The 70,093-nt window shown below is 55.4% G+C and overlaps 1 protein-coding gene across 1 annotated transcript; it reads right to left on the bottom strand.

The window, feature by feature from the left end:
- Positions 1–17,493: 17,493 nt before the first annotated feature.
- DISP3 (dispatched RND transporter family member 3) lies at positions 17,494–62,018 on the bottom strand. The gene is made up of 21 exons (XM_080654225.1): positions 61,803–62,018; positions 42,642–43,728; positions 41,782–42,001; positions 38,830–38,966; positions 37,585–37,719; positions 36,891–37,051; positions 35,499–35,638; positions 33,505–33,653; positions 33,113–33,274; positions 31,643–31,804; positions 29,798–29,911; positions 28,953–29,089; positions 27,625–27,809; positions 25,467–25,597; positions 25,220–25,392; positions 24,302–24,428; positions 23,661–23,806; positions 20,933–21,092; positions 20,036–20,149; positions 19,499–19,665; positions 17,494–18,699 (listed from the first exon to the last, which is right to left on the bottom strand). Exons 2-21 carry the CDS (start codon positions 43,723–43,725, stop codon positions 18,337–18,339), a joined length of 4,167 nt encoding a protein of 1,388 aa, XP_080510351.1. The 5' UTR covers positions 43,726–43,728; positions 61,803–62,018; the 3' UTR covers positions 17,494–18,336.
- Positions 62,019–70,093: the final 8,075 nt, after the last annotated feature.

Below are 70,093 nucleotides of genomic sequence, written 5' to 3'. Positions count from 1 at the left end.
AAGCAAAGCTCTGTGAATGTCATGGCCCTCGAGAAGTGAGTGACATGATGATTTACATTTCGGAGTTATGGAGGGACCACTTAAAAATATGTGTCAACATTCCTGAGGTATAACTTATATAAATACACAAATCTTAAATATATAGCTTAAATGTGTGTGTGTGTGTGTGTGTGTGTGTGTGTGTGTGTGTGTGACCACCATCCAGATAAAAATACATAACATTTTCAGCACCACCTCCCACCCGGGGTGACCACTTTTCTGACACCTGTCACCATAGATGAGTTCTTCTTGTTCTTCAACCTCATATAAATGAGATAATTGAGCCCTAACTGGTTTGGCTCAGTGGATAGAGCATCGACCTGTGGACTGAAGAGTCCCAGGTTTGATTCCGGTCAAGGGCATGTACCTTGGTTGCGGGCACATCCCCAGTAGGGGGTGTGCAGGAGGCAGCTGATCAATGTTTCTCTCTCATCAATGTTTCTAGCTCTCTATCCCTCTCTCTTTCTCTCTGTAAAAAAAATCAATAAAATACCGTATATTTAAAAATAATAATAATAATAAATGAGATAATTGCGTATGAACTCCATTGTGTCTGACTTCTTGCATTCAACATTATGTCTTGAGATTCATCCATGTTGCTGCATATCATTAGTTTATTCTTTTTTTAAAAAAATATATTTTATTGATTTTTTTACAGAGAGGAAGGGAGAGGGATAGAGAGCTAGAAACATCGATGAGAAAGAAACATTGATCAGCTGCCTCCTGCACACTCCCTACTGGGTATGTGCCTGCAACCAAGGTACATGCCCTTGACTGGAATCGAACCTGGGATCCTTGAGTCCGCAGGCCGACGCTCTATCCACTGAGCCAAACCGGTTAGGGCAGTTTATTCTTTTTATTTGCTTTAAAATACTCTTTTGTGTGAAACACCACCATTTATTGATCCATTCTACTGTTGATAGGCATTTGGGTTGTTTCCAGTTTGAGGCTCATTTGAATAAAGCTGTGAACCTTCTTGTGTAGGTCTTTTTTTATGGACAAAGCACTTCTTTATGCTGAGTATACGCCCAAGAGTGGAATTTCTGGTCATAATGTACATATGTTGCCAAAGTGGCTGTTTTAAGTTACAGTCATTTTTTTGAAAAAATAAATTAAATTCTTCTTCCTGGTTTTGCCTTTTATGCATTCTCTTGCTCAACAGAGAAGATGTTCTGGGGAAGGCTCTGTTTAATAATGTGGATTTAGGGTTTTCTGGAACACTTTATTGATCAATATTGATTAGATGGCTATTCCCTGCTAATCTCTTCCTAGAAACCAGAGACATTCTTCCCTCGGACCTTCCCTCTCTTTGGCTATGACCAGGACTGACTCCTGTAATGGAATCTGAATGCAATGATGATTCAGAGTTTAGAATGGATAGCCTCCCCCTCTTTCCCCATACCCTAGGCTTCAGCGTGTCTGAGAGAAGAATCCAGCCAAGAAGAGCGAGGAACATGGTGTTCACCCTGGTGCCATGGAGGAATCTTGTAAGCTCCACGCACACGGAGTATTTTTCAGATTGTCCTAAACTGCTACATTTATTAGGAGACCCAGTACCCACAGAGAGTCTGGCTGTTCTCTCCGACCCTGGAATCATGAGATTCCCCATTACACCTTTAATCCTCTGTGAAATGTCTCTCTCTCTTTCTTTTCCCCTCCTGCCCCACTCTTCTTTTTCAACACAAGGTGTCTGTCACTCTCTTCCCTCCTTTCCTCTGGACCCCTCTTTCTCCCTCTCTCTTTCTCCTCCCACTTTTACTTATCTGGCATACTTTCTGGAGAAAAGACCCCTGGATTCAGAACAGCCAAAATGGCTGGTGTAGAATAAGATGAGGCTCCAATGTTCTCTTGAGATGAAGCGAAAGGTTCTTATAGCCCCTTTAGAGATAGTAATAGAGAGGGTAATGCCTTGTAACTCCTGAAATGAAAGCAATCAGACCTATGCCAACAAGAACCAAAGACCACCTGGCCTGTGTGGCTCAGTGGTTGAATGTCAACCTATGAACCAGAAGGTCACAGTTCTATTCCTGGTCAGAGCATGTGCCTGGGTTGCGGGCTCAATTCCCTAGTAGGGGGGCATGCAGGAGGTAGTCGATCAATTATTCTCTCTCATCACTAATGTTTCTATCTTTCTCTCCCTCTCCCCTCCTCTCTGAAATCAATAAAAATATTTTTTTAAAGAAAGAACCAAAGACCTTCCACCTGCCCTTCTGAGATGGAGTTGGGGAGCTCTGGGCTGAGCCGAGGGTTAAAGGACTCAAAACTTAGGGTGAGGAGCGGGGGAGAGTACAACACATCTCTGATGTACCTTGGCTTGGATTCTGTTGGCCTGGAGAGTTGGGGAGCAGGTAGGCATGGTGAAATGAGAGAAGGTGAGGGGTTCACCCTGGGGCTCTGGGGATCTTGGAGGGTCACATAGACCCTTCCCATCCCTTTAGGGAGTTCCTGCAGGACTGGGATAGAGACCTCTGCTGCCTCAAGGTGATTGAACTTCCCCATCAGCCATCAGTTCCTGCAGGTCATACAGGAGGTGATCTCCAAATCCGCCGCTGCAGGATTCTCCCCTCCCTCGCCCTCCCCTAAGGCCTAAAGATGGTCGCTGTCAGCACTTTCGCTCTCGGTGCAGATCAATAGGGCCCTTGGATATGACCTCAAGTTCAATTATGGCTTCAATTATGGAATAAAGAGACTGTTATTGCACACCTATCTCCTATTAAACACGCTGCGCTGGGGGCTGGCGGAGACTGGACCTGGGGGAAATCATTAGGACGCTAATTTGAAATCAATTTAAAGCACATTTGCTTAATGACATGAGCATTGTGAATTATCTATAAATTGCTAATTTAGTTGAATGTCACACCAGATTTTCGTTTTATAAATTGCATTTTTGGGTTGGCAAATGTCTCCCCCTGACCACCCTCGCTTTCCCTCTTTTTCTAAAACAAAGCTTGATTATCCCGTCTTCTGGGAGTCAGCCCATAGCAGGAGGTCATGTGCACACCCACGCATGTCCCAGGAACCCTGACACTGCTTTGTGAAAACGCCTGGTGAGTGACACGCGGCCCTGTGGCCTCTGCTACCCAGCCTGACAGCTTGAAACCCTCGGTTACTCAACCGCCTTCGGCGCTCAGAACAATCAGGGCAGGCAAGAGATGCTGCCCAAGAGCTTACACCTCTGTGTGTCAGTGACGATTTGGGGGGGAAGATGGTGCAGAGTCGTGCACCTGGGAGAGCTGGCCCGCCTCTGAGCTCACTCTGCCCGGCTCCATGGAGGTGGCCATGCCCTCTTCTCTGCGGTCACTGCCTCTGTCTGGACCGGGAGACAGGAGCCTGTGCCTTTGAGTGGCCTTCATGTTCTCCACAGCAGCTGCCGTAGCAATGAGGCTGCTGGCTTATGTGGCGGCTTCTTCACTGTGGACCGGGCACCGCCCTGACATGGCACTGGGTGAGCCCTTGCAGGCAGGCGGGGACTCCACACCCAACCAGCTGGAATTCATGAGACTCTCCCTGAACTTCTATTCCATGCCAGGCCCTGGGGCTCAGTGGACGAGGACCGTGCCCTCAGGAATGCCCACTGGGTAGACCATCACTTGCATTTATGGAGCCCTTGCTTGTGTCCCGCTCTGTGTTGAGTGCTTTATCCGCACTGCCTTGTTGATTCCTTACCAGAATACTGAGTTGGACATGATCACTGGCCCCTTTCAACAGATGGAGTAACTAAGTGTGGTTGATTGTTTGCAAAAAATGGCCGCAATTATTCTCCCTGTATCCCCACCATTTTGCAATATGACTTGTCAGCCCCTGCCTTCCAGGGGTGAGTATATACACTAGAGGCCTGATGCACGAAATTCACGCAAGGGGCTCAGCCCTCGCAGCCCCAGCTGCTTCTGCCCTCGCAGCCCTGGCTTCGTCCAGAAGATTGTCCTGATGGTCATTCTGCTGTTCAGTCTAATTAGCATATTAACTCTTTATTATATAGGACTAGAGGCCCAGTGCATGAAATTCGTGCATTTGGCGGGGGGGCAGGTCCCTCAGCCTGGCCTGCGCCCTCTCATAGTCCAGGAGCCCTGGGGGGATGTCCGACTGACAGCTTAGTGGGCCTAAGCCATCAGTCGGACATCCTTAGCACTGCCACGGAGGTGGGAGAGGCTCCCACCACTGCCGCTGTGCTCACCAGCCATGAGCCCAGCTGTGGGAGCACACTGACCATCAGGGGGCAGCTCCTGCATTGAGTGTCTGCCCCCTGGTGGTCAGCACGCAACATAGTGACCGGTCATTCCACCATTCAGTCATCTGCATATTTGCCTTTGATTATGTAGGATACGCTGTAGATGAGGCCCCCTAGAACCATAAGAAATGCAAAACATTCACTGTTAACTCATTCTCGAATTGCCCCCCCCCTTAAAATCAAATTGCCCACCCTGTGAGGTGTGTGCTGCCCCTTGGGAACCACTGGGCTTGACACTTTTCCTCTCTGAGCTTCATTTCTGAATACATACGCATCTACCATGGGAATTGTAATCTCTTCTCCGCCTGCCTCACTGGGTTGTCATGAGGAGGTTCTGAGCTGATAAACCTAGAAATGTTTCATCACGTAAGTGATGTCTAAACAAGAAGGGATTGTTATTTTTAAGCCCACGGGTACCCTCACAGGTAGCAGGTGCTGATTAGGGGAGGAGGGCATGATTGTTTCCTGGGACTGTAGCTATGGAAGCTTTGCAGAGGGTTCTGCAGGCCTCGGAGGAGCGGGCTCTGGCTGGCAGCCCTGTAGCGGTGATCGTCCCTGGAGGCGCTGGCAGGGGGCAGGGTGTTAGGGGGGCGCTAGGGGGACGGCGAGGATGAAGGGGGAGTAACTGTCAAACCTTCCCACTTGGCGCCATTCTTTAAATTGTATGTGGTTGTTTCGCAGCTGTATATGCTCAGGGCGAGACTCCACTCTCTTGGAACGGGTTGGGGGCTGGGCCAGGGTGGAGCCAGGTGGGCTAGGAGGGCGGGTATAGCCGTGCCCCCAGAGAGGTTCAGCGCGCTGCGGAGATGGAGATGGAGATGGAGATGGAGATGGAGATGGAGATGGAGATGGAGATGGAGATGGAGACAGAGACTGCACTGCTGCTGTGGGGTGGGGGGAAGGGGCGAGCGGGGGAAGGGTCTGACCCTGGGGGGCCGCTCAGGCCTGCCTCTACCCGGGTCTGGAATTGTAGGGAGGAGAGGCGTGCCCGGCCGGAGCCGAGGGGGCCCAGCAGCGGTGGGCCTCAGGCCCCGGTTGCCCCAGGGGCGCTGATGGGTGGTTGCCGATGTGCTATTGCTGTGGGCACCCCTGGCAGGGGTGGCGGGGGAAGAGATCAGGAGTTGGAGGTGCGGGCTGCAGCTACCCCCGAGGCTGGGTCTTCTCCCCGTCCAGTCAGCCTCCCTGTCCCCCCGGGGGTGAGGGGGCTGGGGTAGGGTGTCTGTGCAGGGGGATTGGAAGACCTCCCCGTGGACACTTCCTCTTCCTTCTTTTCAGTCCAGGCTCCTGTCAGGCACTCTCCTCAGACGCCCCCTGCTGGTCTGTCAATATGCAAATTGGTCATTACTGGGAAACCATAACGGACAATTAGCATATTACCTCTTTATATATATAGTTAGCCTGTTTCCCACCATTTGGGTCTGGGCTGACCCGGACTGACTTTGACAGTAGAATGCAGTGGGGGATGCTGGTTTTGATGGAGGCCCTAGGAGTCGTCGTCATTTCCTAGGGCTGGCAGAACAAAACACCACAACTGGGGGCTTAGACAACAGACATCTATCATCTCGCAGTTCCGGGCACCAGACACCCAAGATCAAGGCGCCAGCTGGCCCGTGCCCCCTCTGAAACCCGTAGGGGAGGGTCCTTCCCGCTGCTCCTGGCTCGGCGCCTTGCCGACAGCCTGTGGCTTGAGGATGCTGTGCTCCGACCCTCCGTCTTCACGCAGTGCTTTCTCTGTGTGTCTTCACGCCGTCTGCCCTCTGTGCGTGTCCATGTCCAAATGTCCCCTTTCTATAAGGACCGCAGTCATGTTAGTTTTCTAGGGCTGCCATAACAAGGAACCACAGAGTGGCCTAAACAACACAAATTCATTTTCTCAGTTCGGGAGGCTGAAGTCCACGGTGAAGGTGCCAGCAGGCTGGTTTCTTCTGAGGCCTCTCTCCCTGGCTTCTAGATGGCCACCCTCTTGCTGCCTTGTCACGTGGTCGTCCCTCTGTGTGAGCACATCCCTGGTGTCTCTCTGTGTGTCCTCTTCTCACAAGGAAACCACTCAGATTAGATTAGGCCCCACCCTAATAGCCTCATTTTATCGTAATCACCCCTTTAAAGGTCCTATTTCCAAATAAGGCCACATTCTGAGGTACTGAGTTAGGGCTTCAGCATATGACTTTGGGGGAGACATGGTTTAACCTATAAAAGGAGGCCTCATGCACGGCCTTCAGACGCCCTGATTCTGCCTCGTAAACAAGCCTGGCCAGTGACATGAGGCCCTGTCCCCCTTCTCCCTGCAGCCTGACAGCCGGCCAAGCCCCCAAAGCAAAACCACTCGCCTAACCTGCAGCTGAGGGCAGACACAAGAGGGAGTCCTCTGGGATCAGAAGATCCATCCAGATGAGCCCAGCTTAGTTTAATGAACTTACAGAATCATGAGCTAAATAAATGGTTGTTTTGAGATGGTTTGAGAGTCAACAATAAATGATTGATATACTGAGGCTCAGTGTGGCTTGCACAAGGTCACGGAGCTAACGGTGGAACCCAGGCAGCCTGCTGGTCCGATTGCCACACTGTGCGGAAAGGAGGTGTCCCGACAGATCAGACTTGTCAAAGTCTCCTGGTGACGAGGGCCCCAGAGCCTCCGAGTGGGACTCTGGAATCCAGTGATCCAGGCATGACTAGGAGGACTCTTGCCTCAGCTTCACCATTTGCTGAGAGACCCTGGGAGAAGTCACTTCACCTTACTGAGCCTCAGTTTTCTCCTCTGTAAAATGGGCTGGCAATAAGCCTGACTTACAAAGTTGTGAGGAATTGGTGAGATTCTGAATGTGACAGCCTCTGGTGAATTGTATAGTGCTGTACGCACCCCAGAGAGTCTTCCTTTTTATGGTATTAATTAGTGGCCCGGTGCACAAATTCGTGCACATTTGAAGTAAATTAATTAGAAGAAATATTTTAATATCATTATTCACCCTTTCTCTATAATAGAAGTATCAACCGAATTCATGATCCACAATGACAGATGGAAACACATGTGTGCAATTGGCACCAGTGAGAGCTTTATATGTATCGCAGATGTGTGAGTCAACTTAGCCTTGTATAGATATAGAATAAACTTGCTTAATTAGACCTGCTTTCTGATTTAGCTAAACTTTTTCCAGCCCAGTGAAACACCCAATTTTGCTTTCAGGTAATTGTCAGCAACATAGCAGTAAATATCAACACGAAGCAGATTATTATTGTAGATCACGCAGGGAGAACAAAGGGTAAAATATTTAACTGCAGCAGTATTTGACTATATTCTGTGCAGTGAGAAAACCTGAAGTCATTTTCAAGGTCCACCATTTCTTACTTCTTTTCAGTCAGATCAAGTTTCCAAGCTTTCTAAATCTCTGTTTTCCGGCTAATGAAAAGAAAATAGGATTACACCGAGTCTCCTATCTACCCACTCCAGGACTTCGGTGAGGATCAAATGAGATGAGGCACGGGAAACACTTCACAGACATTTGGTTAAAGTGTGAAATGTTTCCACCTGGCTATAAAGCCAGTGTGTTCCTGAGCTGAAGAAACTGCAAGGAGACTAGTGGCTAGAGAGAAAAAGCTGGGTGTTGCTGCGTGACGTCATTACCCGGACGGTCAGACACTCAGCCTATTACCCTTTTTATAGATATATGTCTTTGATGTGCTCTGTCCCCTTTGGTACGACTTGCACCACGGAGTGCCGGGGTCATTGCTCTGGGGCAGTGGTCGGCAAACTCATTAGTCAACAGAGCCACATATCAACAATGATTGAAATTTCTTTTGAGAGCCAAAATTTTTAAACTTAAACTTCTTCTAACACCACTTCTTCAAAATAGACTCGCCCAGGCCGTGGTATTTTGTGGAAGAGCCACACTCAAGGGGCCAAAGAGCCGCATGTGGCTCGCAAGCCACAGTTTGCTGACCACGGCTCTGGGGTGAGCAGTAAAGCAGCGGAACCTGACCTTGGAGCCAGCCAGGCTGGGTTAGAATCCCACCACCTGGCGACAGTGGGAGAGTCAGCTTCACTCTGCCAAATGGACACACCTTCCTCCCAGGGCAGTCATTTCATGGGTGGAGAGAGGCACGTGGGAGGGACTCCGTTACATCTCAGCTTCCTTCCCTCCCACCCCCCTCTCCTGCCCTGCAGAGTTCTGCTTGCTCCCACCTGGGCAAGGCAGACCTGCCCTGAGGTGCTCCAGCAGGCAGAGCGAGTGACAGGACAGCCTGGTCAGAAGCCCTTCCCCCCACCAAGCTGGATAATCTCCCAGGGGGTGGGCTTGTGCAGAACAAAGGCTCCCTTGTTCTTCTGCTGAAAATCTCCCTCCCTCCCCTCCAGTCCCTGGGAAGCAGGGGGGAGGAGGCTGAAGGCAAGGAGGGGATGCAGAGTTGCCAGGAGAGTGAAAGGTACCTGCTAGGCCTCCCTCCTCCCCCGTGAAGCAAGGCAAAGGCACCACTGTGCCCCAGCTCTGATGAGACACCTCCCAGTTACAGGGAGGCAGATGGAGGCTTGAAGGGACAGGGAATTCATCCAGTCAGTAGATACTTACAGTGAACAGACTGTATGTTGGGAACTGGGATACCCAGTCTTTGTCTTCCCAGGGCACGTCCTAGAGGGGAGACCCAGATGAGTAGGAGGTCATTACTAATACGGGCGCAGGAAGTACCAAGCGCTGTGGAACCCCATCCCAGGACCGCTGACCGGACTCGGGCACCATGAAGGCCTCCTGGAGGAAGCTGAGTGCTGACGGAGAAGGAGGAGCCATGAAGGTGCAGCAGGGAGCGAGGCGAGCGAGGTCCAGGCAGGGGCAGCCTGGGGGAGGGCTGGAGCTGAGCCACAGCCCTGCTCGGAGCAGGAACAGAGAGAAGTTTGGTTTGGCTGAGGCCTGAGGTGCGAAGTGAAGGAGTCAGTATCCCCCAGGGCGTTGAGGGCTGTAGGGAGAAGGCCCTTCACCTTTATTCTGGGGGTAACAAAGGAGGCTTCCACCAGCATCGATCGATCGCTGCAATAATGCCACATAACCAATCCCCCAAACCCAGCGCTCGAGTCAGGTGACCTGTGCCTTGCAGGGCCTGCTGGGCTTGGGTCAAGGCCAGGGTCTCAGCCTCCTGGAACCAGTGGGCTCCGGGGCACGTTCTTCCCACAGAGAAGCAGAGGCCAGCGGGCAAGTCCCTCCCAGGACCCTGCTGGCTTCACCCTTGCCCACGTCCTAATGGGTAAAGAAAACGCATTCCACCCCCATCGGGAGAAACTGGTCAAGGAGAGAACAGTCCCTGTGTACGCAAGCGCTTTGCAGCTCCAAGCACAGAAGGGGGACCCAGAGCGGGGAGAAGTCTGGTTTAGAGCAATGGTGATGGCGGTAATGACGACTTAGCAGGGATCTCCATGGCCGAGCCCTTGACATGTATCACCTCATTTAAAGTACAACCATGCATGGTGAGTATTATTATCCTACTGAGTGGGTGAGCAAACAGGTTAAGAGAGAGCCAACGATTCGCCCGAAGTCGCGGTTAATGAGGATGCAAACCCCGACTTCTCTGACTTGGCATCAGCACAACCCCATAGCCCACTCCAGGCTCTTTCTATGGCCCTGGGCTGCCCCTTCCAAGCCTTCCCTCTGCCGCTCAGCCACAAGGAGGGAGGGAGCGAGCAGCGTCGGGCCACACCACGCTCCCCATCACTCCAAGGGCTCTGATTGGCACGCTGGCCACAGAGTGGGCGAGGGTCCCTGGCTCGGCTCAGAGAAGGCACAGGCGGGCCTGCAGGGAGGCTGCCACAGGCCCCACCAGCTCCTGGCAGTGCCGGGTCAGAGGACTTCAGCTGACATTTGCTGATGGCTTGTTGGGGTGGAGGTGCGCCCCCTCCCTCCTTCCTCACAGCTCTCCTGCCTCCACGGTCCTCCCACAGCCCGTCCTCCCACAGCCCGTGAGCTTCTCCGGCTTAAAAAAGTCCTGCAGTCAAAAACTCAAGTGTGCAAAGATTTGTAACGAAAGCCTTCCTCCCACGGCTTTCTGCCCCCCACCCTGCACCACACCCGGCCCTACAGGGAACCACTGTTTTAGTTTTCTTCGTGTTTCCTTGAGAGTTTCATATATATATATATATAAATTTTTATTGAGTTCAGATAGGAATGGAGAGGGAGGGAGAGAGAGAGAGAAAGAAACATTAATGATGAAAGAGAAACATTGATCGGCTGCTTCCTGCATGCCTCCTACTGGGGATCAAGCCTGCAACCCAGGCATGTGCCCTGACCTGGAATCGAACCCAGGACCCTTTAGTCCCCAGGCTGACGCTCTATCCACTGAGCCAAACCGGCTAGGGCTCCTTCAGAGTTTCTTTATGCATATACAAGCAAAAAGGAGCACATATTCTCCCACCTTACCCTTTTTGGTTTTTAAATATACTAGAGGCCCAATGCAGGAGATTCATGCAAGGGCTCGGCCCTCACAGCCCTCGCTTTGTCCAGAAGGTCGTCCGGACGGTCGTTCCGCTGTTCAGCCATTTGGTCGATTTGCATATTACACTTTTATTATTACAGATTTGTATGGATTTCAGAGAGGAAGGGAGAGGGAGCGAGAGATAGAAACATCAATGATGAGAGAGAATCATTGATCAGCTGCCTCCTGCAGGACCCCGCTCGCTGGGGATCGAGCCTGCAACCCCAGCATGTGCCCTGACCGGGAATCCAACCATGACCTCCTGGTTCATAGGTTGATGCTCAACCACTGTGAGCCACACCAGCCGGGCCCACCTGCCCATTTTTTAAACACATAGACAGCACCGTGTACACACTGTTTTGCAACATGGAAAACAGCTTGGCGATTGTCAGCATGTGGGCCCTTAGAAAGCTGCCTCCTCCCCGCTCACAGCTGCAGGGCATCCTGTGTGGGAACCGGCTGCTGGGATTCATCTCATCTGCCCTGTGTGGAGGGAGGCTTCAGGGCTCCAGACAAAGCTCCAGGGAGTCCCTTCCACACTTGGCCTCGGTTAAGTTTATCAGCAGGATACACTCTCCGGAGCAGGGTTGCTGAGTAAAAGGATCAAGTAGGCATTTGATGGTGACTGCCAAATTCCCCTCCTCGGCTGGTGAACCAGTTTGTACTCCCACCTGTTTCCCCATGGCCTTACCAACAGTGTGGTATCACACATTTCTATTTTTTACAGATTGGATAGGCATAACATGGTCTCCTGCTCAAAAACAAAACAAAAAAAAACACAACCCTTTATTGTATCCCCCTCCCCCTCAGAGTCCAACTTCCTTGGCAGTCGTGGGAGTGGGCAGGATCTTGTCCTTCCTCAATGTTGGGTGCAAGTTCCTCAGCCAGGGACTTGACCCCTGTGGGTGCAGGGAGTGGAAGAACACACGAGTGACAGTAGGTAGGTGGGACATGCTTTATTACGGACAAAGCAGCCAACAACTGGCTGGTCAGCGGCACCTTATATACCCGCTCAAACGAACGAGGCCTCGTGCCCATTAGTGAGGCTCGTGCTACATTAACATAAGCAGGTTACATAGGGGTGCACTTGCGCCGTACGTAGAGTGCTACTGCTGAGTCATTGCCTCGGCATGCGTAGGGCAAAGGGGCCTTTAACAGTAACACTGCCGTGTCAGTGCCTGCGTGTGGCCAGGGGGCCTTTAGCCTCCGGTGCACTCTGGTCAGGGCACCCACACTCGGGGAAAGGACAAGGTCAGCCAGGAAGGTGGATGTGGACACAACCCACTCTGGTTTGGGCTGGTGTTCCAGCAAAGAGCCATGGGGGAGCAGAGGGAGCCTCCCTGGGGGAGGCGGCATCTGAACTGAGCCTTGAGAGAGAGTGTGGCCGGTGCTGAGCGGGGAGAGGAGCGGGGGACAGGTTTGCATAGTCCAGAAGGGACACTGAGAATGTCTGGGAGGGTGAAGAGCCCAGCAAGGCCAGAGGACCTGGGAGGAGATGAGTCCGGAGGGGGTTTGGGCCAGGTCACCGAGGGCCTGGAGTGTCATGGGGGTTTAACCTGTAAATGATAGGATGCCATGAAGCCTTTAGAGAGGGTGTGTGAGGTGGGTGGGTGTTTAGTGGGGACTCTTGATCTAAGGTGAAAGAGCCCTAGCTGGTTTGGCTCAGTGGATACAGCGTTGGCCTGCGGACTGAAGGGTCCCAGGTTCAATTCCAGTCCAGAGCACATGCCCCGGTGGCAGGCTCAATCCCCAGTAGGGGGCATGCAGGAGGCAGCCAATCAATGATTCTCTCTCATCATTGATGTTTCTATCTCTCTCTCCCTCTCCCTTCCTCTCTGAAAGCAATAAAAATATATTTTTTAAAAAGTGAAAGAGAACCTTCCTCAAAGTGGCTTGAGGAAGAAAGGAATGGATCGGCTTGTTTATGAAAAAACCTAGGGGTACATCAGCTTCAGGCATGGCTAGATCCAGGGGCTTAAGAGATGTCATCAAAAATTTGTCTTTCACCAAAACCGGTTTGGCTCAGTGGATAGAGCGTCGGCCTGCGGACTGAAGGGTCCCAGGTTCGATTCCGGTCAAGGGCATGTAACTTGGTTGCGGGCACATCCCCAGTGGGGGGTGTGCAAGAGGCAGCTGATCGATGTTTCTCTCTCATCGATGTTTCTGAATATCTATCCCTCTTCCTTCCTCTCTGTAAAAAATATATATTAAAAAAAAATTGTCTTTCATCCTTGGTTCTGCTTTCCTCTGTGGGCCTCATTCCAAGGCAGGCTCCACGCTTTCCTGCCACAGCCTGGAAATATCGGTCAAAAGAGAGTGCACCTTTCCCCATAACTTCAGCACGTCCCCAGGAAGACACTCATTGGACGACTTGGGTCAGGTGCCCATCCCTCAACCCATTACTATGGCCAGGAAGATGGAGTGCACTGATTGGTCAGCACTAGGTCACATGGTTACTCACCTGGGTGGAGGGGTGGGGTATGGTAGAGTGGCCTCAGCTTCAATGACACCACAAAATCTGGGTTGGGGTAGGATCCTTAGAATCAAGGTGCAATGACCAGAGAGGGGACAACAGGCATCTCTGGGGAACGGATTAAAGGTGGGGAGACTAAGAGGGACGCAGCTCAGGAAGAGGAGGAGGGAACTAGAAGAGGCTCTCTCCGGGCTCCTCCCCTGAAGGCCTGGGGTGGGAGCCTGAGCGCCTCCTTGTGGCCAGGAGGCGCACTCCACCAGCTGCTGCGTCCTGGTTCTACAGCAAAGACTGCAGACCCAGTCGTAAGGCAAATCCAGACAGCCTTAAAGGGCAGGGCTGGGCCAAGACCAGGCCCCATGCCAGCCTGAGACCACCAGGTGGTGTGTGGGCAGTGGTGTTTGGAGCCCCCCCTCCCCCCGCTGCTGGGCCCATTTAAAAAAAATATATTTTTATTAATTTCGGAGAGGAAGGGAAAGGAGAGAGAGGTAGAAACATCAATGATGAGAGAGAATCATTGATTGCTGGGCCCATATTTTAAGTCCGTTTGGAGCGACGGGCATTTGAGAGCCAAAGGCAACGGTGTTTAGCCTGGGGAGCGGTGGGAAGGCCGCTCCGAACCCCTCTGGAGGCCCCGGGAGGAAAAGGGGACTCAGTTGATCCTGGCAACTCTCTCTGCAACGACAGAGTGACGAGGCCCGTCTGAGAATCTCACGCAGAGGCCACTCCACAAGCCTTCCTTGTCGCTCTCGGTTTACTTTGTGGGGTGGGTGTGTGGCTCTGAGTCGGACAGGCATGCGTGCCAAGCTCCTGATGTTCCAGATGTTCTCTCCTGGCCCGTGAGTTGTCCCTGTCCCTGTCCACTGCCCCCAAGGCTCCAGCCTCGTCCCCTTCTTTTATGCCTAAACATCAGCCTGTGCTTTTTTGGCTCAAGAAGGCCTGTGTGTGATGGGGTCCATTCCCTAGAGGCCAGGACACTTGTCCTCCTCCCTTAAATCTCAGCACAGAAGCCACTTCCATAGGGACCCCTCCACCAGCCAGTCCACATGGCTTTGTGCCCTCATCCCTCGCATTTCTCCCTCCAAGTCCTCTGATTTGTGGTTGTATATTTGAGGAATCCTTTTATTCACGTTCTTTTCCCCGCCTTGACTATAAGGCCTCTGAGCTCAGGGTCTTGTTCCCTTGTATCACTGAGGACAGAAACAGTGCCTGGCACCAGTAGATGCGCAATAAATAGTGGTTGAATAGACAAATGAATGGACAACCGCTCCAATGAGCACGCTTCTGCTCCTCGGATATGAACAATGATGAGAACAAGAGAGACTCACAGCGGGGCGGCCACTGGTGGTGGGCACTGGGGATGGCTTAATTTTAGAATCAAATCCAGCAGCACAGCAGTGGACGGAGTCAGACCCCCTGCCCCACTTTCCAGGGGATTAAATCAGTGCCGGTGGCTTGATTAAGGTCACCCAGGTGGGGCTGGAGCTAAGACTCCCAACTCTAGGGCTGGGTCCCTTCCTCTCAGAGGAGCAGGTGGGCGGGGCGGGGGCGGGTGACTGCGGTGCAGGGAGGACCCGGGCTGCCCGGCTGGCCTGCCGCTGGCTGCTACTGCCAGTCAGATCTCACCGTGTGCTGGGAGGCTGTAGGGGGGAGAGCACATACTCCGAAGCCAGCCGCTTCACGTCTCTGGGCTTCAGTTTCCTTAGCGGCGGAATAGGATAAAACCCCTCCCTTCGGAGGAATGCCGGGAGGATCCTGAGAGTGCAGGGATGGGGCCTGGGACAGGGGAGGCACTCCAAGACAGCTGGCCCTCGAGATCACTGAAGGGCAGAGGGAAGCAGGGGCCCGGGGAACCTTTGCCGGGGGCAGGGGTCGCTCTGCCCCTCCTCGGCCCCCTGAATGCCCGCGCATCCCAGCAGACCCTGCTCGCTGCTGTGCAGAGGTGATGAAGAGCATCTCATTAATGCTCAGCGAAAGCTCATTAAGACCATGAGCTGTGCATCCACAGCAAAGGAAGGCCAAGGTTCTCCTCATGGGAGCGAATGCCCCTGGGACCTGTGGTGCAATATTCACACACAAAACCAAGGGGCATCTATGTGTAGGCAAGTAGGCAGCCGGCCGTGTGCCCAAAGTTCTCTGGAGTTCCCAAAGCGTCACCCACATCCGCAGCCCAGCCTTGCCGGGACCCTGCCCCTGGGAGGGAGGATTCCCTGCCGGGAGCTGGGCAGAGCCATCACCGCTCAGGGCCTGCGGGACCAGGACAGGCAGTGTTGATGAGGGGAATGCCATCGCAGAGGGTGAGGCTGGCAGGCGGGCCGAGGGGGCGGGGCCTGGCCAGAGGCTGCCTGGGGTGTGCTGCTTGCACTTGCTGTCCCCTCTTGGGGCCCCGGCTGCTCCACTGTAAGATGGAACCCAGCTCCCAGGAAGGTGATGACCTGGGGGTGAGGTGACAGTGACCCCAGGCCCGGCTTCCTCTGCCCTTGACCTGCCGACCTAACAACCCCACAACGCTCTGGGCAGACAGAGGCCAAGGGGAAGGAAGAGGACTTGGGCTAAGAGAGTTTCCTTACAAATGGGCGTTATTTGGAAGGCATGCAAGTGATATGCAAATGGCTTTGCCTCCACGTTACACCTAGGTTATTGGGAAGGTCTCCGGACAGGGACTTGGAAATGGCAGTCCTTTTTCTCAACACCTTCTGGAATGACTTGTCCACTGGCCAGCCCCTCCTTTGCCCCTTCCCTCGCACCTGGCCTCCTCCCACAAGCTTCCTGTTCCTCCCACAGTGGTCACCGGAAGGAGTGGGAACAGTGTGTGTGGGGGGGAGCTGTCAATCCCACAGCTGTGGCCCCCCCCACACACACACACACATGAGGGGGCTGCCGGAGCCCTGGGTAGGACCACCTGAATCCCTGATCAGCCCCTCGGGGCTGTGTGGTCCCCAGCACAACCTTGACCCTCAGCCACAGCGCTCTTTGCTGGGCCTCCAAGGGCTCAGGTTTATACAAGGTTGACGGGAAAATGCTTAAGTGTGAAATAGTGAACAAATTCAAGGGTTTCATTCCAAATGTTCTAAGAACGGGCCTCCTGATTTAAGCACCAACCTTGAACATTCCTGCGGCTGTCATCAGCCTTAATAATTTTCCGGGAGGCTGTCCACGGAACAGTGAGTGCACCCTCGGCAGGCGGGCTGGGCTCGGTCTGGCCCCAGCATCACTACCCGAGTGACCCAGCCGAGTCAGTTTCTTAGAGCCCTGGTTTCCCCGCGTGTGACATGGGTATGACAGCACCTACTCCTTAAGGCGAACCAACGAGCTGACCCACATTCAACCCCCACAGAGATGTCGAACGCTGGTGCCTGTGACTGAGCTTCCTTGGAAACAGGTCTTTGCTGATGATGGAGTTAAGATGAGGTCAGCAGGGTAGGCTCTAATCCAAGCTGACCGGTGTCCTTATGAGAGGGGTGGTAATGGGAACGGGACAGAAAAGATGGGCCTGAGAAGGCGGAGGCAGAGATGTCCGCACGCCAAGGGTGCCGGCAACACCAGAAGCCAGGAGCCAGGCTGGGAGCACATCCTCCTCAGAACCTCCAGAGGAACCAGCCCTGCCGACACCTGCACGTTGGACGTCCAGCCTCCAGGACTGTGTGAGGGTGAATGTCTGTTGCTATAAGCCACCCAGTTTGTGGCCTTTTGTTATGGCAGCTCCCGCCGACTCATACAAACCCCGGCACAATACCATCTACGAGTCACCTTGCACCATTAATTGCTGGTTTGGCATGTCTCACCACGGATGGTGGGTCTATAGGTCTGACGTTCCCTCCACAGATACCAAGCAGCTCCTTGATGCCAGGTGTGCGCTCGGCAGGGCACATGGCGTTGCCCACGTCCGGCATCCTCAGCCCCCCTCACGCTCACAGACGGCCAGGTGAGCCGGCCTGGAGCCTCCCTGACATCTTCCCCACTCTCGGGGCTCAGGCCCAGCTCAGTCTGTGTCCAGCTTCCCAAAGCCCAGGGGCAATGTCTGCCCCAACGAGAAAGCTCAGTGCCCAGCACAATGCCAGGCTCACCAATGGGATGCAAAGATGTCCACCTGGGGAGCCAGGTGGGCCCCTTAAAGGGGCACCTACTGAGCCCCAGAGGCCCCCAGCCTTGCCCTGAGCCAGCAGAGCACTCCCTGGCCCTGGGCCCCAGTGGCCCGCACCCTCCTCCCACCTCCATCTCCCTCCAGGCCAGCCCCACCCCTCGTGCCAGGTTCTGGGCCGCATGCGGACACTTAGTCATTTCAACTTTAAGAACATGAGAGAGCCAGTGGTGCTTAAAATTCTCGTGTTAATGGCGGCGGTCTGCGGTTTCATTTCACTTTAATAGGAACCATCTGCTATGAGCAGGCAGCGGGCACGGCCAGCTGGCCTCCCAGTGGCTGCCCCTCCCCCAGGTCCCACCCCCAGAGTCAGGTCAGGGAGACAAGGTTGTGCTGGGGCCACAAAGCCCTCGGGGAGGGCCTTGGAAGGGCCCCTTAAGGCCGGGGCAAGGGTAGGACATGCAGAAGCCCAGGCTGGTCCCTATGTCCTCTCTGGCCAGGACCAAAAGGCCTGGGGAGGACCACGGGAACACCCAGCACTGGCCTAGTAAAGCTGAAGTGGGGAGGGGGGACAGGGGGTATACGAGGCCCCTGCCCTTGAAATCACTGTGCTTGCTCTTCCTGCAGAGTCCCCAAGGGAGGCCTGGGGCTCGGGAACTAGCGCTGGCTCTGCCACTGACCCAGCTACAGGTCAGTCACTTTGCCTCCTGGTGCCTCCGTTTTCACATCTGTAGAATGGGAGCCCTGTAACACCCACCTCAGAAAGTTGGGAGCACCGAGGCAGGGTGAGAGGGAGACCTCCGTGGTGACCAGGCATGGGAGGAGGGCTGGTTTCTCCTGCGGTCAGGGGGAACCCAGTGTGGCCGCCAGCAGCCTGGCATGGCAGGGTGGCAGCCGGCTTCACCATCCAGCTCTGGCTGGCCACTGGGACGAAGGCAGTGTGGGCCTCGCAGGTGGGAACAAAAGTAGCTGGAGCCGGGCTGGGGAACAAAGTCCCTCTGGGGTCACAGAACCAGGGTCTCGTCCCCATCCGCTGGACCCAAGTGAGCAAGTCAGGGCCCAGTGCCAGGGCTATAGGGAGGTCCCGTTGGGCAGAGGGATCTTATAGCCGCTCCACAGGAGCAGGAGGCAGGCGCCCAGCCCCAGGGCCCCAGCCAGGAGCACGGCGCCCAGGGCCTTGAGGAAGGAAGTCCTGGTCCGGGTGAAGGAGCCGGGTGCCATGATGCCCAGCAGGGCCGTGCTGACCGTGAGCGTGTAGAGGATGGAGACGCCTGTGTTGAGGGCGACGATCTTGCCGAATTTGGCAAACGGGGCGATGATGCAGAAGAAGAGGGGCACCGTGGCGATGACCGTGGTGAGGGCACTGGAGACGATGGCCACGCCCACGTGCCGCACGGCCTCCAGCGTCCGCCACTGGCGCTGCGAGTGGGCATCCTGGGTGCGGGTGAGAGCAGGAGCTGGGGGCTGGGACCTGACGTGACATGGCGTCCCTCCCTGCCTGGGGCCAGGGTTGGGGGCTTGGATGCTGGGTAAACATGCACCCCTGCCCAAGGCCAGCCCTGCCCCGGGGAGCCCCCGATTCTGCCTCCGTAAGTGGGATAATTATAGCGGCTACTCCACAGGGTTGGGGTGAAGATGACATGGTTCTCCTACAGCAGCTCCGTGCACAGTGGGGATGCAGTAAGTGCTGCTATGACAACCAAGATGCTGATGACCTGCATAGTAGGTCCTCATAAATGGGAACCCTAACTGGAACTGATTTCCTTCTTTTGACCAAAAGCAGCTAAATGTACAAATAATTCATTTATGAATGTTTTCACATCAATACAATTCCGAACAAGGATACAACAAAAAGTTTATGACCCAGAGCTGTTTCTGGCACCGAGTCAAGGGCATGTTCTCACTGAGCCACGCAGGGCCAGCTGGTGGCCTCGGGGTCATGAACGAGGGCCCAGCCCTGCTTCCCAGGCTGCAGGATGAGACACAGACTCAGGAGCCCAGAGGCAGGAAAGGCCCTTGGATGCCGCCTGGTCCAACCCCTCACGCTCACTTAGGGAGGCGGAGGGATGGACCCACCCGGGGCCCACAGCGCTGCTCTGGGGGAGCTGCCTGGGAGCTTACGTCCCCTGGGAGATGGGCCCTGGGAGCCACAGCTTCTAGAACACACCCTGTTGGGGCTCAGGCACGAGGCGGGGAGGCTTATGGGGAGCCGTAAGGCAGGCGGGCTGCTCACCTCGGCCTGGTGCGGGGGCAGGTTCTCTCCGGCCAGCAGGTAGCCCTCAACCAGATGGACGCAGTAGTCCACGGAGGAGCCGACGAGGATGGAGAGCGAGATGGCTTCCACGGCGCCCATCTCCCAGCCGCTCCAGTACATGATGGTCACCACGAGGCAGACGATGCCTGCGGGGGCAGGGACAACAGGCAGGCAGCTCAGACCTGCCCCACCACACAGTCCCGGAGGGCTCTGGGGGAATTCAGAAGGCCCCTGGGGGATGGGGTGAAGTCTCGAGTGGAGCCCCCACCTCTGGGGGCAGGAGGGACAGGGCCAGAGGGAGCTGGGGGGACCCAGGTGCACTGGGTGTCTCTGGGCCCAAAGCTATGAACCACTGTCGCCGAGACAGCACCGAGCAGAGGGGCACTTTGCCGGGGGTCGGGGTGGGGTTGGTCAGGAAGTCATCTCTGGGGACATGTGACAGTTACGGGCTGAGAGGAAGCTGCCGGTGGGCGGCCACCAGCGGGACCCCGGCCAGGTCCCGGCACGGCCACATACCCAGGATACTCAGGAGCACCGGCAGCAGGAGCAGCACGTGCGTGGTGAACACGGCCACCGCGGCCACGCAGATGAGCAAGGAGAGGGCCAGGCCATACAGGGCGCTCTGCACCCCTGTGAGGTGACAGAGGGGGTCCTCAGCCGGGCTGCCTGGTGTGGCGCCCACAACCCTCCCTCACCCTCAGGGTTCAGAGGTCACAGGGGTTAAACCGAGGGCACAGTCACAGCTGGCTGTGTCACTCCGGGAAAGCCACTTGACCTCTTGGAGCCTCCATTTCTTCATCTGTAAAATGGGGCAATAACAGTATTTAACCCACAGGCCTCATTTGGAGTTTAAAGAGAGAGCACAGCCTGGCTGGTGTAGCTCAATGGTTGAGCATCGACCTATGAACCAAGAGGTCACAGTTCAATTCTTGGTCAGGGCACATGCCTGGGTTGCGGGCTCGATCCTGTGTGGGGCGTGCAGGAGGCAGCTGACCCATGATTCTCTCATCATTGATGTTTCTCTCTCTCTCCCTCTCCCTTCCTCTCTGAAATCAATAAAAATATATATATATTTTTAAAAAGAGACAGCACAGGCCAGGAGCGCAGGGCCTGGCACCGAAATGATACCAGGCCGCCATATGGCCACTGCTCTTCCTTTCGAGGTGGCCAAATTCAGGGCCAGAGAATGCGGCCAGATGCCCTGAGCACGGGGGACTCAACTCTGGCTGCTGATTGGTGTACCTGGCACTGGGTCCTTCCCGTTTCTCTCCAGGGCTCTAGGCCAGGATGGAGAGGATGACGAGTGGCTCAGAACGGCCACAGCCTGCCCTCCCTGCCCCGTCACCTCCCTGTGCGCTGCCACCACCCACCCCGCCGGGAGCCTGGGGGAGGGGAGGGGGGGCGGCTGCTCGCCTATGATCTCCATGAAGATCTGCTTCCAGTGCTCGCAGGTCTGGAAGCCACGGCGCAGGGCCGAGCCCTCGGGGAAGGTCTGCAGCTGCTGCTGCAGGAAGCTCTCCCAGCGCAGGTAGTCCGAGTAGGTCTGGAAGGAGGACTTGCCCTTGTACGTGGTCTGTGGGGGACACGAGCCAGTGAGACGGGCGGGTGGCTGTGGCCCCCTCCCCCTTCCCAGGCCACGGCTGGTCTCTTCTGGGGCAGATGCAGCCAGGCCTTGGCCTCCTGTGAACAGCGTGTTGTCTGTGGGGAGTGAAGGGCAAGCCAATCCAGGATGACCGCCCGCCGGCTTCAGGGGACACGTGTGATTCTACAGCCGCGGCCGGTTCCTGGGCACCGAAGTCGCTGCCCCGTTCCCGCCACCTCAGCGCCCAACGCCCCTGTGTTCTGTGTCCCACCCTCGGCCTGCAAGCCAGCTCCACTCATCCTTTAAGGCTCTCTACATCCTGTCTCCTCCAGGAAGCCTTCCTTGATACCCCAAGACAGGCAACCTCTGCCCTCTGCAAGAAACCTATTGAGAGAAACCTATTATTACTTTTTCAGTGGCCAGATTCAGGATCGGAGAATGGCCGGATGCCCCCGAGCAGGAGGGGACCCAAACTCTAGTCCGTGAATCATAGTTCTTGTCACTGCCCGGCAACCTGCCCGTCTCCTGGCCGGACTGAGCCCAGGGAGGCAGAGCTGTCTGGTTCACAGGGCCCGGCTCTGGGAGCTGCTGGGAGGAGGGGAAGACATTGCACTCACCCTCTCTGGACCTTTCCCCTGTGTGATCTCACCGGCCAGTTCTGCTCCCTGAGAACAGACACATCCAGTGTGTCTGTGCACGTATGTGTCTGCGCACACATGTGTGTGTGTGTCTCTGTGTGTGTGTATTGGGGCTAGGGTGGAGGTGGTCAGTTTGGACGTGACATCTGTCGTGTAGAGAAGCCTGAACAGGGATCCTCTCCTCTCTGAAACTGTCTGTGGTTTCAGCCTTAAAAAGGAAGGACATTCTGCCGGGCCGGCGTGGCTCAGTGGTTGAACGTTGACCTATGAACCAGAAGGTCACGGGTGATTCCCGGTCAGGGCACATGCCTGGGTTGCAGGCTTGGTCCCCAGTAGGCAGCATGCAGGAGGCAGCTGATAGATGATTCTCTCTCATCATTGATGTTTCTATCTCTCTCGTATTTTTTTTTTAAAAAAGGAAGGACATTCTGACTCGTGCTACAGCACAGACCAACCTGGAGGACATCATGCCAAGTGAGACGAGCCAGAGACAAAAAGACCAAGACTGTGCGATCCCACCTATATGAGCACCCAGAGGAGTCAGATTCACAGAGGCAGGGAGGAGAGTGGTGGGTGCCAGGGCTGGGGGAGGGGAACGGGAAATTAGTGTTTAATGGGGACAGAGCTTCAGTTTTGTAAGCTGGACAGTGAAGAGATAGATGGCGGTGATGGTTGTACAACAATGTGAATATAATACTTAATATTACTGAACTATACACTCAAGATGGCCAATTTTCTTATGCATATTTTACCACAGTTAAAACAACTTCCTGGGCTTTGAACCAGTTGTCTGCATTAGCCTGGGGCTCACGGAGGGCTGGGAGGGTCCCGGGGCCCCCCTCGCTGGTGGCGGTGGCTTGGTCACCTGTGCAGTGAGTGGCACACGGGGCGAGAAGGAAAGCAGGGGTGGGGACAGAGAAAAAGAACCAGCTTCCACTTGTACCCATGTCACTGTCATTCTCACCCCCCAACGCCCTCACTTGGTGGCCCGGCTGCTTCTCAGTGGCCATCGGAGGGCAGGGATCTGTAACCCTGTTCTCTAGACGAACTTGAGGCCACAGGGGACGAGTTATTTGCTCAGGGAAACAGAGACCATCAGGGTCAGAGCAGGACTGGGGCCCAGGTCTCAGCAGGGAGGCAGCAGGGGCAGCTGGGCAAGGCCCGCAGATGCCCAGGGCACGTGTGTGCATGTCTGTGTATGTGTGTGTGTGTGTGTGTGTGTGTGCGCACATGTGCCTCCTGCGGCAGAGCCCAGGAGTGTCGGGATGAGAGAGGAAGCAGTGAGCTATGGGATGGCCAGTCCCCTGGCTTCCCAGCCCCCGTAGGGGGAGCCCCCCCACATGGCAGAGGGGACCATCCTGCTCTTTCCCCAGCCCCCACCCCACCTACCCCTGCAGCCTAGAGGCTGCCAAACAGCTAGACCCAGGCAGGTGGGGAGGGAAGGTGCAGGGAGCTGCTGGCCGCCTGCGTGTAGAAAGGCTGAGCTCTGCCCTGGCCGGTGTTGCTCAGTGGATAGAGCACTGGCCTGCGGACCAAAGGGTCCTGGGTTCGAGTCCGGTCAAGGGCACATACCTCAGTTGCAGGCTCCTCCCGGCCTGGACCCTGGTCAAAGCTCATGCAGGAGGCAACCAATCCATGTGTTTCTCTCACATCGATGTTTCTGTCTTTCCCCCTCTCTTCCACTCTCCCTAAAAACCAGTGGGAAAATATCCTTGGGGGAGGATTAAAAACAAGAAGGAAAAAAAAGAAAGACCGAACTCTGCGGCTCTGTGGTTTGGCCTCCGCCTGAGCTCACTCACAGGTGACCTGGACGAGCAGTCTCACCCCCTGGGCCTGTATCCCCTTCTGAAGAGCAACCGCTCTGCTCTGGGACAAGGACCAGGGACCAGAGGTGACGCACGGAAGGCCACCGGGAGCTCACCGACTCAAAGGCCATGGAGATCCACTGCACGCGCCCCTCCTTGACGCCCACGGCCCCGTGCGACAGCTGCCCTGGCAGCAGGTTGGGCTCGGGCAGCTCCTTGCACTCAGGGTGCAGCATCTGCAGGAAGGCGGAGATGCTGTAGCCTGCGGGGAGGAGGAGAGAGGGGAGGCGGTTACCTGGAGGGCGCCCCACCCCAGGCGGCCCCTCCCACCCTGCACTCAAGCTCACCTGTGTGTGTGCGTGTGGGAGGGGCACCTGCCCTCCCTCTAACCTCCAGGTTTCAAGTGTGTGTAACCATTGGCAACGTCATGGGGAACCCACAACACCCATCTGCCCCCAGGGTGGAGAATGACGTCTTGTGCCCTCTCAGGGAGGCCTGGGGGCACCTGTGCGCCAGGCCGTGCCCCCACTTTTGGAAAAGCTACTCCTGCAGGTGTGCCCACACACACCACACACGTCACCACACACGGCACCTCTGGGCCAATGCACATTCACACGTGAGCCCATTCTCTTCTGGGAGACACACAAATGTTCGCACACCCCCGACCCCAGTGCGACACTCAAGCACACATGCATGTCTGCAGATGCCCCGGTCCCCCCAGTCCCTCCTCCCTCTGAGGGCCTGGCTCCCCACACACCTGAGGGCAGGCACTGGGCCCCGCCCGGCTTCACCAGCTCCAAGTTCCCCGCGATGGCCTTGCAGAGGCGACACAGGTGCCCAATTTCTTTGAAGAGGTCAAAGCCGCTGTCATAGACGACGCTGCCCTTTCCCAAGGAGACACAAGCGGCGCAGGCCGCTCAGTGAGTCGGGAACGCCGTCGTGGGTCCCCGGTACCGGTACCGTGGGCGCCATCAAGCTGGAGCCTTCTGTGTGTCACCTGTGGTCCCCACCCAAGCCCATCCCCCTACTGCCCACCCCCCACGGCCCTTAGTCTCACCTCCTGGCTTCCACTCACAGCACCCTCCCCGGGCTTCCTGCTTTCTCCTCCCCCTCCCCACAGCCAAACCCCTCCCGTCCTCCCTGGCAGGCGGCCTGTTCTCCTCCCAGCCTCCTCTGAACACCGCGACTCTCGGGCTGGCCTGAGCAGACAGATCTCGGGCACCCGCTGGCTCCCAAAGTACTTCCTGTCTGACCTGGACTCGCAGGTGCACTGACTGCTCCAGGCAGCGGTCGGATCGTGCCGCGTCCAGTCCTCCCTACCACATGCCCCGCTCCCACTGCGTGCCAGGAACACACCTCGCCACAGCCCCCTCAGCTTTCTCCCTTCAAACGCCCGAGAGCCCAGCACAGAACACAGACGCGTACGAGGGGAGAGGGGCCCCACAGGGCGGGGGCCCCTGCAGCCAAAGGGCAGGCAGCTTTGCACGTGTATTATCTTCATCTCCATCCAACTCAGACCCCCAATGTATTCAGATTCCTGGGTGATTCTGAGACCTCAACTCTGCTCAGGCCTCAAAAGAAATGATAGCCAGGGGCCGTGGGGGTCCTGTCAGCCTGGGGAGGGCGGGAGGGGGCTGGGAGGGTGGTCGGGCCCTCCGGCACCTGGTCCACGTACCGGGTCTCCGATGACATGGTTGTCCACCTGTCGAGTGCGGTTGATGCCAACGATGCCGAAGACCACGAAGACCATGGCCCCCGTGTCCACCAGCGGCCGCACCGCCGGCTTCCCGCAGCCCGTGTTCACGCAGGGGTTGAAGCCGAAGGTGGCCGAGAGGCGGGCCCTGGGCCCTGCAGGGGAGTCACAGTTGTACGGGAGGCGGGCCCGGCCCCCCAGTTCCCCCCTGTGGTCTCCCCGCAAGTACCTTTCTCACTGGGCACATAGAAGAAGCCTTTGGTGGGCCCATCGGGGCTGGAGCTGAGCAGGCAGCCAGGAGGTGTCGCGCACACGCGCCCGTGGAAAGGCGGCCTGTGGTACTGTGCAAAGTACAGCTTCCTGTGGAGGCAAGGAGGCCGGACTGAGGCCAGGGAGGATGGGACTGAGGCCAGGGAGGCCAGACTGAGGCCAGGGAGGCCGGGACTGAGGCCAGGGAGGCTGGGAGGACTCGGGAAGGCTGGACTAAGGCCAGGGAGGCTGGGAGGACTTAGGGAGGCCGGACTGAGGCCAGGGAGGTCAGGACTGAAGCCAGGTAGGCCGGGACTGAGGCCAGAGAGGCTGGAAGAATGCAGGGGATGAATTGGGGGCTCCCCCAGCACAGAAATTTGGTCTCCAGTTGGGGGTTGGGGATTGGAGGCCAGTTCTAGTCCAGCCCCGGCCAAAGCCCACTGTATGGGCCTGCTCAAGGCCCTTCCCCTACATGAGTGTCTCCCCACCTGTGGCCTGAGGGGTGGAGACCAACAGTTTCCAAAGTGCCCTCTAGGGGGTGCAAGAGTTCACAGAGGGGTCCAGGGCCAGCCTTGAGGGTCCCTGCTCAGAAGCTCCCTGTACCTCCTCACCTCAACCTCAACAGTTAGGGGACTCAAGATTCTGTCTTGAAGAAAGGGTTCTATGGTCAGCTTGCTGGCCACTGGACCTGATGTAGCTCAAGGTTCTTTCTAGAATGTTCTAAGCTCATCCAGAAAGCCTGCCCCCAGTCGCTGTTGTGTACATGCAGAGTGAGCCCAGCCCTGGGCTCAGGGGAGGGTGGGCAGAGGGACCCCCATCTCTGAGCCCAGGTGCCCGGAGGAAGGGCCCAGCATGCCCTCCTGGTCACCCCCTGCCTCCCGCCTCACCCCTCTGTCCCAGGAGGATCTCAGCCTTGTGTGGGGCTGGATGTCCTGGGGCCAGGCCTCCAGAGACCACAGCCCCGGGTGTACCCTGTGCAGGGCCCGCACTGCTCTCTAGACCAGGGCAGCCTGGCTCCTTCTGTCAGAGCTCGTGTCATAATTTGTAATGACATCGAGGTTGACTTGTTAGCGGCTGCCTCCCGCTAGTGGGCCCGAGGGCAGCGGGCAGCTGTCTTGTTCACCACTGCATCCCCTATACCCCAGCACCTGCACAGTGCCGGCTCGGCGGTGCGCAGTGTTTGCTAAATGAATGGACGGAGAAAAGTAGAGACCCTCTGCTGCTACAGCTCAATGGACAAGTGCATGTGGGGCCCCGGCCCAGAACTCGGGAGGGAACCTGGGAAAAGACACCCCCAGCTGCCTCGGGATGCCCCCAGCTGGCTCCCGACACCCCCAGCTGCCTTGGGATGCCCCCCAACTGGCACCAGGTACCCCCAACTGCCTCGGGATGCCACCAGCTGGCTCCAGATGCCCAAGGCACAGAATGCAGTGAAGCATTTGGGGCACTTAGAGCAAGCCAGACATAGGCAGGGCCTGAGCAAACAGCAGGGAAACACGACAGGCGGTGCCTCCTGGCACCTTGCGGCCTGAGGAGGGACATTAAATATTTCCTGAATTAGTGCTATACTGAGAGTGTTGAAGTGCCTGGGAGAGGAAGTGCAGAGTGCATTCATTCAGCAGCCAGCTAGCAAGTGTTTGTGGAGCACCTGCTACGTGCCGACACGGGGTGCTGGGGGCACAGCCTGGACCAACAGTGTCCACCGCCGGGTGCGCCGGGCTCCTGAGGGGAGATCAGTAAGACCCCAGGTGGTGATGGGGCCAGAGAGCGAGGAGAGACCAGGTGTGGCTATTTTAACTGGGGGAGGGAGCTGTGGTCTTGGCAGAGGCCTGGATCTTCAGAAGAAGTCAGCCATATGGGGAGCTGGGGGACGGCATTGTAGGCAGAGGGAACGGCAAACGCAAAGGCTCTGCCATGGGAACTGCCTGTCCTGCTGAGGAACAGCGAGGAGGCCATCGTGGCCCATCGAGAGGGAGAGAGGCAGATGGTGTCCCCACGCTCCTGTCCTGGGCAGAGACATATCTGAACAGATGTGTGGGAAGGGACATGGGTTTCTTAAAGGCACCTGCTGGCGTAGAGGGACAGAGAGAGGGGGAGAGAGGGAGGGAGGGGGCCAGGCTTCTCTGCAAGGCCCTTACCGGGTGTGCTGCTGCTCCTTGGCGGCCACGTAGAAGCTGAAGTCGAACTTCCAGCCCCGCTTGGCGTCGCAGGCCAAGGTCGTCACCATCCACTTGCGGGAGGGGCTCGCCGCCTGGAGCTGCCCTACTGTAGACATACAAGCGGTCAGCTTCCTGGTGAAGTTACCAAAAGGCGCTCTATACACCTAAGCAGTGGATCGACAGAGACAAGACACGTGACTCCGGCAGGCTGCCTCGGCCTGCGCCCGGCCTCAGGCTCCGGCCCCTCCCTCCTCTGCCTGTCCCACCCGGTCCCGCCCCCAGAGTAGACGAGAGAGCTTTGGGCAGACACACAGGAGACCTGGGTTCGAGTTGGACGGTCGGGAAAATCCTCCCTTCCCTCTCTGGGCCTCAGTCTTTCCTTCAACTGGGCATCTATTCCATGCCAGGCCCTGAGCTGGCCCTGAGAATACAGGGAGCAAGATGGGCGTGGTCCCTGCCCTCACGGCCTGCCGACTACCATAGCTTTAGATTCTTTTACGGGCCAGGAATTAAACAATCATGATGGTAAGACAGGATAAATGGGCAGGGGAAGAGGAGGGCGGACCAAGAAGGATGGCCAGGACAGGGCTTCATGGGTAGCTGATGCTGATGCGGAGCGCTGAGGGAGGCGTCAGCAGGCCTTAAGCTGGAAGGAGAGCTTTCTAGCTTCCTAGTGGGAACAGCAATGCAAAGGCTCAGAGTCTGGAAATGCCTCAGACACCTCATCTTTCCAATGGACAAATGTGCTGACACGTGCTAAGTGTCACTTTGGAGGGTGTAACATGCTAAAACACACACAAATGATTCCTGCGAAGGGAAAACTGGAGGCCTGGGCTGGCCCATGGAGGCTCTTTTCCGGGGCTCTGGAGCAGCTGTCCAGAAGGACGACCTAACTAGCGGCTACCATTCACCGAGCACTTACTAGGCTCCGGATGGTATGTAATGCACAGGCCTTACCTCGTGCACCTCCAGCAACCCTGGCTGCTACTTCTCACATCCCCATTTCGCAGATGAGAAAACTGAGGCTCAGAGAGACTAAGTCATCAGCCCAAAGACACACAGAGTATACAAGGCAGAGCCAAGACTCGAACCCAGGACTGGCTGACTCAGTAGCCCATGCTCTCGACACTCTGCGGGTCCCTGCCACAGACCTGGCTACTGGCGGGAGAGAATCCTCATCTGCCTGCTGTAGCTCCAGCCTCACAGACCCGGCCTCCCCCTCCCTGCCTGGCCAGTGCCCATCAGTGTGGCACTGAGGGCCCCCTCCCCTGGTAGTGGTGGCTCACTTCACGACAGCCCGGGCTTACCTGGAAGGAGGGCACCTCCCCGTCCCCGGGGGACACGATCTGCCAGGGGGCAGGCAGGCTGGCGTTGAGGGAGAACCTGTAGACAGCCGGGCGGCCCTTACTCTTCACCTTGGACACGTACACGGTGCCTGGGGAGTCTAGGGGACAAAGGAGGGTGGAGGGGGTGGAGTTACCGGGACTGGCTCCCCTGTCGCTGGAGCAGTCCTCCCTCCGCTGACTGAGGAGCCCAGCCCTGACCTGGGTGGTGGTCACCAGGATGAGGTGGCTGCACGGACAGCGGGGGACGAGGTGGCGGTCAGCGGTTTCGGGGGGTGGCATGGGCGGAGGGAGTGGCAGCGATGGGAAGTTGTTGGTGGAGATGTGTCGGCATGGACTAGGCGAGTGAGTGACGTCAGTGGTGGGAGCAGTGTGAATGGTGGGGCTGGGGCTGGCAAGGACAGTAGTGGGCACAGATGGGGTGACCACGGTCCTATAGAACTGCCCTGTGGGCACTTAATTCCGACACGTGTCCCAGCACCCCGGCTCTGATGGAGACCCCAGCGTCGGGACGCCCCCGCCCTCCCCCACTAGGGATGGGTTTGGTGCACAGGGCAGGTTCATGGGGCACCCCAGGCGGGGCTGGAGCGATGGCAGGAGGGGAGCCCACAGTCTGGCTGGGGACAGCTGGTGGGACAGTGGCAGAGGGCCCGGTTCACCCTGAGTCCACCCGCCACCCAACCCCTCCACAGCGACCCCCAAACACAGGCTCTTGTCCCACAGCCTTCTCTCCTCACAGGGCTCCCACATCCTCGCACCGGCAGGGTCTCCTGACACCCCCACCCCAGGCAGACCCCACGCCCACTGACCCTGCGGGGTGACCTCCGGCCGGCTGGCCCACAGGACCCCGGAGCCCCGCTTCTTCTTCTCCAGGGACGTCCGGATGTTGTTCTGCAGGCTGTGGGGCTTCTCCTGGAACAGACCTACCCCCACCCCCGAGCTGGGTCAGGGGCAGCAGGGCTGCCCTGGCTGGGCCCGGCGGGGGCGGGCAGAGGCGGGGATCGGTGACAACCCCATGGACGTGGAGCCCAGGGCCCTCAGTTTGGAGAGAGGGAATGTCAGGGGTCTGAAAGAAATTAAGTGGAACTAAAAAAAAATTAAATAAATAAAAAAGACATCAAATATTGAATGTACAGGAATCTTAAGGCAAGGGAAAGGCCTCCGCCAGCCAGAGCCACCGGAAGCGTCCCCCTCCTCCTCGCCGGCCTCGCTCCCTTCCTGTCAAATGGGTGACACTGGACCTGCAGCGGGGGCTGAGGACCACATGGGACGCCGCTCCTCATGCTCTTGGCTGGTGATAGATGCTCAATGAGAGCACGTACCAGGAGCAGCTGGAAATGCAACGTTCTCAGCTCGCAGGCGTGTGGGAGGCTCTCCTGTTTTGCCCAAGCATTGTAAATGGGTTTTGTTTTTTAATGAGAGAAACGTCACCCCTCCAAAAATTTAATCCTCACAATACTCCAAGGAGCTCCATGTTATTAACCCCATTGGACGGGGAAGAAAGCAGAGGGTCAGGGAGGTTGCGGGACCTGCAGAGGAGCCGAGAGGCTGAGGGCCCAGTAAGATGCGGGCTTGTCTGCCCCTAAAGCCAAAGCTCTTTTTGCTACTATCAGGAGGGGTCCCTTTAAGAGGCAGTCCGGAGAGCTAAGAGACAGAAGAGGCTGGGGGCTGGACTCTGACTGGGGTCCTGGTCCTTCTCCAAGTGCTTCCGGGAACGTCGGGGTCACCCTGGGGTTTGTCCCTCTGTGACATGGGAGTGGACGCGGCTCGTGGCCTCCTGGCCCTGAGGGGTCGCAGGAGCCTTGGAGCAGCGGTGATCATGGAGCTTAATTTGTGTGCCCAGGCGGCAGGAGAGGAGCCGGGGATGTGGCCTGGGCTGGCTCCGATCTAGGAGGGGCTCTTCGGGCACCTCTCTGAGCTGCAGTCAATTATCATGCATTTGGCTGATGCCGTTACCAAGGGGAGGCCAAGTCAATCCGAACACCGCCCTAATTAAATGAAGGCAATTACAGCCGCCAGCGGTCTCCTCCCAGGAGCCGGGCGCAGTCGCCCAAGCATCTTCTCATTTGGTTTCTAACGGCCCAGGCAAAGCTGGGTGACCTTGGGCCGACTTCCCCTGCCCTAACCCCAACTTCAGGCCTCCCTCTGTGAAATGAGGGCCTGGCCCAGGTACCTCTGCGGCAAGGAGACATGTTTGTGTCACCGCCTTGCTCATCCCAAACATGCACTGTCACGAAACCCTGTGGCTTTCACGCCCTCGGTGTCTCCTGACTCCACTGCCACCGTCAGCATGCCGGCCCCGGCCCCCCTCCATCTCTCCCTTCCAGCCTGGCTAACCCCTTCCCATTCTTCCAGTCTCGGCTTAGACGCTGCCTCTTCCAGGAAGCCTTCCATGATGCTGAGCTCCACAGTCGCCCTGTTCTTCCTCCATCACAGCTCAGGTCTGCTATGACCATGGCTGGCCGCTAGCAGTGGGACGAACGCCCTGAGCTTAGGAAGCCGGTGCTACCTATTGCGGCCTCCCCAGCGCCAGGCAGCCGACACCCAGTACGCATTTGTTTAATGAAATGTGGAAACACGGAGCGTGGGTCTCACATCTTTCAGGCTGGCCGTCTTCGAGACCCCGCAGGGGACCCCCAGATGGAAACCCTCACCTGAACAGGTGATACAGGAGATGCCCTCAGCGCTCAGGTTGTACTTGAGGTCCAGAAGCACCTGGATGTTGGTATCGGGCCGGAAGAGCAGGGGGGCCCGGCTGGCAGGGCGGAGCCGGCTGGCGAACACCAGGGACAGGATGAGGATGGAGACAAAGAGGCCTGCAAGGGAAGGACGCCACACTAGGCGGGGCTGGGGCTCCGGCGAGGCCTCCAGAGCCTTGGCAAAGAGCCGCTCCCTTCATGGGGGAGCAGGGGGCAGGGTCTTCCACGGAGTGGGCAGACCCCAGCATGCCAGCCTGTGGGTGGAGCTTGCTAGGGATCAGTCCTCCCGGGATGGGGGTTGCTTGTTATGCGTCACTTGGGAATCAGATAGAAGCTACAAGCTCACACTCCTGGACAAGCAGTCACCAGCTTAGAGCATTTAGTTTACAAAGAGCTGGCTTGTCCAGTGTTGGCACACCACCCTAAATACTGTCCCTGGTAATGAGGATAATAATAATGGCACTTGGCGTTTATGGAGCACTTACTGCATGCCATGCACTGGGCCAGGGGTCCTCAAACTACGGCCCGCGGGCCACATGCGGCCCGCCGAGGACATTTATCCAGCCCGCCGGGTGCCGCTGCCTGTCCTGCTTAGCAGCCGACTCATCCCGGGCCCGCAGTGCGCATAGGAATTTGTTCATAGTTTTTTTTTTTTTTAAACTATAGTCCGGCCCTCCAACGGTCTGAGGGACAGTGAACTGGCCCCCTGTTTAAAAAGTTTGAGGACCCCTGCCTGGGCTTTACATGCACTGTGCCATTCCTTCCAAGAGTCTGAGGCGACAGACCCTATAATCATTTTCAGTCACGGGACGGGAACCTGAGGCACAGACTGGTGGACACAGCCAAGGTCGCACAGCTTCCACCACATGGTACAGTGAGGAGTCCAGCTCAGCCAAGTCTGTCTAACTTCAGAGCCCAAGCATTAAGTGCTCTGCTGTACTGCCCAACACGATGACTGGCGCATAGTAGGTGCTCAATAAACAAAAGGTGTTGGGGACCAGCTTCATTGGACACAGGAAGGAGGTGAGGCTCTGAGCGAGTGTGGATGCCAACCCAGGTCTCTGACTTCTCGCTCATTTGCAGGATGGGGTGGGATCCCAATGCCTACATGTCCTTTGGGGGAGTCTGCTCCCCACACTCTGACACTGGGTAGGAGCTTTAGCAGGGGTCCTCAAACTTTTTAAACAGGGGGCCAGTTCACTGTCCCACAGACCGTTGGAGGGCCGGACTATAGTTTAAAAAAAAAAACTATGAACAAATTCCTATGCGCACTGCGGGCCCAGGACGAGTCGGCTGCTAAGCAGGACAAGCAGCGGCACCCGGTGGGCCGGATAAATGTCCTCGGCGGGCCGCATGTGGCCCGCGGGCTGTAGTTTGAGGACGCCTGTTTAAGAGAGAGGGGAAGGAGGGTGGGAGTCCACTTACCCACAATCACCCAGCGGCTCTTGACGGCTGACCACAGGACCCAGTGGTGCAGCAGCTCCTGCAGCTGAGCGATGAGCTGCCCCCGGCTGCCCCTGTCAGGGGCGGGCTGCAGGCCCGTGGGGGGCACAGACACCAAAGACACGTCCCCCAGCTCCAGAGACACTGCCAGGCAGAGCGGTGGCCTGTGAGAGGCCTGGCCCAGGCCCGCGTCAAAGCCCGCCCCGTCTCCACCCTCTCCGGGGAAGCCCAAATGCCCGATGGGGAGCCCCCAGACCACGGGTCCAGCCCCCTGTCTCAGGGCCAGCCCTTCCTCGAACCATCTTGTCCAGAGTCACTCCCCTGGCAGAGGCAGCCCCAGGTCTCGCCAAGGTCAGGCCTGCGCCACCTCTTACCTGGCTCCTCCTCCACATTCAGCAAAGGGATGTCATCGTCCAGGTAGGGCATGGGGCCCTGGGCGGGGCCACCCCCGGCCCGTTCCGGAGTGGCAAACACGTCCCCGGGGAAGTGCAGGGAGCTCTTGCGGCCACACTTCTGGTGGCAGCTGTGGAGAGAGTGGGGAGAGGGGTGAGCCCCGAAGGTCTGGGTGTCCGGGGAGGCTGGGGCAGGGTCCTGGCGACCATAGGAGCCCAGGTCTCACACCGCCGCTGACATCTCACCCAGCACATTCACCAGGAGTTAGAAACAAACTCCTCTTTCACCAAGAATTCTAGGATTTAGGAAGACTGGAAACCTGCCCTGACTGCCTTCCATCACCCAGCGATTCCTCTGAGGGACAAACAGTGACAGCAGCCATTACCCAGGGAGAGGGGTGGCAACATGCAGACCCCACCCATCAAGGTGACCGAAGCAAGGGCCATGCTGTGCTGGCCATGCCCCCGGGCCCTGACCCCGGGCGGAGAAGGAAGTGGGGAGGGCTGAGCGTGTGGCCACGGCCTTGATGGAGAGAACGTGGGGGAGACGAGGCTCACCCTAGGAACAGGACTAATGTTCCCGGCAAACATAAAGAGTGCTCCGTGCCAGGCCGCGGCCATAAGCCCAGGTGAATTCTCTCACTGAATCCTCACAGGAATCCCACCCAGGATTTACACTCCTTTTACCGAAACAAGCAAACTGAGACACAGGGAGGGTGAGTACTACGCCCACCGTCCCAGCTGCCGAGCTAAGAGGCTGAGGCTGGAGCCCAGGGCTGGGAAGACTGCCCACTGCGTCCACTGTGTCCCCGGCCCCAACCTGGGCGTTGGGGGTGAAGATGGAGATGGGGGGGCGGGCATATTTGGTATCTCTGCAGAGATTAGAAAAACACATCCTTCCCCAAGACATCTTGCCTCTGTCCTAAAACTGTCATAGAAATCATCAAATGAGGCCCAGCTGTTGTGGCTTAGTGGTTAAGCGTGGACCCATGAACCAAGAGGGCACATGCCCAGGTTGTGGGCTCGATCCCCAGTAGGGGGCATGCAGAAGGCAGCCAATCGATGTTTCTCTCTCATCGGATGTTTCTATCTATCTATCCTTCTCCATTCCTCTTTAAAATCAATAAAAACATTAAAAAAAAAAAAGAAATAGTCAAATGTGAATGCCCACAGTGCATGGCAGTGCCTCAGCTGGAGTGGCCTTGGGCAGTGCCCAGCCTGCACCACCATCCATGAGCTGTAAAGTCTGAACCCCGTGCTGGGCTTCCAACCCTTCCCTACCACCCCTGGCTCACACGGTCAGGTGGACATGGCACAGACCCCCCGACGTTCCTGCCTTTGTGTGCCCTGCCCCCAGGCCAGAGACCCTCCCTCATTTCTCAGTATCCAAGCCTAGGCAGACACTGGGCCAGACTCCATTCCCTTTCTCCCCTCCCTCCCTCCTTCCTTCCCTCTTTCCCTTCCTTTCCCGGCCACCCAGCCCACGAGATCCTGAGCCCTCAACTTCCCACAGCAACTCTGGACTCACCTGTTCGACTTTGCACACGGCTCATGTGTCTACATATTGTTTCTCCACCAGGACCGGAGCCTTGAGGGCATTTAACATGGTGACTAAGAGCCTGGATCAGATTTTCCTGGGTTTATTCGGCTCTGCTGCCTACTGAATGGGTGAGCTGGAGAACCTTGCTTAACCTCCCCAAGCCCTTGTTTCCTCATCTGTAAAATGGGCAGAATGAGGGGAACCAGCTCCCTGGGTCCTGGGGGGCCGTGGGCAAAGTACCAAAGCGCTTTGCCCACTTCCTGGCACACAGCGGGTGGCCACCTGGGGGAACCACCCAACAGGGTCCTCTTCTCCTTCCTTGTCCCCTGGGCAGCATAGGATTGGGCATACAAAAGGTGCTCAAACACGAATCAAAAGGGACTGTTAAGGATATTCAGGGAGAGGACAGGCCCCCCACCCCACCTGCCCGGCTCACCTGGCCTGGCAGGCGCCCTCTAGTGGTGCCATGTAAAGACTCCAGATGCCCAGGGCAGCAGGCATGGTGAAGAGCACAGCCAGCCAGCAGCAGGACACGATGAGGGACATGAATAGGCCGAAGTCGTGGACGGCCGGGATCTGGCGACGGAGAGGTAGAAGGATGTGGGGCTGGTCAGGCCTGCAGACCGGAGCCTGCGGACTCTACAGCCAAAGGCACTCAGGACCCCAGACCACGCCCTAAGGCAGGATGAGGAGGCCCCGGCTGCTGGGATGGCAGCCACTGGCCCAGGAGGTTATTGGAAGGCAAGGACTGGTGCCAGGGGACACGACAGGGGAGGAAGAGAAGGCTGTTGTCTGTACTGCAGCCCGCTGCCTCGAACAGTGCCTGGCATAGAGCAAGTGCTCGATCACCGTCATCGCATGAATGACTGGGAGCCAGACACACCCTGTTAGACCGGGCCGCGTGTTAGTGGGCGGGAAGGGAGGGAATGCTGCCACGTGACAGGACTGGGGAGCCCGGGGCCTCGGAGCAATGGGTGTGCTCCCGAATTGTTACAGGAACCGGCACAGAAGAAAACCGTAGTCAACAAGCAGACCAGCCTTCACTGCTTGTGAAACCCTCTCACGGTCATCTCATTTCAGTCCCCGCCTCATCCACACATGAGGAAAGTGAGGCTCAGAGAGGTTAACAACCTGCCTGAGGTCACACAACAGCCATAAATGGCAGAGGTGGGCTTTGGACTCAGCTCTGCCTGCTTCCTGGATGTGGTTCCCTAGGAAGGCCTGGTGATGAAACCCCTCCAAAACTCCAACAGGCTCACTGCCTTTCAGGTTCTGTCAGCACCAACAGCCCGGCCCAAACTCAGAGCCTGCAACTGAGCCCAACTCAGAAGCCCAGAGGAGCATGGGGCCAGCCCAAGGACGGCCAGCGTGAGCGATGACAACGCGGTATCAAGCCCATGGGCGGGAAGAGACGTGGGCAGGCTCACCAGTTACCAGCTGTGTGACCTTGGAGAAGTCACGTGACCTCTCTGGGCCTCAGTTTATATGTTAGGAAAAGAGGGATGTAATGATACCTTTGCCATAAGTATATCATGAGGACTAAACGCAAAAGAGCTTTGGAAACTGCCAAATGCCCTTCAGGGCAGATGCTGGATTACTATTAATGAGCATCCATAATACATTTTATTTGGATTATTACAATCTTCTCATTTGTTAAGTTCTGTTAATCGTGATAAGTAACAAAAATGGATTCTGCAGACATGGCAAGAGCCTGAGAAAAAGGCTGCGTGGCCACAAGAGAAGGGGCAGTGGAAAGAGCAGAGAACGGGGCCAGGGATGTGTGGAGAGATGGGGAGGTGGAGGCAGAGGGCAGAGGGCGGTCCCCCACCTGGGAGAAGACGTTGGCTGCGTAGGCGGCGGCCGTGGTCAGGGAGGTGAAGAAGGTGGCCTTGCCTGCCGTCTGGATGGTGTGGATCATCCGAAGCTGAGGGTCTTCCAGGTGGGTGGCCTGGCGGTAGGTGTTGATGAACACAAAGACGTCGTCCACACCTGCCGGAGGGAGCCCCGGGCCAGCGGGGCAGGCTCAGGGTCACTCTGCTGTCTCCAGGACCAGACCCAGGCTGGGCCTAGACCAACCCGGAGAGGACCCCTGAGGGGTCAGGCTCCAGGGAAATCCTGCTTCTCAGGTTGGAGTTTGGAAAGACCCATCTGGCCCTTGGGTCCACCCATCAAGAGTCCAAGCCCCATCCTCCGTGCTTTTTGGCCACACCCCATTCCCACAACTAGGTTCCTTCTTCCAAATCATTGCCTCCTTCCCACCTTTGCTAGACTTCCCCCACCATTCTTAACCTCTATCCAGCATACTCGCCTGCTCCTCCCACCCTTGGGGGTTCCACCACCATATGCCAAGGCTCTGCTCATCACCCATATTCTACCTCCCACCACACTCCGAGGCTTCGAGGTCTGAGAGGGACTTTCTGGAGACTCCACAGAAGCCACCCTTTGCAGCCAGGGATAAGGCCCTTTCTGGGGCAGAGTTCTCAAGTGGGAAGCCCATCGCTATGGCAATGGAGGCAACTCACCAATGCCCACTATCACGAAGGCAGCCACACCGTTGAGGATACCCAAGTACTGAACACCAAAGACCACGTGGTACAGGAAGAGTGCCACCAGACAGCTGAGGCCAATGCTGGCGATCCCAAAGAAGGACAGGAACACTGGGTGGGGCAAGGGGACAGGGAATACAGTGGGGGGATCCCATGGAACACATGCCCTCTTTAGTGTCCCTGACCATGGCTGGTCCTGCCTCACACCTGCCCCCCACCATGGAGTACTCTTCAGCACCCCCTCCATGCCCAGCATAGTTCTCCATACCCAGAGAAGGGGCTAAACCAGAGACCTGAGCGGCAGAGGAAGTCATCTCTGAGTAAGGCAGTTTGCTCAAAGGCCCTCATCTTTGCAGAACTATCTCAAGGGCCAGTAGGAAATTGCAAACATTACATATTTGTTTTGTGCCTGCCATCCCAGTAGGCAAAGGCCCCGTGGGGATAGGCAGTGTGTCTGTGATGTTTACCACTGGATCCCTGAAACCTTAGAGCAGTGGTCGGCAAACCGCGGCTCACGAGCCACATGCGGCTCTTTGGCCCCTTGAGTGTGGCTCTTCCACAAAATACCACGGCCTGGGCAAGTCTATTTTGAAGAAGTGGCATTAGAAGAAGTTTAAGTTTAAAAAATTTGGCTCTCAAAAGAAATTTCAATCGCTGTACTGTTGATATTTGGCTCTGTTGACTAATGAGTTTGCTGACCACTGCCTTAGAGTATCAGGCACATAGTTGGTGCCCAGTTAATATTTGTTATATGGATGAATGAATTTTTTTTTCATTTTCATTTGGGCAATAGAGAGTTCCTACTTTATACATAGTATGAAGACCTAGGGTATGTGGGAAGGTAGCATTGGAAAAGTACACTGGGGGACAGAAATGTGGCTGATTTGGGACTAAAAAAGTGTGCAGAATAATCCATACTAAGGTTCCAATACTCCAGACTCCCCCAAACAAGGTTACCAGCAAGAACATAATTGTCAAAGGGCAAAAGGTTAAACTGTGTGAGGTCCCAGGAGTGGGGCCCCTTGTAAGGCCCACCTGCCTCTGGACCTCAGCCTGCCTGCCTGGGACTGGAAAGTGATTTCTGAGCATCCTTCCCCACTAGCTCTGACGTGGTGGATAGAAGACTATTTCTGGAGAAGGTGGCCTTGCCTGCCGTCTGGGGAAGGCTTTGCCCAGATAGGAGCACACTGGGAGGAGACAAGACCTTCAGAGAAGCCCTACCTGAGCAGGAGGTGAGGATGTAAACAAGGGCGGCGATGCAGCTGCTGCTGATAAAGGCCAGGAGCATGTCGTTGTTGAAGGTTCTGCGCACCTCATAATCAAAGAGGTCTGTCCCCCCATAAAGAACCTGGACTTTGCTGGGGGAAGGAAGGAACATGGAGAGAGAAAGATGGAAGTGGATTAGAGATGGCTGTCAACACTTGAGGAGCACCAGGAGTTATCCACATAAATGGCAGATTAGATACAACAGAAGACAGATCAGTGAACTGGAATATCTAAACCAAAACATAAAAGAAAAAAAGAAACTAGAGAAGAGCATTTGAAACTCAGTGAAAAGAGCTAACATTCATGTAATTAGAATCCTAAAAGGAAAAGAAACAGAAAGTGAGGCAGAGGCAATATTTGAAGAGACAATAGCCAGGAAATTCCTAAAACTGATTCCAGTTATCAACCCATGGATTCAAGAAGTTCTGTGCACCCCAAGCAGAACAAAGAAAACCACACCAACATAAATCATAGTAAGACTGGTGAAACCAAAGACAAAGAGAAATCTTAAAAGCAGCCACAGGAAAAAGGACATTCAAAGGGCAACAGAAAGATGGACAGCTGACTTTTCCCCAGAAATGATGGAAGTCAGGACATAATGGATCAACATCTTTAAAGTATTAAAATAACTGCCAATTTATAATTGTAAACCAGCAGAAATATACTTCAAAAATAAAAGTAAAACAAAGAAGTTTCCTCAGCAAACGAAGGAGAATTTGTCACCAGAAAACCTGTACTAAAAAAACATACTAAAGAGAGTTCTTCAGATATAAGGAAAATTATCCCAGAGGGAAACATAAAATTGTAGAAGTAATGAAGAGCAACAGAAAAGGTAAATATGTGAGTAAATATAAATGAAAACTGACTCAGTAAAATAATACTGTAATGTCTTATGAGGTTTAAAATGTATACAGAATTAAAATGCATGCAACAAAAATGCAAAAGGCTGAAGGGTTATAAATGCAGTGAACTGTGTTCTAAGATTCTAATATTATCATGGAAGTAGTAAAAGTGACAATTTGTATTATTCTGTAATAAGTCAAGGTGCACGTTACCATCTCTTAGGTAACCAATAATAGAGTAATAAAAAATATTTTATTAATCCAAAGGAAGGTGCTAAGTCAAGTCTACAAGGGTCCTGCTTGTCACTACTCCCATGAAGCTCTGGAAGGACAGGAAGGGGGAGAGAGGCGTTTTACCCAGAGCAGGGGTTTTGCCTCAGCAGCTGAACTCATCAGGCAGAGGTATTGGTATCTGAAACCCTGAAGTTCCTTCTACAGCCAGCCCCTCCCAGCTTCCCAACCCAAGCAAGTACCTTTCCCCGGGGCTCCTTCCTCCTTTCCCTCCCCCTCACAAATCCCTGCTAAGGTGTTCCTGGCACTGTGCAAGAGGCTAGGCCTAGAGAAATGAGCCAGGAACAATCCCAGTCCCCAACAAACTCACACTCTATGGAGACATAATTAAACCAGAACTTCCTCAAACTTTAATGTGCAAACAAGTCACCTGGAAATCCTGTAGGTGTAGGAAAGGCCTGGAGACTCTGAGGTTCTGCATTTCTAACAAGCCCCAGGTGCTGCGTGTGCTGCTGATTTGAGGACTGCACCTTGCGTGACAAGGACTTAAATGACTAAAATACAGATGGGCAAGGGCTATGATGAAACTGTAGCTCAGTGAGGTGAAATAACTCTCTGAAACTCCCACAGCTAAGTGGAGGAACTGGGATCTGACTGCAGATATATCTGACTCCAAAGCCTGTGTATGCTCTTTATTGCCTCCCTTAGGAAGAAGGAGGGGGACTGTATAGGGGTTAGAAGGGCATTTAATCCAAGCCTCAGGGAAGAATCTTCCCAGGCTGGATCTTAGAGGATACAGAGATCTGCCTGACAAAGAAGCAGGGCTGGGAGGAGCTCCTAATGCAACTGGCATAGAAAACACAAGGGTGGGGCCTCTGAATGAGAAAGCCTGGGTTTTAACCCCATCCCACCTCTTATGGCTTTGTAATTTTGGACAACTTACTTCGTGGTGGTGTGCCTCAGTTTCCTCAATGGTAAAACAGAGATAATCATAATAGCACCTACCTCACTGGGTTGGTGTGAGAATTAAATGAGATGCTGCGTATAAAGGGTTTAGAACAGAGTGTGGCAGACAGCAAGCGCTCAATAAATGTTAGCTCTGGTTCTGACAGCAGTTGCTCAGTAAAATGTGTGAGTCATGGAAGGAATGTGCCCAGGGCTAACTTGGCAGGGCAGGGGACTGCACGAGGCATTGGAGTTATTTTATTGCCCAGCAGGACTGACAGATGAACTATCTAATGCCCTTTGCTGGTGGGGAAGGGCCCAGCTGTATTCTCAGACACACATCCCAAGACTTGGAGGTCAACCAAAGCACCCACCACCCAAAGTACCCACCACCCTCTTAGCTCATTTCCTCCTGACTCCAGAAGGGGAGCAGAACGCATCACCCCCATTACACAAGGAGGAAAACTGAGGCCCAGAGAAGTGAAGTGACTTGTCGACTATCTCCCTGGATATAGAGGAAGAAAGGAACTTCTCAATCCCTGGTTAACACTCTTTTCAGAAACGCCTCAAGCACCATTGCAAGAGGAAAAAAATCAATACCCAAGACCTCCAGGGCAAGAGTTCTGGGATTTCCTACCTCCTCCAGAGCTGTCATGCTCACTAACCATTAGTGATGATCAAGAAGAGGAGCCTTTGACCTGTCAGGGGGATAGCGAGGATATTTCTGGCTCTGCCCCTGATTTGGAAAGACTTCCTAGGGAAAAGGTTGCAGGGAAGGGGATCTGGGGCTTACGAGAAGAGGCATCTGGGAACCAATTCTCTATCCTAATATAGCCCCTCCCGGGTGTACGCACGGGCAGGCACACACGGGTGTGGCCGGACCACCTACCTAGTAGACTGCTTGGCCAGCATGGCCACGTAGGTGACCACGAAGCTCTGGAACTTGGCCCGCTGCTCCTCCCAGCGATCGTCCACAGAGTAGTAGTTGGGCAGGGGCGCTCCAAACAGGATCTCACTGCGCAGGAGGGAGCTCTTGAGGTTTTCTGCAGACAGGCCCTCGTCCACGTACCAGTAGAACTCGGGGTGAGTCATGGCCAGCTCTAGGGAACCTGCAGGTGCAGGGGTGGGGGGAGGGGTAAAGAGCTCAGCAGGTCAACTCCCACCAGCCCTGCATCAGGGTTATCCTCCCCTCCTCAATACCGAGCCCCTTTGAAGGAGATGGGAAACTGCCCCTCAAGCAGCCTCAAACTGTTCCTAATGGGACAGTAGGATGGTTTAAGGGGGGGGCGTGGGCAGGTTCTCGGCAGATGAAGGCGGGACTGCAGAGACTGAGCCTACCCTACCGGTATCTCCCACTTAGCTGACATTTTTATTTTTGTTTGAAGCTCAGCTAATCCAAGGTTCATAGACTAAGTCCAATCCCCCTCAATCCAGGCATGTGCCCAAACCTCCTTCCTTGCCTGCCCTGGATCTCATCTCACACCCAACCCTGCTACCAACCCTTTCTCACATGGCACTCAGGCCTGCCCAGCGCTCAGCCCCAGCCTGACTCAGCCTCACAGCCAAGCCCCTCCCCATCCTCCTTCCAGCCCCTGAAGTACTGAACCAAGAGTCAAACCTTCCAATCAACCCCTCCAAACCCTGTCCCCAGTCTCATTCAGGCCCCATTCCTTACAAGGCCCACCCTGAGGCTGCTTCAAACCCTGCCCCTTACAGACCCCACCTCTAACCACTCCCTGTCCTGCTCACCCCGGATGTCTGCCAGGTCCTGGCCCATGCCATCGTAGTAGATCTTGCCACCCCTCTCCGTGGGGAAGAAGTAGGTCATGAGCGAGCTGGGCGGGGAGCAGTAGGAGTAGGAGCCGAGCGGCAGGTCCTTGAGCACTTCGTGGGGCTTCCAGCAGAACTCCCTGAAGCCCGGATGGTCCATGATTTTGCGCTCAATCTCGTGGATTGTGACCAGGCGCTCGCTGGTGAAAATGTTGCGTTCCGCGTCGCCCCGGGCCAGGAAGATGAGCTCGATGCGCCAGTGTGCGTGGGTCTGAGTGTTGGTGCTCACATAGGAGCGAGAATAGTCCCACCGCGAGGTGCCCCGGCGGGCACGGCTCTGATTGGCCAGGGTGGGCGGGGTACCCAGCTGGCCCCGCCCATTCTTGTCCAGCCCCTGGTTCATCGGGGCTTCACTCTGGTTGGCTGCCAGGTCTGTCAGGATCGATGCGTCTTGAAGACGCCCACTCTGATTGGCTGCTGGCTTCCGGGCGGTGGAGGTGTCCCGCCCCGGGTCTGGGCCACACCCTGGGACCGCAGGGACAGCGCGTGGGGCCCTGGCCACCCTCTGCGAGCGGTTGCCGAGATGCAGCTGCTGCAGCTGCTCGGAGATGAGGCGCTGGAGCGTCTCAGAGGTGAAGTCCGCCAAGTCGCGCCGGTTTCGCCCCCAGGAGCCAAACTGGGACTTAAGAGCCAGAGCAAGAGCGTCGAAACGCTGGGAGGCCTCGTGGTTTCGGATCTCAAAGGCGTTGTAGGAGATGTCGATGTCCAGCGGCGGGTAGTAGAGGAACATGAAGGCCGACAGGGCCATGGGGATGCTGCAGCCCAGGAAGAGCACCAGCCCCGCGCAGCACGGGTTGGTGAAGGCCCAGCCCAAGGTGCTCCAGAAGCCGGAGGCTGGGGGCCGGGAGGGCAAGGTCCAGCTGCGCCAGCAACACTGTCCCTCTGCCCCAGCTTGGGGCCCCGGCTTCTGGGCTCTCCTAAAGGCCTCACCCGTTGCTTCCTCGTCTTCCTGCTCCTCCTCTAGCCACACATCCTGCAACAACGGGTCATCCTCTGAGTCCATAGCCTACAGAAGAGGGGGAGGGTCGGTCAGCAGGCTGGAGAGAAGGGAGGAGGATGGCCCTGCTGCAGTCGCCCAGGCCTGGGCATTAACCCTGCCCAATCATAGCCAAGAACAAATACTGCAATGGAATTGCATCAAGCAGTTCAATTCCGTAGAACTGAACTCAACCACATGTGCACAAAACATATACTGAGCAACTAGAAATATGAAGGTAGAGGGAAAGAACTTGATCTTTGGAACAAGATGGACCCCGGTTTGGGTCCTGGTAGTGTAAACATTGGCAAGACAGTGAACCTCAGAGTCTTCGTAAAAGAGAGATGGCCATTCCTGCCTCACACGATTGGGGGGTGGGGGCAGGGTGGAAGCGCTCTGCAGTCTGTGTAGTACTTTAGTTCTTTTCTGTCACATAAACAGATTTTTTTGCTCCCCCTTGGGGAGCGTAAGGTGCCGGCCATTGCCCATGCAGCTGTGCCGGGGCTAGATGCGGGTCATGGCTCTCCTCAAGAACTCCTCTCAACACCTCCCCGCCCCGTCTGCGGGACACTGCAGCTGCAGCCACTGTTTGTCAGGCTCAGACCACTTAACATGCAGCTCCAGCAACAGCAAACCTTTGGGCACGGGCAGGGGCCAGGCATCTGTCTCCCTGTGACTTGGGAACAAGCAGCAGGGGGGGCTGGCAGGAGAGGGCAGGGCTGCGCCAGCAGGGAACTCCAGCAGGGTGGCCTGAAGGCAAGGAGGCCTCCTGGCATCCCTGGGCAGGGCCTGTCCCCCTTGTCCTGCCTGCCCTCTGTTTGGATGGAGAGAGACTCATTATCCGGTTAGATGTCAGGCAGTGAGAGAAGGAAGCTAATTATGCCAGAGCTGGCTAATTAATGCTGTCTTTCCTATTAACATTCTCTGGAGTGCTTCATTTCAATTAGACAGTCTGTCCGGGTAGAGAGGGGGCTGCCGTTAGCCCAGAGAAAGTGGGAAACAGAGGGTGAGGGGAAGGAAGGAAACAGAGACAAAGAGACTAGGACAGGGGAGAGATCAGAGAAGAGAGAGGAACCGGGGCGGGGGTGGGGGGATAGAGATGCAAATAGAAAAACAAAGATTAACAGAGTGAGCAGGGGGTTATGACGGTGGGAGAGGAACTGGGAAAGCAGAAGACTTGCAAGGGAGAGAGGCCTGGAAGGGGCCGGATTGCTCCTGTAATTCGCACGGTTCCTATCAATGAAATAATTAAACGTCCCCTCTGCGGTGCCCTAAGAGAGCCTGACGAAGACACACGAACCGCAGAGGCTGGGTTTGTACTAGCAGAGACTCCTGAGTGTGAGCCAGAGGAGGCTCCGACTCTCTCCAAAGAGCACATGGAGGGGCAAGGAGGGGCCGGTGGAGCCTGGGCCCCAGTCCCAGCCTTCAAAGGAAGCTGGTGGTGACGGAGTGGAGCGGGCAGGGGCCACGCTGGCACTTTTTCTGGGGACTAAGCCCATCCCCCCACCCCCGGTCTCAGCCTCCTTTCAGGGTACAGGTTTACAATTCGTTCGTCTCTTAGGATGTCAAAGGCCAGGGTTCTGGGTCTGTCACAGCGGCACTCCTTGGGTGATTTGGGGGTCCCTCTATCCCGCTGCTGCTCCACTAGGAATGCCACTCCCTTTCCCAGCTGTTCAAATCTAAAGCATCTGTAAAGGCCTTACTCAAGTGTCACCTCTGCCAAGAAGTCTTCTCAGATCTGAACACACTCCCCTTGCCCCCCAGTGCTGGCGGGTAAAGGTTACTTCGGAATGGAGGGGAGGACTCCCTCCCAAGGGGGGCCAGGCTGGTGGGCGGGGTCTGACTCGGATGCCTCAGCGGACAAGCGCCCTCCCCAGGCTCCTCCACAGTCTCGAATTTGTCTTCCTTTCTCAAATGACAGAAATTGATTAGATTATCGAGGAGCTCCAGCTGCTGCATGGTGCCTGTCGTGGGCTCGACAAAGAGCCCGAAGTAGGACTGATCCCCAGGGACTGTGATCATGCCTTACGCTCTCCCATTGGGTGGGCCCTTGGCGTTGGCTCCTGCTCAGTGACCGACCCGTGTGTTCACTTGCTGTCTGTCCCTCCCTCTGCCTCTGTCACACACACACACACACACACTCAGAAGTGGTCAAAATTAAACTCTGGGCCACCCAGGGGCCCACGCACCGAGGTGGACACTCATCCACACAACAAGGTCGCCTCCTCTTGGGAAAAGCAAGTGGGGAAGTCGCCAAAGAGGCAGCAGCAGACCCTCAGAAGGAAGAACCTGGCCCAGTTTCAAGGGCCAGGCGTGGTCACCTCGAAAGTCACATTTGCAGCATAATCTCAACTTGATAACAGAAAAAAATAAATCCACAAATATATGCATTTAAGAAAACCCATTAACAGTGGTTCTCACTTGGAGGATTGTGGGTGATTTTTATTTTCTCTTTCATACTTGTCTATTTCCACTTTTCCTGCACGGAGCAGGCACAGTCTTACTAAGAGAATCAGAAATAAATGTCATTTAAACATAGAATGCGTGTGCATGTGTGTGGAAGAGGTTTGGCGAACGGCCTTCGACTCTTTGAGGAGTTCCTGTAATAGGAGAGAAACACACCCAGCTGGCTCAGGTGGCCGCAGGGGAGATCCCGGTTGGAAAGCAGGAGGACCTGGGGAGAGAGCTGGCAAAGGGCCAGTGGGGGAACGAGCGTGCAGCCTCCTGCTCCGCTGATGGAGAGAGGGCTCTTTAAATGGAGCAGGGCACAGAGCAGGGCCCACGGGACCCAGAGGAGACACCCGAGCACATCCAGTCCAACTCCCTCATTTACACGTGGGGAAGTCGTGGCCCTGCAAGGAGAAGGGACTTGCCCAAGGTCATATTTCAGTGGCAGAGCCAGGACTCTTGGCTCGAAGGAGTGTGCGATCTGCTCCATCACCAGATTGTGGGAGGAGCTTTGGGCAACCCCGGGAGAAGATGACATCTGGACCCAAAGAGCCAAAATTGGGGAGCTTATTCTTTAAGTTTTCTTTTTGAAAGTTCTTACTGTATTGGCAAGACTGGTTAATAAAATTCCATAGGCTGCAGATGTACAATTTATAACATCATCTGTACATTGCATTGGGTGTTCACCGCCCCAAGGGAAGCTATTGGCAGGTCTAAGGAAGAAGGCATTCTTCAAGTCACAAGCCAGATGGACTTGCCCATCTAGACACAATGGGGCTTTGGTGGGAGGCAGCGTTGCCTCAGAGACACGCCCAGGTTCCTTCCCTCCTGGCCTGGCTGTTTCCAGAGCAGCTTCCCTCCCGCCACCCCCTGGGATGTGGCCCCACCCCACAGCCTGCCGGCAGCCCTGTTGACAACTTCCCTCCTGCCAAAGGGTGACGGAACCCTCCCTCTTTTTGCCCCATCCCAGCCAGATGATGAAAATGTAATCCAAAAAATCACATTAGACATGCAGATTCGACTTAAAATACCTATATGTATCTATAATTTAATGGCAATTAGGAGCTCATCAGCTTTTTCTTCCTGTCTCGGGGTGTTTTGCCTCCCTGGTTCAGCTCTGCTCCTGGGAAAACATCTTGGGGCCTTTGATCCTTGGGCTGAGAGATTGAGCGGAAGTTCAAAATGAGATATTGTGAGTTGAGCAGCTCCATGTGCCCCTGAACACTGAAGTGTGTCCTTGTCTGCTTCCTGGGTACGGGTCTGCCCTGCGCTTCTGGTGATCCAGCTCATCTGAGTAAGAGAAGGCAGGAATGGGAAGAAGAGGGTTCTGTCCCTCTTAGGCATCTTAGTCCTAGTGCCCTCCTTTCCCAGGGTCTGCCGCCACTCAGATGCCCTGGCTTAGTGCCTACTACCCAGAATCCCAAGTTCTTCTTGGAAGCCCGGCCACTCCCCCTCGGGCCGGGAGGCTGCAGAAGCATTGAGGACATGGAGGTCAAACTGGGGCAAAATCACACGGATGGGGTGAAGCCAAAAGCTCGGCTAGCTCCATGCAGAAACTCTGGCACCCTTTGAGAGAATTGTAACGTAATAGTGAGCTGTGCGCCCACCGTGTGCAAGTCCTCTGTCCACCCTCTCTCATACTCACATCAGCCCTGCAAGGGAGCATGATGAGTATTTCACAGAGGAAGAAACAATCAGAGAGGTGAAGTGACTCCTTTGTGGTCACACAGCTAATAGAGGTGGAACTAGCTAATAGAGGTGAACTAGCTAATAGAGGTGAACTAGCTAACAGAGGTGGAACTAGCTAACAGAGGTGGAACTAGCTAATAGAGGTGAACTAGCTAATAGAGGTGAACTAGCTAATAGAGGTGGAACTAGCTAACAGAGGTGGAACTAGCTAATAGAGGTGAACTAGCTAACAGAGGTGGAACTAGCTAATAGAGGTGAACTAGCTAACAGAGGTGGAACTAGCTAACAGAGGTGAACTAGCTAACAGAGGTGGAACTAGCTAACAGAGGTGGAACTAGCTAATAGAGGTGAACTAGCTAATAGAGGTGAACTAGCTAACAGAGGTGAACTAGCTAACAGAGGTGGAACTAGCTAATAGAGGTGAACTAGCTAATAGAGGTGAACTAGCTAACAGAGGTGGAACTAGCTAATAGAGGTGAACTAGCTAACAGAGGTGAACTAGCTAACAGAGGTGGAACTAGCTAACAGAGGTGGAACTAGCTAATAGAGGTGAACTAGCTAATAGAGGTGAACTAGCTAACAGAGGTGGAACTAGCTAATAGAGGTGAACTAGCTAACAGAGGTGGAACAGCTAATAGAGGTGAACTAGCTGACAGAGGTGGAACTAGCTGACAGAGGTGGAACTAGCTGACAGAGGTGGAACTAGCTAATAGAGGTGAACTAGCTAATAGAGGTGGAACTAGCTAACAGAGGTGGAACTAGCTAATAGAGGTGGAACTAGCTAATAGAGGTGAACTAGCTAACAGAGGTGGAACTAGCTAATAGAGGTGAACTAGCTAATAGAGGTGGAACTAGCTAACAGAGGTGGAACTAGCATTTGCACCTCAGACTTACCCTTCCCAAAGCCCACGCTCCCTGCACCATTCCCAGCAGTGCTTGAGCTCCCTGAGAGCCGAGATGTCAGAAACCACTGCCCTTTAGCAAGCCCACACCATCCTCCCAGGACGGGAAATCACTCAGGCCTCGGCAATTCTGCTTTCAGTAGGTGACAGCTCAGGGCATGGTGCAAAGGAAGTCTACCAGTTTCAGAAGCCTAGCTTCCCTTCAGTGGGAGCCTGGGTGTGATGGTTAATTTTATGTGTCGGTTTGACTGGGCCAGGGGGGGCCCAGACATCTGACCGAACACGATTCTGGGTGTGCAGACCGAGTAAAGCAGCTTGTCCTCCCTCGTGTGGGTGGCCCCATCCAATCAGTTGAAGAGCTGACTAGGACAGAGCGGCTGAGTGAGAGGGAACTCTCTGCTGACTGCTGGGGCTGGGCCATCGGTGTTTCCAGCCTTCAGACTCGGACTGAAGCGTCTGCTGCTCCTGGTCCTTGCTGCCTTCCAACAGGAAATCGCAGCATCAGCTCTCCTGGTGGTCAGAGCCCCAGGCACAGACGTAACCACACCATGGCTTGGCCTGGGGCTCCAACTTGCCAGCTGCAGAAACGATGTCTCAGCTTCCACAGTCATGTGAACAAATTCCTTGTTATCCATCCATCCATCCATCCATCCATCCACCCATCCATCTTTCTACATTCTATTGGCCATCTGTCCTTTAAACGTTTCTATGGAGAACCCTGACTAATACAAAGGGACATAAAGTATCCCAGAGGGAAAGTGGGGGTGAAGCAGGGAGCCCTCCTAGCAGCTGGATCCTAGGACCCTCCTAAAGTTTTATCCTAAGAAGCCCCAAGTCCTCCCTGGAATCTCCAACGAAAATGGCAATAGAGCCAGGAGAAGCCCTGTAGAGAAAGGGGTGTGGCCAGGTGACTGCCTGCACATGTCTGAGCCCTTCCTCCAGCAAGAAGATCCTAAATCTACCACCCCTCCCTCTCCCCAGCCCTGAGAAAACCTGCCTCGTGGTTGCAGCCCAGGCAAGTACCTGCAGCTTCTCCCATCAGACCTGTCCCTCCCCCCAAGGAATCCGTACCACTCTGTGGGCTCCATTGGCCAGCAGAGGGTGGGAAATCCAGAGGAATGCTCCTCCCCCCAAATAAAATCTGGGCTTATTTATTGGGAGCCTGGGGGTGGGGGGGGGGTAAGAGGGGAGAGAGCTGGGCAAGGGTTCTGTGGTGGTCCTGCCCTGGACCCTCATTTCTCAAAGGAGGGCAGACTGTGGGGATGAAGCGTTTAAAGGACAGATGGCCGCCGGGCTGACAGCTGGTGAGGAAGCTGTGGGCACTGACTCGTAAGCCCAACAGCTCCGTATATATCAGGCAAACAAGCTTTGCTCCCGCCAATATATCACCCGGGGAACCAGTCGGCACCAGAGGAACGAACATTAATGGTCACAACAGCCACTGTGACTGTCCCTGTTCCATGTGTTCTCTGGCTGGTGGGCTCAGGGGACCAGAACTGGTCCCCCAACTCTCAGAGGGTAGACCAGGTACCCAGAGCTCCAGGGCCTGATTTTCAGGGGGAGGAGGGAGCTAACACGGATTTTGTAGTCAGACGGACCTGGGTTTACACCTGGCTCTGCCACCTGCTGGGTGCCTCGGGCAAGCCTCAGTTTCCTCATCTGTGAAGTGGGGATGGTGGTACCCCACCTGCTGAGTCACATAGTATGAACACTGTGAGCTTTGCAGCTGGGAGAGGCCCGAATCTGGCCCTGGCTCATGGCAGGGCTGACTCTCATTCTCTACCACATCGGCCCTCGGACTGGAGTGGGGACCAGTCACTGGTACACATGCAAACGCCTGGGCCAGACACCAGATCTAGCCAACCAGACTCGGGGGACGGGGCATCCCTTCACACCATCTCCCCAGGTGATTCTGTTGCAGGTGGTCCAGGACCATTCTCCTCCATTCCCAGTCTCCCCCCAGCATGATCTAGCCTTTGCCCTTCCCCCCACCAGGGCTCACATGGGTTGCCCCCTGGCACTGGGAGTGGACTCAGCCTCCTGGATCTGTGTCCAGGACTCATGCCTTGAGGTGCGTCTTCTTCCAGCCATGGGGGTGGCGTGGAGAAATGATGACATTTGGACCGGGAACAAGACTATGTTCCCGGGTGGGTGGGGCACACAAACAGGCCACCCAAATCTGCCAACCAGCTCCTCCTGGTGGGGCCAGGCAGTGAAAGAAAATAGAAGGCCCCCGGCTCCCTGCCTGCCAGGCCCCATGCGAGGAGCTTGGGCGGCGAGCTGCCACCCATTGAGCATTCTGTGTGCCCACGCAGCACTGGGCACTTTACTTAATGTCACTTCTGTTCCAGCTTCAGCTCCATGAGGCAGCTTGAGGGGCTGGGACCTGAGCCTCTGCAGGCCGGTCAGAGCCCAGCCTGCAGCCACTGCTCTGACAGAGGAATCCCACCCCAGCTGGCCCACTCTGGCCCTCCCTTCCCACCCCTTTCTGCCTACACAGCTCAGACCTCACATCCCAGACCTATCGGCAGCCTTGCATCTCTGAGGAAAAGGCAATAAAAGCTTAATAAAACTGGCAACATACAGAACCGTGAGTTACAGCCAACTCCTCAAACACCCCTTGTCTGCAGGGTCAGAAGGTTCCTGAAAACCTTCACTGCCTGCCTTGGCCAACCTGTCCAGGCCACATCCTCCCCCCACCCCCACCCCCGGTCCCCCTCACCCCACCCCCACCCCCCCAGCTCCGAATCCTGGCCGCTGCCTGGAGTTCCAAGTGAGCCCGCAGGACCCTCTGGGCCCAGCAGCCAGTCAGCTCCCCAGCCCCCAGATCGCTGCGTTAATAACAAATAAAAAGATCCCTGCAAAATAAGACCAATAACCATGGCCATAAAAGCCAAATTGGATTCCTTCCTGGCTGATGAGCTCGGGGCCCTTCTCTCTCTCCGAGACCCGATTAACAAATATGTAAAACAATTCCCTGGGCATCTCTGCATCTAAGCTCCTGCCAGCCCTTCCTGGGAACTCCGGCTCAGAGGCAGGGAGGAGAGGAAGCAGGGATGGGTGCGTGGGGCAGCCCAGGGGGCCCCCTGAGGCTAGAGTAGGGACCTGCCCTGCCACCAGCCTGCTGGGTGACCCAGAGCAAGTCACTTCACATCTCTGGGTGGATGGTCCCCCATCTAGAGAGAGATGCTCTCTAAAGTGGGCTCCCCTTCATCCCTAAACAGAAGCTATTGTCTAACTGGGGAGCACACAGGGTGGGTCCTGCTGTATCATCACTCCACGTGTCAGATCCACTGACCAGTACGCCGGATGCCATGGGCTTCACCGGGACACGGCAGGTGGCCGCCTGCCAGTTCTTAGCTCGGGGAGCTTCGGAGGCCTCTCTCCCTCTGCTCCCCGCAGCACACCCAGGCACATCTGTGGGTTCAGGAGGTTGCAAGACTCGCCTGGGTCTCACCACCAAAGAGAAGCTTGAGGGTAAACTGGAAGCTCAAAGAGAAAAAGGCACTTAGTGCAAAGCGATCAAGCCCCCCAAGGGGCCACCAGGACTGGTTTGGGTGGCGATCTGAGAAGGGACTGTACCCCCAGCCTCACTGCCTAGAAAGAAAGGGAGAAGCCTTAGGGAAAATCTCCCCCTCTGAGAACTCGGGGCTCCCCCAGCCTGGGCTTGTGGAGGGCCGAGGAGGCCAGCACTGATGAAAGGACCACCACAAGGAGATGCTGGAGGCTGCTCAGGCCCCCGGGTCCCCGAAACAGAGCCACTTCCCTGTCCCTGATCCCCTCAGCCTGGGGACTGAAGGCTATTGCATTGGCGCGGCACTGTAGATCATGTTCCTATAGGGCTCCCAGTCTTAAGGATTATTTTCAATTTGCAAACAAGAAAACTGAAGCTAAGAATAGGGATTTCTTTGAACCTGATTTCTGATAAGCTGATTCCTCTTCTCAGTGTATTAGGTTTTATTAGAATCTTACATGTTTGAAAACTCCCAGAATTCTAGAGCCAGCCCTCCCAAACCTTGCTGGCCTGCACACATGTACAATCATGCGTACACTCGGCGTGTGCACATGCGCGCATGCGTGCACACACACACACACACACACAAGCACTCAGTGCCTGCCCCTGGAGTCATTCTGGCCACTGTCTGGGTACAGCCCAGGCTGAGGGACAGCTTCCAGAGAAAGGGGGCGAGAAGAGCAACAGGAACTGACACCCAACTTCACCATCTTCACAGAAACGCACCTTCTGTGCCCATACAGGTCAGTGGCTCAGGGAAAGGGCTTCCTGGCTACCCTGTTGATTGACAGCTCAGGTGTGCATAGTGGAGAGAGAGGGTGTCAAAGTCCATCAGCCCCTTCGCACCCAGGGCCAGCACAGAGGCCCCTGCCAGGATGGGGTGTCTAACACTGGCCTCAGCCTCAGCCCACCCTCCATGATGGTGCCGCTGCCTAGAGACAGGGGTCAGGGGTGGAGCTGAGCAGCTGCAGCAGGATGCCCAGGATGGAGGGCAGATCCCCAAGGACCACCCGCCAACTCGGCCGCCTTTCCCACAAAATGCTTGGGAAGTTCAGGACCCCAGAAACTAAGAACCACTGACCCTGGCCCCAGAGGCCAGGAGTGACCCAAGGAAGCTCCCTGGGCCCAAGAATCCCAGGCCCTTCTGTCCCTGCTCAGTGACGCGGTGCTATCCTATCTGGTGGGAACTTTCTTAGTCCTTCCGCAGTAATGGGCTCTGTTTCCCATTTGCTTGTGACCTTGGGCAAGTCTTTCCTTCTCCCTGCGGCCTCAGTTTGCCTTTCTGACAAATGGGAGAGCTGGATTCAATGAGCTTTCAGGTACCTCCCAGTTCTGTCATCTGAGGTCCCAAAGGGCCAGACACAGAAGTGTGACAAGAAAGGAGGGGTGACTTAGGGCTGGGGGAGCAGCTGGGAAGGTGAAGAGGTTTGCAGATTTTTTGGGGTGTGGAAACTGCAGCCTCCATCAGCTTTGCAGCCACCTGGGGCTCCCACCTTGCCATGGCCAGGAGCCAGAGGAGACCCGTGACCGGAGGTCCTGCAGAACAGGATGGGGGGTGCGGTGCACAGTAAGACGGCAAGGTTCAGGGGTTCATCCTATTTCTCCCTGACCCTGAGCTGAAGGGGACCCCAGGGGACAAGAACAGGATCCTTCCCTTTGTCAGTACTGAGAACCAGGTCAGGCCCCACCCAATCAAGGCCCCGGCTGTCCAGTCCAACAGCCCCATTCACCAATTCATACATTTACCAGTTCATTCATTCCCTTAGTCATTCATAGTCTTAATTCCTTCACTGGTTGGCGCTGGCTTTATAAAATAAGGGCTTTCCGTTAAATTTTCATGATCTTAACTTGCAATGTCTTGAAATCCTTTCCTCCCCAAGGCTCTGGGAACCTTCTCACCCCAGATCTATTCTCATGCTCATTAATGCCCGAGAATGCCTCTCCGCCGTCATGTCTCTTTTCATCACCAATTCCTGCTGTTACTCGGGGACCATCTGCTCAAAGCCTATGGAGGACGGGGTTGGAAAGTCAGGAACCCTCTCAGGGAACATGCAGCAGCTACTCGCCGGCATGCCCTTCACCCGCCAGCCTCGCCCCAGCGTCCCGGGCTGAGAAGGGAAGGAGGGTTTTCTCCTTTACCTGCTGCCACTTCCCCAGAGTCCGGTTTTCCTCTAGCTTAGCCCAGTCTCTCAGGCCGGGGTTGCAGAGAAGAACAACGCCGCCATTCTGCCTTTGTGAAGTCACTAGGTGATGCTTTAAAACCAGCAACTAGTCCTGGCTCGTGTAGCTCAGTCGGTTGGAGCGTCACCCTGTACACCGAAAGGTGGTGGGTTCGTTCCCAGTCAGGGCACACACCTGGGTTGCAGGTTTGATCCCCGATCGGGGCATGGCTGGGAGGCAACCAAACAGTATTTCTTTCTCATATCAATGTTTCTCTCTCTCTCTTCCTTCCTTCCTCCCTCTTTCTAAAAATCAATCCTATATGATAAAAGGCTAATATGCAAATTGGCCAAACGGTGGAACAACTGGTTGCTATGACACGCACTGACCACCAGGGGGCAGATGCTCAATGCAGGAACTGCCCCCTGGTAGTCAGTGCACTCCCACAGGGGGAGCACCTCAGGGCTGGCAAGTGCAGCCGTGGTGGCGGGAGGCTCTCCCACCTCCATGTCAGTCAGTCAGACATCACCCAAGGGCTCCTGGACTGTGAGCGTGTGCAAGCTGGGCTGAGGACCCCCCCGCCCCCAGTGCACAAATTTTGTGCACCGGGCCTCTAGTATTAAAATAAAACTAAACCAGCATGTGCTTTCAACCAGGAATTTCCCACATGGAAGCATATCCGGAGGGATGCCAGTCCCAGCTGTGTCTACATGGAATGAAAAGGGGAAACATCTGGATGACCGCCAGAAAAGTCCTGCCAGTCTGCCAGATGTTGCCCACATCTGGACATCTGAAAAGGGATCTGCTTGGTTGCTTGGCAGTCAAGAGGCAAATGGTCAACCCACGTCACCCAGTCAACAGGGATGTAGCTCAAATCCTTATGTATAAATTACCCAGATTACTGAAGGACCCAGAAGGTATTTTGGTTTCAATCACGCTCATCTTTAAAGACCCAAATCAAGATAATATAAAGGTCAGCGTGTGAGCTTCAATTGTCTTGTGGTGGCTGTGGTTTTGGCATTCCCGGGGGCCCAGCTTGCCTGGGGTTTGACTCCTATCTCCATTGCTCACTAGCAAGCTGCTCAGTCTCTCTATGCTTCTCATTTCTCATCCTTAAAATGAAATAATAATGGTAACTCTGCATAGGGCTGGGATGAAGATGGGATGATAATACCTATAAAGCTCTAAGCCCAGCGCTGGCAGATAGTAAACATTCAAAATATGTTGGCCATTATTATCATCATCATTATCTTCGGGCAATCACCCTGCAGAACTCTCCCGGCTAAGAACATGAGAAACCCTCCAGGAAGTGCAGAGGCCAACACGGGAGGGAAGCACGCAACACTCCTCCCCAAACATCGCAGGAACACATTAGCCACAGTGGCCCCAACTCCAAGCTCCTTTGAGTTGTTTTCCCCAGAGACAAGCAGATCACCACGTTCTCCTTGAGGACAGGAGAGACTTCCAGCTGGCAGTCATGTCCCCTTTATTAACACGATCTGGCAAAGGACGTGTGGTCCAGGTGCCAGCATGTGTGCCGGAGGCTTCAGGCAGATGGCTGGACAGGCATGAGTCTTCCCTGCTGCACCGCCCCCCACCAAGACATCAAGCCGGGGTGGGGAGTGGGGAGACACTCAGGTGTACTGCAGGCATCACCATGGGAAACGTACCTCCTGACCCTGGAATGACCACATGCCTGGGTCATGTCCTCTGAGCCCCAGGGGACACATGGGTCCCTCGTCTACTTCTGGTGGGGGACCTGGGTGAGCCATCACTTCTCATCCCTCACCTCCGCTGGGGCAGGAGGTACCAGGGGCGGGGATGCGAGACTGGTGAGCTCTACAGAGACAGAGGCAGGCTTCCCCACTTCCGCATGTCTAGTGCCTGGCACACAGTGGGGCTGCTAGGCAGGCACTTGGGATGGGGATTAAGGAGGAGAAGGCTTTTTTAAACCTCTGGGCACTGTCTCCTGGGACATCACTTCTGGGTTCCAAAGAGTGCCCCCTATAAAAGACCTGCATGGCTCCCACTGGCATCTAAATCCAAGTCAGTCCTTCCTATTGTCCCCACCACCTCCTCGTTGCCAATGGTCAAGCTCACTGCAGACAGCAAGACCCTAATTTGTCACCCAATGGCCCTCTCCAAATTGCCCAGGTCCCCACTCTGGGTCCCTCAAAGGAGGAAGCAGATGTTAGAGTCAAGCGCATGCCCGGGGTTCTGCATGCCTAGTTTGGTCTCTCCCCTGAGTTCAGGGAGAAATACCCAGATTCTACGTCCCCCAGGGACTGGCCCCAGGACCCCGCACCGGGCTTCTTCCTTCCAGGATTTGGCAGAGACACCGCTTCTGCCGGCACAAATGCCAGCAAGCAATGGCAGGGCAGGAGGTGTCATATAAATAGCCTGCTGCTGTCCGTCTGCTCCTCCTCAGCTTTGCTTCCAAACCTCCTACTTCACCGCCAGAGTGAAACTGCTCGTGGGGGCCCCGCGGGGCCCACCTGCCTCTTTACTAGCTGTGTGACCTTAGGCAGGGAAGCCAACCTCTCTAGCCGCTGGTCCTTCCATTGTGAAGTGGAACAAGCACACTGTGGCTGTTGTGGGAATCACATCCATTAATATATGTAAAGCATTTAGCACAGTGCCTGTCCTGTATTTGCTAGTGTTCGTGATGATGAATAGTTGGGGACCTGGGACAGGCCACCAGGGTCAGGCTCGATGCTGAGGGGATTCGGAGGAGAGGCCCTGGGCAGTGGGAGCCAGCTGCATTTCCCCTCGGGGCATGGCATGCCCGTCGGGGACTCTGAGATTCAGGCTCTGCGGCCAACATGCTGTGTGATGCTGGGCAGCTCACCTGCCTCCCTGAAACAACTTCCCCACCTGCAGCCCTGGGCTCTTATGAGTTAAGTGATCTTTTCTAGTCCAAGCCTCACAGTGGGACTCCTGCCTGAGCCCATCCCCCAGGCAAACAAATTACAGCTCTCATGGTTGGGGACAGAGCCCGAGATGCAAAGGTGAGGTAGCCAGTTCCAGCCCTAGCTCAGAAGTCTGGAGTCCCCACCTTGGGCCAATGAGAGATGGCCAGAGCTACACTCAGGTGACAGTACTGCCCTTCACCTCTGACTCAGGAAGCAGAGGAATTTACATTCACAAAAAAATATTTATTGGATGAATGAATGAAGGAAGGAAGGAAGGAAGGAACGAACGAATACCAGAAATAACGCAGAGCCCTGGACAGGTGGCTGCACTGCTTGGCATGTCATCCCGTACACCAAATGATTGCGGGTTCGATTTCCAGTCAGGGCACACACCTAGGTTGTGGGTTCAATCCCTGGTCCGGGTGCATATGGGAGGCAACCACTCCATGTTTCTCCCTCCACTTCCTCTAAACATACCCTCGGGTGAGGATTCAATCTAAATAAATAAAATAATGTAGAGCGCTGGGCAAAATAGGGGCTCTTCCTTCATTCAGATCAAAATCTGATCCCAACTTGGCCTCTTCTAGCGGGGCCGCCTTGGGCAACCTCTGGACTCCTCTGACCCTTGGTCTTCCCATATATTAAATGGGGATACCAGTCCACACACCATGAGATGGTGGCAAGGTTAAATGAGATAGGGCATGTAAATGTTTAGCACATGGCACATAGTAGGTACTCAACCAATGCAGCTGTTATTATCAGGATTGTTGTTACCAGCCTGCTGCTCCCATTGGACGGCAGGGGATCCAAACCCTCAGCCTTGTGTGGTGCCCATTTCCAAAGAGCCGCCACATGGACACGGACACATAGTAACGGAAATTCTCCCACCCGGTACCTTCCAGCCGGTGAGGAGCGGGGGCGTGGTCGCCTGGCTTCCCGGTGGCCAAGCGGGGAGCTCGCTCTCTGGGAAGGCTCTGCCACCCTCCCTGGACTGGTCCCAGAAGCATCCATGCCTCCCGTCTTTGTCGAGCAGCCGGAGCATGAGCCCCACTGTTTGCCCGTGAAATGTGACTTTTGGAAAACATGCATATTTGTAAGTCTATTTCGGGCCAACACTGCTCTTTATTTATTTTCCCTGGGCCTTTCATGTGGAACCCAGCAAGGAAGGGTGTTCGACAGACTTTGACACTGGTCCTCCAGCAGAGATGCACGCGGGTGGAGGAGGGTGGCAGGAGGAGGAGGATGTCAAATGACAAGCCCTCCTCCTCGGCTGAGACTAACCAACAACCAGACACCCCTGTCTCACTGTCCCAGCCCCCACTTTCTCCATATTTGGGCGGGGGGAGGAGTATAAGAGGTTCACATGGGGAGACAATTTCAAAGAGGAGAAAGGGAACCAAAGAGGCCAATCACTGAGCTTTCCATCATCATGATGCTACCGTCATTATCCACACCGACAGTGCTATTACCAGCCACCGCCGCCGCCACCTCCACCACCTCCATTTGTGGGTGCCTATTTTTATGACTGACCGTGGGCTGGCTGTTTGCCCTTAGGGAAACCACCTCCTCTCCCAGCATCTCCCTTTGCTCCTCTGTAAAGGTGATTTCTGCAGCTCATGGGGCTGTGGGAAGTGGCTGCTTAGCCAAATGGTAGCGATGACTGTCTTCTCTCCCAGCCTCAGATCCTGGCCAGCTGCCCATGCACAGCCTACTTTCGAGTCTTAGGGACTTGGGGCTGATTGCCAAGGCCCTACCCACCAGCAGGCCCTCTATAGCTGCTCTCAGCTAGTCCCTTCTCCGTGGTCACTTACAATCAGAGTTGGCCTTGGGGAGAAGAGTCTTAGACAACTTCATCTGCCTTTGCATGACCAGGCAAGTGGACGGGAAATGGGGGGACAAGGGAAACTTGCCTAAACTATAGAGAAAAGGGCTTAAACCATGACCCCAAAGCTCTGGGGATCAGGAGATCCAGGTTTAAGTTTCCACTCTTTCATTCATTCATTCATTCATTCATTCGTTCGTTCATTCATTTGTTCATTTATTCACTAAGCATCCACCAACCAGAAAGAGTGGTTCATACAGAGGATATACAGGCCATGGAATCACTGCCTGCCCCAATGGAGGTTGCATTTCAGCTGTGTGACCTCAAGAAAATTACTTGACATCTCTGGTCCTATAAAGGAAATCATCTGAACATCCCTCGTTCAGGGGACAGGATGACTTCACTAGTGGTGGGTGCTCTGAGGAAGGAGAAAGGTACAATAAGCTCTGGGGTTAGAACCGAAAATTTCCTTCCCACCCACCCTCAAGAGGCTCATGAGACAGTCAATGTCCCACATTACTAGGGCCAACAAGAGACTCGGAAGGTCACTTCAACCTGCCCTGTTCTTGTCCAGACAGGAAGCCTGAGGCTCAGAGAAGGGAATTCACTGAAGGACACATTTGATTGGTGGCCAAGCTGAGACTAGGTCCCAGGCCTCGCCACTTGCACTCAGAGCTCCTTCCTCCACATCACACTGGAGCCTAGTTTCTGGATATTAAGGGCAACAGCAGGAGCAGCGTCAAAGGGCAAGCCAGGGCATGGGTACCAGGTCCGTCACAAAGTCAGGTCCCCAGGGAAGTGGAGATGGAGCCACTTGCTGTGGAATCCTGGCCCCTTGGAGAGACTGTGGACACTCGGGTGCATCGAGCCCTGGACATTTTCCTGGGGAAGGGGCAGAAGTTGCCGAGGCCATGGGTGAAAAGGGGTGTGTGTATGTCAGACTCCCAAAGAGGGGAGTAGGGGTGCAGAATCTGCCAGGAGAATGGAGTCAGCTCCCCCTAGGAGCCAGCTGTTCCCACATGGGAGTGGGCTGACTGAAGAAAGTTGGGGCAAGAGTAAAGGTGGCTGGGAAGGAGGCATTGGAAAAGGCAAAAGAAAGAGGGGGGAATGTGTGTGAAAGATAAACCCAGAGGAGAACAGAGCAGGGAAACAAAGACACAGAAAGTGCAAGTGAAGAATGATGCAGAGAAGGGGCACAGACCCTGGTTGTAGAAGGCGGCTTGTCTGGGGTAAGAAAGGGGGCTCAGTAAAATGCACTCTGAGCCTAAAACCAAGATTTGGGAAGGCTCGGTTTCTGCCCGCAGCTTCCACTGGGCCAGAAGCTCCTCCCTCCATTTGGCAAAGGCCCGGGTCCCTGCTGGGGTCTGCACTGGGGTGCAGGGAGGGTTTGCTCTGCTTCCCTGGCAGGAGCGGGACTGGTGTGTGTGTGTGTGTGTGTGTGTGTGTGTGTGTGTGTGTGTGTGTGTTGAGGGCTCGGAGTCCTGGATATCCCTGTGAGGACTCAGAAGTGAGCTCTGGAGTTGGCTTATTCGGGGTCCGGAGACAAAAGGACCTGGAGTGAAGATGCTGCCGGGCTGCCGGGGCTCCTGGGAAGATCCGAGCTTGTCCACGAGCGTGTGGATGGACCTTCCCCCGGTGTGTGGACTGTGTGGCCTGCGGGTGGATATGTGTTTGCGTGAATGGACTGTGAATCTGTGTGGGGACTGTTTGCGGGTGGTCTGTAGATCTGTGTGAGTGTGCAAGTAGGTTCGTGGGGTTTGAGGCTATGCACCCCCGCGAGGCGCTATCCGCGGTGCTGACCGAGGGCGTGGAGGGGAGGGGATCTTCGCCACGCCTCCGGAGGGACTGCAGGGATCTGGCGTAGGCTTCCACGGCAGAGAGGGGCCCCGGAAAGGAAGCTTCACGGAGGCGCCTTCCTAGCCTAGCTGCGCCCACCCGCACCCCCGGGAGTTGGGAAAAGTTCTCCCAGAGGCGGGGTTGACTCACGGGACTCAGCACCACTCGCGCCAGAAATCTTCCCCGATCCTCAGCGCGCCACTGCTCCGCTGGCCACCCCACCTCCACTCTCACTCGCGATCGGCTTCCCTCGCCCGCCGGCTCTGCCCAAGAGCTCTCGCGCGCCCAGCCGGACCTGCAGGCAGGTTAACTGGGCCCCAGCACCCGGGAAATGTCCCGCTGAGAGCGCAAGTGCGCTAAGGCGGCGAATAGGTGGAGTGGTGATCACGAACCTTTTTCTGACCCCTCCATCCGCTCTAGCCCGGCCCAGAGCCCGATTCGGGGCAGGTTCAGGCTGACAACTTTTATGGACTCAGTCATCCACCGCCGCGACGAGCAAGGGGCCAGAGGTCGGAAGCCTCCCCGTAGGGTGGATGCCTCGTGGTTTCTGGACATCAAACTGGCCCGTGCAGAACCGAGGCTGCTTGGGTCCGCTGGGAGTTGGTGCGGAGCTGGGGAACGGCCGCGGGGGACAAGCTCTGGGTTCTCCCGGGGTGGTGGGTTCCGAGGCCCGCATCCCGGGCTGGCGGGGAAGCGGGAGAACTTCACACACCGCTCCGCGCAGGCAGGGGTAGGGGCGGCGCGGAAGACCTGCCCCGCTCCTCGCAGCAATGCATCCCCCAGCCCACACCCCGATGGCGCCCAGCGGCCGTCGCACTCACCTCGGCTGGCCAAGCTGAGCGGGCTCAGCCGTGGGCGCGGGAGGGAGGCGCGCCGGAGAGGCCAGGGACTGCAGCCACCCAGCGGTGCGGACTGGTCTCCGCGCGGAAGTCGCAGGGAAAAGCTCCGGAGCTGCGGGAGGCCGGGGTTCCCCGTCCCGCTCCAGAGCGCACAGACCGCGCACAGCCTGGTGCAGAATCTGGCCCCAACGCGCAACCCCGAGCTCTCCGCGCCGCCGCCTTTTATTCGCCGCCCGCCTTTGTTTGTGTCTCGGCTTCTACCACGGGATGTGGGGGTGTCCAGGGCAGGCTCTGAAGCCGGGTCCCACCCCCAGCCATTGGCGCCTCCGGCCTCGGAACCGCCGAGCCTTGCGTCAGTGGCAGGAGAGGGCCCTGCGCTCCACCGCGCACTGCTGTCTCCCGAGCCCGCCGCCAGGCACCACGGTGGCCGCCGCTCCCCTGCGGGAGCCGTGCGGTGGTACAACCGGGCTCCCACTGCCAGCGGCTGGGGCTGCGAGCGGCGCAGCGACCCCTGGGGGTCAGTTCTCGCTTCTGCAAATGGCTCAGGCCGGGGCCTCCTTCCCTTCCCCAGGAGTTTCTTAGGTTCCTCTCCCAGTGCACCCAGCCTTGGCAGGTCACCAGCCTCCTTGACATTCGAGGGCATCCCTGGGTCTCCCCAGAGGAAGATGCCAAGCCCAGCTTCCTGGCACCGTCCCTTCCTCCCTCCTCCATTCACCTCTCTGGCACCAGAGCCCAGAGTCATGCCAACTCCTGGGACCCGGCATCCCTCCAGCTCTAGCACACCTTTGGCCTGATACCCCTGGCCCGAGGACCACGGGAGAAGAAGCTGGGGAGCGGTGGCCAGTGTCTGGCCCATTTCTCTCCATCAGTGCTCAGAGGGCATTGGCATTGGTCTCACCCAGGGAGATCCAACGGGGATACCTCTGAAGAGGACCAGCTGCCAGTCCCCAGCTGTAGGACCGAGGGAAGCCAGAAAGAAGGGAGGCCATTGCCACTGTTGTGTGAGGGGTGAGCCAGGAGCTTGTCATACATCCACGGAGTGTGTGCTGAGGGAGGAACAGGGAAGACTGGTGAGCACATCTGTGCAGAAGCAAATGGCTTGAGGCAGTGTCCCTGCCCCAGCACTCACTCCCTATGTGCTCAAGGTCACCAGGGGAGCCATCGCCAAGCTGCCAGGTCTGTAGGGGACTCCTGAAGCTCCAGGTGGCCTGGCAAACAGTGTTGGGAGGAGCTCCAGGCATGAAGGGTGCCGCCCTGAGCTGTGAGGGCGGACAGAGAGAGACCGGAGACCTCACCCAAGAGGTGGAGAGTGTATGTGTTGCTGCCCCGACATCAGAGGCCAAAGCTGACATCTGAGTGCAGAGGACAGACCCAGCACCACCAGCAAACTCCCAGCCCCTCCTGGCACATCTCAGAAAGGAGGCCGAGAATGTGCAGCCCTGGGAGAGGGTGGGAGGAAGAACAGGAAAAGACTGGCTTTTTAGGGAGCAACAGGGAGACAGAGTGTGTTCCCAAGCCCAGCTGAGAGCAAAGCGTTTTGTTTGCTGCGTGAATGGCTTACTCTTTTCAGCTGGTGTGAAGGCTGCTGCCAGGAGCCTCCTCAAAGTTCCCCAACGCTCCTGCACTGACAAACCCTCTCAGCCTGACAAACCCTCAGGGAGTGCCAGTGACGTGCCCCATGGTGCCTGGACACCCTCCGCCCTCTGCAGGGGACTCCGCCCCCACCTCTTTGCGAACTATAGTTAGTGGGCTGGGGTCCCAGCTTCATGCTGCCCAGCTGGCCACAGCTGTGGCCACCTTCTCCACACCCTCCCAGGAGCCCTCTCTGACCTCCCGGGACCTCCAGATGATCCCAGATGGGGGCTGGACTTGCTCTGCCCTTGACTGGGGGGGCCTTCTGGGAACGGAGGGTGTAGAGATGGAGGCCCAGTGGAATGGGGGAGGAGGTGAGGAGTGTGGTACCCAGGAACACTGGAAAAATACAATTTTCCCAGGCCATCAGCGAGGTTTTAAAAATGCAAATGGAACCGGGCCTTTGAAATATGCCTGCCATAAAGTGGAGCCGGTGGTGGCGGCGGGAGCTGGCGCGGGCAGGGAAAGTCATGAGAATCCTCCTCCTGGGGCCTCATCGTCCAACTCCTTTCCCTCTGCTCCAACTCTGCCTGCAGGACGTCTGTTTATGGAGGTCTGGGGGTGCTGGGCTCAGAGATCGCTGTCCACCCTGAGGGCACCCCTGTAGCCTCCTTACCTCCAGATGTTAATTAAAGATGGCTCCAGTGGCCAAATGACCTGCCCAACGGGAAGGCTGCAGAGTATACGAGTCTGTCCCCCCACAACCCCCGCCACTCCAGAGCTGTCTGGTGAGAGCTCTTCCCGGGTCTGATTTACATGCCTCTTGGCGCGGACAGGCGGCTTCCCCTCGACTCTGTCTTCACCACTAATTGAAAAGCCTTCTTTTGTAAGGGGTTTGAGCCATAAAGGGCGGCGTTGTCCTGAGCTCCCATCCCTTTATTTCTATTCCTGTTTTCTCTCCGACTGTGTTTGAAGTGGAGCCTCTGAGCTCAGCACGAATTCCAGCACTCCCAGCGAAGCCATACATCCGTTCCATCCTTCACCAGCCGTGTGACCTTGGGAAAGTCACTGCACCTTGCTGAGCCCCCGTCATCTCATCTATAAAATGGGGATTGTAAAAGCCCCTGCCTCATCGCAGTGGTTACAAAGATATACTGTGTTAAATGAGATAAACTCAGTGCAAAAATAGCCGTTGGCACAGGGCATGGCATAAACCATGCTCTAAATAAATACTAGTTCCTCCTCCTCCTCCTCCTTCTCTTCCTTCGTTTCTTCTTCTTACCTGCTGGGTAAGAGATGACCTAGTGGTGACCATCACACCTCTCACTTCTTAGCCCCAGCCCTGGTGAGGGGGACTGTATATGAATCAAGTCCTCCCGCCAGATGGTTGAATAGCTGAGGGGAAGAGTATATGGGGAAGGTTGGGTGTTTATCTTTTAAAACACTGTAGACTAAGACAGTTTCCCATGGTCCCAGCATCAGGGAATAGAGTAACCACATGTATATGTAACCCTCCTTCGATTGGTCACACCCTGCCTTGGAGCTCTTGGCCAGCGAGCGAGTGGAGGCAAGTGGACTGCGGTGTGCTGGAAAGGGCTTCAGATTTACAAAACTGGGTTTGCGTTTTCTCTGTGTCTTTTACTAATGGCGTGACCTTGGGTAAGTCGTTTCATTTCTCTGAGGCTCAGGTTCCCCAACTGCAAAATGGGAGTCTAATGACCTCTGCTTATAATATGCCTGCGATGATCTTTTCAGCTGAGGTGGAGCACAGATTTATAGGTGATAATTAGTCACATATATATAGTGATGTAGTTACAGTGATAGAGTTAGAGAGATTATGATAGAATGACCAGTCCTTGTTTCCGTGACTTTCAGGGTTGATTGCACTTCATGTGATATAATAGATGCAAAAGAGCTCAGAAAACTTGCCCAAGTTCCTGGTGAATGAATGTCCAACGGAAGGTCGTGCAGCAAGTTAGTGTAAGAGCTTGAGTTGGCCCCAGGCCTCCTGGGTTTCAATCCTCAGCTTTTCCCAAGTCACCATCTCTCCTCTTCCCAGCCCCGTTCTTCCTGGCACTCTGTTCATGGGGGGCAAGTGTGAGTTTAAGGGGGAAGAAGAGGGGAAGGGGGGCAATAATTCAAGAGAGGAGAGAGAGGTCGGGGAGAGGTGATAGGGCCAGGCTGGGGTGGGGAGGCTGAGCAGATGGCAGCCCTTCACTCCCGGCTCCCCCAGAATTCTGCAAACAGCCGGCCTAGCACTCCTTTCCCAGCCTTGCCTGCCTCCTCCAAGGAAGCAGGCAGCCTGCGCCAGAGTGAACACAATCCAAGTTATTAATTGCCTGCAACAATTAGCCCCAGCACCTGGGCCTGCAGAAGCCCTGGCTCTGGAAGAGGGAGCCAATTACAGCTTCATCAATATTCACACTGCCACATAATGCTCTCCCAACAAGATGACCCCCGCAACTCCCACCCATGTTTTCAGGGGCCTTGCTCTGACCCCAACATCTGGAGAGACCAGCTATTGCTGAGGCCTTCAAGAGTGGAAGTCAATAAGGGGTTAGGACCCCAGGATGTTTGCACATCGTAGGGCCAAAGTGCTGGCAGGGGAGAGCAGGACCCTGTCAAAGTTCTGGACAGTGCGGTATTAGCCAAAGACTATCCCATCGTGTGGGAGAGAATATAACCTCCAGGTTAAGGGCTTTAAAGTAGACTCCCCGAGGGTATTATTAATAGGACTGGATTGAAAGGCAGAGATCAGAAATAGCCAATAAGTTCTGGTTAAAAAAAAAAAAAGTTCTGGTTTTAATCTCAGCTCAGTCGCACATTAGCTGTGCAGCTTTGAGAAAATCCCTTCATGTCTCTGAGCTCATTTCCTTCCCTGTTAGCTGGGGACAGTGATCACACCTCCCTGAGGAGGGAGACTCTATGCAGAAGCACAGTGCATGGCATGGAGTGGAAATAGATGGTAGCTATTATGTTCTCTATGGAAAGAGCCCTGGAAGGAGATTCCATGCTGCCCGGAGGGGGGGCGGGGGGGGGGGAGTCCCCTTTCCCTTGACAGGGGAGTGGACATGTGGGGTAATGAGGAGTGAGGTAGATGGGGAGTCAGGAGACCTAGATGATGGCCCAGGTTTGCTCTAACTTACACTGTGGTCTTGGTGCCCTTCCCACTCTGGCCTGTGTTGACCTGACAAATGATGACATGAGGCTAGAGATCTAACTTTGATCTCCCAGGAGAGTATTGGAAGAGGGAATGAGTTTAGAATGGGTGGGGAGCCATGGGGAATATGGACTTCCCAATTTTTCAAAGTTATGAATGGCAGCAGAGGTACATGTTATGGAATATCAAAAGAACATGAAACCACTTTCATAAATAGTTAGGCCTAAAGTCGAGAATTTGTTGGCTCTGTATTAATAAAAGGGATCACAGATCTTGGAAATAAAGCCATCGCCTGGTTCAGAACTCTGAGGAGAGGCTGGGTAGAAGTCCCCCGGGGCAGTCCTTGTTGGTGGGGCATTTCAGGACCACGGACAGTGGCTAATTATTTTGATCCACAGTTGAGGTGAAGGCTAAGGGATGAGAAGCTAGAGTTGGCCACTGAGTTGAATCCTTGGAGGTGGTGTCATGCTCATTGTGAGTAATGCTGAGGTTCAAGAATAACTCAGTTACTCCTGGTGGAGATCTCTGAGTGCCCAATGGGACTGCCCAAGCATTGGAGAGTAGGGTGATATATAGGGCCTGACCCCCAGCCCCTCCTCAGGAACACCTAGGAGCTCACACAAACTCAGGTATACCTGCGTTTGTGTGAGCTCATTCATGACTCAGCACAGAATCTCAGCCCCATCTTCTCACTGAGCCCTGCTGTTTGTCCCTCTGGCCTCAGCTTCCTGGCACAAGCTGGCCAGCACCTTGCCCTGCCCCAGTCAGTCTGGCTGGCCCACTGGCGCCGGAGCCAGGCCAGCTTTAACCCTGACCACCAGGTTCCATCTGGGCCTCTGCAGTGACAGCAAGAAAGAGCTTTTCTGGCACTTTCCCAGTTAGGAATCTGTGCCGCGCTGATGGGCTGCCCCACTGCCAGCTCCTATTCTGGCATATTCCGTGTGGGCAGGGTGGGGAATGTTCTGTGCCAGAGGACTCTGTGGCCCGGGTTTCTGAGCTGGAATGAAGGGCTGGCTGACAGATCATCAGTGCCAGGAGGATAGAATACCTTTTAGGCAGCAAGGGATGCTACTAAGAGCATCAGCATCAATAATAATGAATGGCCCGCCTTTATTGAGTGCCAGTTCCTGTATACATGCATTATTTACTTCATTTAAACTCACAACGACCCCATGAGGTGTCCTCTTACCATCCTTATTTCCAGGTGGGAAAATGGGCTCTGAGAGTAAGTTTCAGCTCACACAGCAGGTAAATACGGAGAACTCAACCCCAGGCACGTTGAGTCTATAGTCCAAGTTCTTTACCACACTATTATTCCCATTTTACAGATGGACAATGGAAGGTCAGAGAGGTTAAGGGACTTCGTTAGGGTTACAGAAAGAGTCAGCGATGGAAAGCATTTGAACCAATGTTTGCCTGATGTCAAAGATACCACATTTATCTGCTCCACTGTACTGCTCCTGCTGAACTAGGTCCCTGTCGGGTGCCCACTCTCAGAGCCCCCCCCCCCCCTGTGGTACCAGGTCTCATCTTATGTCTAAAACACAGCTAAACTAGTTTCCCAATTCATCATCAGGGAAGTCACTTCCTCTCTCTGAGCCCAGATCTGCAAAGGGAAGGGTTCTCAACAGAGCCCATATTTCAACTCGAGAATTGGTTTGTCTGATGAGATTCGCCCATGAAAACTAAAAGACCACAATGCAAAATGGCGGGACATTCCCAGGACCCAGGAGGGCAGGGTTGTAGCCACACCTTCCAGGACAAGACACAGGGGCCCAGGCCACTGGCTGTGAACACACCACGGGACTGGCACACAAAATGCCAGGTCATCTCCTGACTTCTCACTTACCGATGGGGAGACTGAGGCCCGGGTAGGTGATTGCAGGGGTGTGGTTGCCTCCTAACAGCACTGCCCTTTTGGGCATCCCTCCAAGGCCTCTGTGTCCTTCACGACACTTCTGGGTCCTCATTTTGCAGCTGGGCACGTCTGGGGACAGCTGTTCTCCCTGGCATCCAGGGCTATGCCTAGCAGATGTGGCAGCAGGACGCAGGAGGAATGCATGCGTAGTGACATGTGGGGGAGCAGCCTGGGCCAGGCCAGCTCAGCTGGCTGTGCTGGGGAGCTGGGCTGGTGGTATGTCTCCTTACCTTCCTCTTCCTGCTTCTCCTCTTCTTCCTCCTCTCCTCCCCACGCCTCCTCTTCTTGTTTTCTTTCCTGTTTCTTTCCCCAAATTCCTAAATTCCGCCCCTTCCCTCCCTTATACATATCCCTTTCCTTCACAATGACCACAGTAAACATTTATTGAGCACTTACTGTGTGACAAGCCCCGTATAAACATTTATATACACCATCCTCTTTAATCTCACAGCAGCCCCTGGAGAATAACCATCTCCCTTTTATGAAGGAGCAAAGCGTGGCTCAGAGGGGTGAGGGTTTGTAAGGCCCAGCTGACCTCAGAGCCCACACTCTCCTGTCCCCGTGCTCTGCTGGGGCCAATAGCACCTCGTCACCTGGGGGTGACAGGGCCCGAGGTGGTGCGATCAGTCTCTTTGGCGCTGGGGTGGATAGTGGGGTGGATGCTTGCTTTCTTTTGCTTTTTCTTTAAAACTCCAAGCTGATTTCACCCGGATTGCTCTGTTCTCTGTACCTCCCAACCCTTCCCCTCCCCGTGTGTGTAGAGGCTGCCTGGAATCAGCGAACACGCATCACGTTTGCTAAGTCAGGGAAATGGAACCAGACCAGCACACGTGGGACCCAGCATTACTGGACCAAGAGCAGAGGACTTCCGCTAATCCCTGGAGGATTTTGTGATCATTATCACTTTAATCCACGAATAACTGAGGGGCCTGCAGGGCAGGTGGTTAATAGAGTGGAGTTTGGAGTCCAACAGATTTGAGTCCATTTATAGCTGCGTCACTTACTGGCCAGGTGGTATTGCTTCAACTCTCCGAGTCTCAATTTTCTTACCTTACAAGGGAGACAAGACTCGCCTCGAGGGTTGGTTGTAAGGATGGCATATGCAGTGTGACTGGCGTGCAGCAGTCCTTGAGCAAGGTCATTGTCCTGCTCTGTCTCATTTGGGGTCAAGGGAATTTAGAGGATCTTCTCCCCAGCCTGTGGAGGGCTCCCTGCAACTCATCTCCCAGGAACTGTTTGTTCTCCCAAATAGTTTTGGTAGGATTAGATAACAAGGGAATATCCAGCATTTTTTGTATGTGTCCTATGTGTGAATGGTTCATGTCATCTCAGATACAGCACACGGGTTCAGGGCACAAGCTCTGGAGCCAGACAACCTGGGTTCAAATCCCAGTTCTGCCACTTATTAGCTGTGCGACTTTGGGGAATTCATATAACCTCTCTGTTCTTCAGGTTTCTCATCTGTAAAGGGCACCTACTTCCTAAGGCTGTGTGAGGAGTTGGGGGTGCAAGGGATGTACTGAGATCATTCTACACATGATAAGGGCTTAGTAAACGCCAACTGCTATTATTTCATCTCCACAAAAATTTCAGAAAGTAGATAGTATAGTCCCTGCTTTACAA

The sequence above is a fragment of the Plecotus auritus genome (genome assembly GCF_963455305.1).
Source record: "Plecotus auritus genome assembly, chromosome: 2".
NCBI lineage: Eukaryota > Metazoa > Chordata > Mammalia > Chiroptera > Vespertilionidae > Plecotus > Plecotus auritus.
This window is presented reverse-complemented; position numbering and strand designations above follow the sequence as displayed.

Excerpts from the sequence above, each read along its gene's own strand:
- DISP3 (XM_080654225.1), bottom strand. The coding sequence starts at position 43,725 with ATGGACTCAGAGGATGACCCGTTGTTGCAGGATGTGTGGCTAGAGGAG. Across the intron at positions 42,002-42,641 it reads GGACCTGGCAGACATCCGGG|GTTCCCTAGAGCTGGCCATG; the intron begins GTGAGCAGGACA and ends CTGCACCTGCAG. Across the intron at positions 31,805-33,112 it reads GAGCCGCTGGGTGATTGTGG|GCCTCTTTGTCTCCATCCTC; the intron begins GTAAGTGGACTC and ends CTTCCCTTGCAG.